Source organism: Oncorhynchus clarkii, chromosome 6, assembly GCF_045791955.1.
Source record: "Oncorhynchus clarkii lewisi isolate Uvic-CL-2024 chromosome 6, UVic_Ocla_1.0, whole genome shotgun sequence".
Taxonomy (NCBI): Eukaryota; Metazoa; Chordata; class Actinopteri; order Salmoniformes; family Salmonidae; genus Oncorhynchus; species Oncorhynchus clarkii.
Genome location: NC_092152.1, coordinates 88,586,216 through 88,658,304, shown reverse-complemented (window position 1 = coordinate 88,658,304; position 72,089 = coordinate 88,586,216). Strand labels below are relative to the sequence as shown.

Below are 72,089 nucleotides of genomic sequence, written 5' to 3'. Positions count from 1 at the left end.
TCTTCTACCTGACCTTTACATCAGTTCTTCTTCTACCTGACCTTTACATCAGTTCTTCTTCTACCTGACCTTTATATCAGTTCTTCTTCTACCTGACCTTTACATCAGTTCTTCTACTTCTACCTGACCTTTACATCAGTTCTTCTACTTCTACCTGACCTTTACATCAGTTCTTCTTCTTCTACCTGACCTTTATATCAGTTCTTCTTCTACCTGACCTTTACATCAGTTCTTCTTCTACCTGATCTTTATATCAGTTTTTCTTCTACCTGACCTTTACATCAGTTCTTCTTCTACCTGATCTTTATATCAGTTCTTCTTCTACCTGACCTTTACATCAGTTATTCTTCTTCTACCTGATCTTTATATCAGTTCTTCTTCTTCTTCTACCTGACCTTTATATCAGTTCTTCTTCTACCTGACCTTTATATCAGTTCTTCTTCTTCTACCTGACCTTTACATCAGTTCTTCTTCTACCTGACCTTTATATCAGTTCTTCTACTACCCGACCTTTACATCAGTTCTTCTTCTACCTGATCTTTATATCAGTTCTTCTTCTACCTGACCTTTATATCAGTTCTTCTTCTTCTACCTGACCTTTACATCAGTTCTTCTTCTACCTGACCTTTATGTCAGTTCTTCTTCTACCTGACCTTTACATCAGTTCTTCTTCTACCTGACCTTTACATCAGTTCTTCTTCTTCTACCTGACCTTTATGTCAGTTTGTCTTCTTCTACCTGACCTTTATATCAGTTCTTCTTCTTCTACCTGACCTTTACATCAGTTCTTCTACCTGACCTTTACATCAGTTCTTCTTCTACCTGACCTTTATATCAGTTTTTCTTCTACCTGACCTTTATATCAGTTCTTCTTCTACCTGACCTTTACATCAGTTCTTCTTCTACCTGACCTTTATATCAGAGCTAAGCCTGAGTGGCTAGCACCTATAGCTGCAGCTCCTCATCTCATCTTGCCCTGGCAACATATGTGGTCTGAGGAGGGAGGGAAAGAGGGACAGATGGAGAGTGGTGGTAGGACCTGGCCCTGTTAACCTGTTAACCCAGCCGTATTATAGACGTACTCATTAGAGACCCCCTTAGACTAAGCTGGGCTGGACAAAAGGGGCTCCGCCTCATCTCTCTTAGTGTCTGTTGTAGAGAGGTGACTCAGGCCAGACAGAGGGGGTAATTGTTCTTGGAAAAGATGGGAAGTTTGGGAGAGGGATGTTAACCTTGCACATTTAGATTCAAACATCCTACGGGGTGTTTACACAATCTCTTCTGTCCATAAATGGCTTTTCCCACCTAACATGCAGTGGCCTACCTGTTGGTCTACGCAGGCCTACTGATGACCTCAGTGCTTTCTTTGAGTCTGAAGATGAATCGACTACAGTTGTGTTGAAGTAGTGGACTGAAGATCTGCCAACTGAAGATGACTTGACGGATGATTGGTTGACGGACGAAGAGTTGGATGAAGATGAGTGAACTGAGGAGACGTTGGTTGACGTGTTGGCTAGTGATGCATTGGTTGCTAATGGATCTGCAGTTCTATGAAGTTCCTTTGGGGAAAGATTTGAAAAGAAAGAACAAGTAAATACAATATAATTATCTGCAACGTTCACTCAGAAGAGACAGTCATTTAATCCTATAGCTGTACGAGCCTGTCCTGACTTGACCAGAGTCCTGCTTGCCAGACTCAGCAGCTGTCTGAGCCTGTCCTGACTTGACCAGAGTCCTGCTCACCAGACTCAGCAGCTGTCTGAGCCTGTCCTGACTTGACCAGAGTCCTGCTCGCCAGACTCAGCAGCTGTCTGAGCCTGTCCTGACTTGACCAGAGTCCTGCTCGCCAGACTCAGCAGCTGTCTGAAAGAGTCTAGTCCTGACTTGACCAGAGTCCTGCTCGCCAGACTCAGCAGCTGTCTGAGCCTGTCCTGACTTGACCAGAGTCCTGCTCACCAGACTCAGCAGCTGTCTGAGCCTGTCCTGACTTGACCAGAGTCCTGCTTGCCAGACTCAGCAGCTGTCTGAGCCTGTCCTGACTTGACCAGAGTCCTGCTCGCCAGACTCAGCAGCTGTCTGAGCCTGTCCTGACTTGACCAGAGTCCTGCTCACCAGACTCAGCAGCTGTCTGAGCCTGTCCTGACTTGACCAGAGTCCTGCTCACCAGACTCAGCAGCTGTCTGAGCCTGTCCTGACTTGACCAGAGTCCTGCTCGCCAGACTCAGCAGCTGTTTGAGCCTGTCCTGACTTGACCAGAGTCCTGCTCGCCAGACTCAGCAGCTGTCTGAAAGAGTCTAGTCCTGACTTGACCAGAGTCCTGCTCGCCAGACTCAGCAGCTGTCTGAGCCTGTCCTGACTTGACCAGAGTCCTGCTCGCCAGACTCAGCAGCTGTCTGAGCCTGTCCTGACTTGACCAGAGTCCTGCTCGCCAGACTCAGCAGCTGTTTGAGCCTGTCCTGACTTGACCAGAGTCCTGCTCGCCAGTCTCAGCAGCTGTCTGAAAGAGTCTAGTCCTGACTTGACCAGAGTCCCGCTCGCCAGACTCAGCAGCTGTCTGAGCCTGTCCTGACTTGACCAGAGTCCTGCTCGCCAGACTCAGCAGCTGTATGAGCCTGTCCTGACTTGACCAGAGTCCTGCTCGCCAGACTCAGCAGCTGTCTGAAAGAGTCTAGTCCTGACTTGACCAGAGTCCTGCTCGCCAGACTCAGCAGCTGTCTGAAAGAGTCTAGTCCTGACTTGACCAGAGTCCTGCTCGCCAGACTCAGCAGCTGTCTGAAAGAGTCTAGTCCTGACTTGACCAGAGTCCTGCTCGCCAGACTCAGCAGCTGTCTGAAAGAGTCTAGTCCTGACTTGACCAGAGTCCTGCTCGCCAGACTCAGCAGCTGTCTGAAAGAGTCTAGTCCTGACTTGACCAGAGTCCTGCTCGCCAGACTCAGCAGCTGTCTGAAAGAGTCTAGTCCTGACTTGACCAGAGTCCTGCTCGCCAGACTCAGCAGTTGTTTGAAAGAGTCTAGTCCTGACTTGACCAGAGTCCTGCTCGCCAGACTCAGCAGCTGTTTGAAAGAGTCTAGTCCTGACTTGACCAGAGTCCTGCTCGCCAGACTCAGCAGCTGTCTGAAAGAGTCTAGTCCTGACCAAATATATTAAATGTTATCATTTACATATGGAGAGTCTAGTCGGTGTTTGAGAGAGTGAAGAATGGGTCATTCCCAGAAAACCAAAACTAAGCTCTTTGTAACAGAAGCTGATTCTCTTTAATTAACCGTGTTAAAGTTTCCTGAGTTTAATAACGAATAGCCAGGCTCTTAGGTGACAGATGTAATACTGAGTTGATTAAATGTTTGACATCGAAACGTTTTATAGTACAATCGTACGTTTTGGTTTCACAAAATTCCTGTGAGATTTACAGTAGGCTACGTTGGTGCCAAATCAGAGTCTGGAGTGATTTGATAAAGAGATACAGAATTCCAGGTAGAATAATTCTAGAATGAGTAGAAGCCCTTCTACTGAGAGAATGTTGGCTTCAAATCAATCATCTACAATGTTATGATAAAGAGTTACAGAATTTCAGGTAAGCAGAATCCTCATGACTAGAGGTGAGAGAAGAGAACTGTCATCCACCCCCAATAACAGCTACAGAGCACGACACTCTTATAGAAACAAAGGGTTGTTCAGAGGTTATTTGAAGTGAGCAATGGTCAATATCTATGCAGTGGTGGAATAAGAACCCAATTGTAATACTTGAGTAAAAGTAAAGATAGTATTTGGTTTTAAGTATACTTAAGTATCAAAAGTAAATGGAATTGCTATGTTCCTGTCCTGCTAGCCATTCAAAATGTAAAGAGTACATTTGGGTGTCAGGGAAAATGTATGGAGTAAAAGTGCATTATTATTTTTTAGGAATGTAGTGAAGTAAAAGTAAAAGTTGTCAAAAATATAAATATAGTAAAAAGTATAGATACTCCAAAAAATGACTTAAGTAGTACTTTAAAGTATTTTCACGCTTCTAACCAGCCTCAGCCCCAGCCTCCATCTCTACCCTGTCCCCAGCCCCAGCTTCTCCCCAGCCCCAGCCTCCATCTCTACCCCGTCCCCAGCCCCAGCTTCTCCCCAGCCCCAGCCTCCATCTCTACCCCGTCCCCAGCCCCAGCTTCTCCCCAGCCTCAGCCTCCATCTCTACCCCGTCCCTATGCCCAGCCACAACCTCCATTTCTACCCCGTCCCCAGCCCCAGCTTCTCCCCAGCCTCAGCCTCCATCTCTACCCTGTCCCTATCCCCAGCCACAACCTCCATCTCTACCCCGTCCCCAGCCCCAGCTTCTCCCCAGCCTCAGCCTCCATCTCTACCCTGTCCCTATCCCCAGCCACAACCTCCATCTCTACCCTGTCCCCAGCCCCAGCTTCTCCCTAGCCCCAGCCTCCATCTCTACCCTGTCCCCAGCCCCAGCTTCTAACCAGCCTCAGCCCCAGCCTCCATCTCTACCCTGTCCCCAGCCCCAGCTTCTCCCCAGCCTCAGCCTCCATCTCTACCCTGTCCCCAGCCCCAGCTTCTCCCCAGCCCCAGCTTCTCCCCAGCCCCAGCCTCCATTTCTCCCCAGTCACAGCCCCAGCCTCCACCTCTACCCCAGCTTCTACCCAGCTTCAGCCTCCACCCCATCCCTAGCCTCCACCTCTACCCCTTCCCCAGCTTCTACCCAGCTTCAGCCTCCTCCCCATCCCAATCCCCAGCCTCCACCTCTACCCCATCCCCAGCTTCTACCCAGCTTCAACCTCCACCCCATCCCTATCCCCAGCCTCCACCTCTACCCCATCCCCATCTTCTACCCAGCTTCAGCCTCCACCTCTACCCCATCCCCAGCTTCTACCCAGCCTCAGCCTCCACCTCCACCTCTACCCCGTCCCCATTCCCATCTTCTACCCAGTCTCCACCCCATCCCCATCCCCAGCACACCCTCCACTTCTCCCCATCCCCAACCCCAGCTCCTCCCCAGCCTCAGCCTCCACCTCTACCCCATCCCCAACCCCAGCTTCTACCCAGCATCCACCCCATCCCTATCCCCAGCACAGCCTCCACCTCTACCCCTTCCCCATCTTCTACCCAGCCCCAGCCACAGCCTCCACCTCTACCCCTTCCCCAGCTTCTACCCAGCCCCAGCCACAGCCTCCACCCCATCCCTATCCCCAGCCCCAGCATCCACCCCATCCCTATTCCCAGCCTCCACCTCTACCCACATCCCCAGCTTCTACCCAGCCTCAGCCCCAGCCCGGACACCTGAGCCCTCCAACCTCTGCTTTCATCTCCCAGACCAGACCAGACCAGACCAGGGACAAAGGCACAGAGAGAGAGAGGAGAGAGGAGGGGCTGGCTGAGCTGCGTTTGCATTATTAACCATTGATTATTAGGAACATCATTGTGAACAGAGAGCTGAGTGAGAATTACTGATCGTACAACAGCAGATGTATCTGTCTCCTTGTAATGACTCTCAACAACATGCAGTTATCATGTTGCAGCTCAATTATGGAACACGTGATGTCATCAAACTGAGACATTGCTTGTTAGAACAGGAACTACAGATTATAGAACCGATAGAACAGTTGCACGTTAGGCTCTTGGGATGTAGCTGAGTTTGGATTGAAAATAAATGGTCATTAGGACCAAGGGACAGTATGAGAACTAAACTGTGTGACCCCAGCTAGTGTGAGTTTTCTACATTGTTTACTAACCTATATAGAAGCCTAAACTATGGTTTCTCACAGAGAAACACTGTCATGGAACATGTTATCTAATGGGAGTAGTTTGTAGATATGGGTAAGACATCTTGTGACTCTAATGGAGTGTACAGATCATGTACAAATTGCATTTTGTTATACTTGACCATAGGTACACTAGTAATGTTACAACATAAATAAAATGTATTTTATATTAAAAAATGGTAATACACATAGAAATATTTGTACACATTTCCTCCAATTTAATCTAATGCACAGACACTACAAAACAAGCTTGGGGTCTTTATGTACTGAAAGATATCCAGGTATATTTCTGTATTTTTCTGTGAATGAAAAGCTCAGGGTCATTAGTTGTGATTTCTGGTGTCTGTGCCTGACATATTTAACGTGCTCTATCAATGCTGCGTTTCAAAACAGCGGCTCCGCTCTCCTACCTGTCCTCTTTGGGAAGCGGTATCCCATTTCGCCAGCATTATACTGCTGCTTTTGCTGTTGGGAGAAAGAGAGAACAAGGAAAGGTTTGTTCCTAGCAGGTAATCAGCACTTGTGTTGGTCAGGAAAAAGAACCGCGGCGCAAAAAGACTAGGACCTTTTCTCTGACATCAACAGAATCCGAGGCTGAAAATGTCTACTGTGTGACTACAACTCAGACAATAAACACAACACTCAATACATTCGCAATGAAAATCGTCTCAAAATGACAGTGTAATAACGTCTTCATTGTTTTTTTTAAAATTATAACATAATAATAATAGTACATTATTTTACAAATGAATTATACATGATTTATGAAACTCACTTATCGTGCCAGTTTGTTATATTCACTGCGTCTATGCCCCACGAAATGTGCGCTGAAATAAATGAGTAAAACAATAAAGGGAAGTGATGAGTGATCGAAATGATTAAAAGGTCCAATAAAACCTTTCTGAATAACTCGATAATACGACATCAGAATATCAGAATGTGAGAAGAATCACCGACAAAAAGTACGTACAGTTCTACACATATAACAGGTGCGCAAATATAGCGTCCATAAAAGTGCATTACAATATTCTGCATCTATGATACTGAAAAACATTTGGCTAGTTGTATTCCTGCAACAACAAAAAAACTTGTAATGCAAATTAATGATTAAATGGTAAGAAACTGAGAGAAAAAAATTACTTCACAAATAAAACAAAATATATAACCATGAATTGTCTCGGTAGATTATTCTAAGAGTAGGACAGGAGGCTAAGCCACTTCAAAAATGAACACGGGATTTACCTTGATAAATTAGAATAAAATAGAACGATAAAAAATGCAAAAATCTTTTCCTGCTCAAAATTAAATTAGGATCCATTCGTGATTCATACAACCCACGGTCTTTGGAATCGCTTTCTCCCCCGCCAGGTAAAATGGAATTTAGCTGCACCATCGATACATTTTTTCTGATACCATGTGGATAATTTCCTCCTCACAGATTTCCTCTCCTTCTCTCTCTTTTTCCATTCGGGTTATTCCGGAGGAGCATCCTTGCTACTTGGATAGGCACCAGCCGCTCCTGCTCATTTGCATAATATATGCAGGGATGGCAGGTAAACTAGAGGCGCGAGGACAGAGATGGACCCGGGTTCTGAGGTGGTGCAATATTTTGTAAACCACTTTAACATCCAGTGGGAAAGTATGGTTAAATGCGCTTCTAATTTGTGATGTTTGATAGATCGCCTATAGGACCCAGACTATAAATTCAGTATGCCTAATTTTGAAAAAGTAAACATTCAACAAATCAAATATTATTTGTATCACAAGCCATAGGAAAGTGTTTTTGTTTTAAATCTAGGCTAAATGTGTTTCTAAATGTTACATTTAAGGCACTTGAGATTTTATTTTTTACACCTGATAGTGTTGCATATCTGAAACGTCTACAGCTATTCCTGCCGGTAACAACTCATCTACTGCCTCGACAGCGCCCTCGCGTGTTCAATATGTCAGTCCATTATATTATTGCTGTGCAACATGCAGTGGGAGAGAGAGAGAAAGTTGGGTGAGACAGGGGCGCAGCACCTTCTACAACACATATATATATCAATGAATTGGCGCGGGCACTAGAACAGTCTGCAGCACCCGGCCTCACCCTACTAGAATCTGAAGTTAAATGTCTACTGTTTGCTGATGACCTGGTGCTTCTGTCACCAACCAAGGAGGGCCTAGATCTTCTGCACAGATTCTGTTAGACCTGGGCCCTGACAGTAAATCTCAGTAAGACCAAAATAATTGTGTTCCAAAAAAGGTCCAGTCGCCAGGACCGCAAATACAAATTCCATCTAGACACTGTTGCCCTAGAGCACACAAAAAACTATACATACAGTGCCTTGCGAAAGTATTCGGCCCCCTTGAACTTTGCGACCTTTTGCCACATTTCAGGCTTCAAACATAAAGATATAAAACTGTATTTTTTTGTGAAGAATCAACAACAAGTGGGACACAATCATGAAGTGGAACGACATTTATTGGATATTTCAAACTTTTTTAACAAATCAAAAACTGAAAAATTGGGTGTGCAAAATTATTCAGCCCCTTTACTTTCAGTGCAGCAAACTCTCTCCAGAAGTTCAGTGAGGATCTCTGAATGATCCAATGTTGACCTAAATGACTAATGATGATAAATACAATCCACCTGTGTGTAATCAAGTCTCCGTATAAATGCACCTGCACTGTGATAGTCTCAGGGGTCCGTTAAAAGCGCAGAGAGCATCATGAAGAACAAGGAACACACCAGGCAGGTCCGAGATACTGTTGTGAAGAAGTTTAAAGCCGGATTTGGATACAAAAAGATTTCCCAAGCTTTAAACATCCCAAGGAGCACTGTGCAAGCAATAATATTGAAATGGAAGGAGTATCAGACCACTGCAAATCTACCAAGACCTGGCCGTCCCTCTAAACTTTCAGCTCATACAAGGAGAAGACTGATCAGAGATGCAGCCAAGAGGCCCATGATTACTCTGGATGAACTGCAGAGATCTACAGCTGAGGTGGGAGACTCTGTCCATAGGACAACAATCAGTCGTATATTGCACAAATCTGGCCTTTATGGAAGAGTGGCAAGAAGAAAGCCATTTCTTAAAGATATCCATAAAAAGTGTTGGTAAAAGTTTGCCACAAGCCACCTGGGAGACACACCAAACATGTGAAAGAAGGTGCTCTGGTCAGATGAAACCAAAATGGAACTTTTTGGCAACAATGCAAAACGTTATGTTTGGCGTAAAAGCGACACACCATCCCCACTGTCTAACATGGTGGATGGCAGCATCATGGTTTGGGCCTGCTTTTCTTCAGCAGGGACAGGGAAGATGGTTAAAATTGATGGGAAGATGGATGGAGCCAAATACAGGACCATTCTGGAAGAAAACCTGATGGAGTCTGAAAAAGACCTGAGACTGGGACGGAGATTTGTCTTCCAACAAGACAATGATCCAAAACATAAAGCAAAATCTACAATGGAATGGTTCAAAAATAAACATATCCAGGTGTTAGAATGGCCAAGTCAAAGTCCAGACCTGAATCCAATCGAGAATCTGTGGAAAGAACTGAAAACTGCTGTTCACAAATGCTCTCCATCCAACCTCACTGAGCTCGAGCTGTTTTGCAAGGAGAAATGGGAAAAAATGTCAGTCTCTCGATGTGCAAAACTGATAGAGACATACCCCAAGCGACTTACAGCTGTAATCGCAGCAAAAGGTGGCGCTACAAAGTATTAACTTAAGGGGGCTGAATAATTTTGCACGCCCAATTTTTCAGTTTTTGATTTGTTAAAAAAGTTTGAAATATCCAATAAATGTCGTTCCACTTCATGATTGTGTCCCACTTGTTGTTGATTCTTCACAAAAAAATACAGTTTTATATCTTTATGTTTGAAGCCTGAAATGTGGCAAAAGGTCGCAAAGTTCAAGGGGGCCGAATACTTTCGCAAGGCACTGTATCTCGGCCTAAACATCAGCGCCACAGGTAACTTCCACAAAGCTGTGAACGATCTGAGAGACAAGGCAAGAAGAGCCTTCTATGCCATCAAAAGGAACATAAAATTCAACATACCAATTAGGATCTGGCTAAAAATACTTGAATCAGTTATAGAACCCATTGCCCTTTATGGTTGTGAGGTCTGGGGTCCGCTCACCAACCAAGAATTCACAAAATGGGACAAACACCAAATTGAGACTGCATGCAGAATTCTGCAAAAACATCCTCAGTGTACAACATAAAACATCAAATAATGCATGCAGAGCAGAATTAGGCCGATACTCGCTAATTATCAAAATCCAGAAAATAGCTGTTAAATTCTACAACCACCTAAAAGGAAGCGATTCCCAAACCTTCCATAATAAAGCCATCACCTACAGAGAGATGAACCTGGAGAAGAGTCCCCTAAGCAAGCTGGTCCTGGGGCTCTGTTCACAAACACAAACACACCCTACAGAGCCCCAGGACAACAGCACAATTAGACCCAACCAAATCATGAGAAAACAAAAAGATAATTACTTGACACATTGGAAATAATTAACAAAAAAACAGAGCAAACTAGAATGCTATATGGCCCTAAACAGAGAGTACACAGCGGCAGAATACCTGACCACTGTGACTGACCCCAAACTTAAGGAAAGCTTTGACTATGTACAGACTTAGTGAGCATAGCCTTGCTATTGAGAAAGGCCACCGTAGGCAGACATGGCTCTCAAGAGAAGACAGGCTATGTGCTCACTGCCCACAAAATGAGGTGGAAACTGAGCTGCACTTCCTAACCTCCTGCCCAATGTATGACCATATTAGAGAGACATATTTCCCTCATATTACACAGACCCACAAAGAATTCAAAAACAAATCCAATTTTGATAAACTCCCATATCTACTGGGTGAAATACCACAGTGTGCCATCACAGCAGCAAGATGTGTGACCTGTTGCCACGAGAAAAGGGAAACCAGTGAAGAACAAACACCATTGTAAATACAACTCATATTCATCTGTTTATTTATTTTCCCTTTTGTACTTTAACCATTTGTGCATCATTACAACACTCTATATTTCCATAATATGACATTTGTAATATCTTTATTAGTTTGGAACTTCTGTGAATGTGATGTTTACCGTTCATTATTATTGTTTATTTCACTTTTGTATGTTATCTACCCCACTTGCTTTGGCAATGTTAACACGTGACCCATGACAATAAACCCCCTTGAATTCAATTGAATTGAGAGAGAGTTAGAGAGAGAGAAAGAGAAAGAGAGAGAGAGAGAGAGAGAGAGAGAGAGGGGAGGGGAGATAGATGGGGGGTAGAGGGAGAAAAGAGACAGAGGAGGGGAGAGAGGTAGAGAGGGGGAGAAAAATTGAATTGTATATTGCAAAACAAATTTCCTTCAATCAGATTTCTTCTGAACATTCTTCTTTACAAAGCTTTAGCAAAACATGGACCTGACCACCCTAATGAGCCAGCCTCAACATGGACCTGACCACCCTAAAGAGCCAGCCTCAACATGGACCTGACCACCCTAAAGAGCCAGCCTCAACATGGACCTGAACACTCTAATGAGCCAGCCTCAACATGGACCTGACCACCCTAAAGAACCAGCCTCAACATGGACCTGACCACCCTAAAGAACCAGCCTCAACATGGACCTGACCACCCTAAAGAGCCAGCCTCAACATGGACCTGACCACCCTAAAGAGCCAGCCTCAACATGGACCTGACCACCCTAAAGAACCAGCCTCAACATGGACCTGACCACCCTAAAGAACCAGCCTCAACATGGACCTGACCACCCTAAAGAACCAGCCTCAACATGGACCTGACCACCCTAAAGAACCAGCCTCAACATGGACCTGACCACCCTAAAGAACCAGCCTCAACATGGACCTGACCACCCTAAAGAACCAGCCTCAACATGGACCTGACCACCCTAAAGAACCAGCCTCAACATGGACCTGACCACCCTAAAGAACCAGCCTCAACATGGACCTGACCACCCTAAAGAACCAGCCTCAACATGGACCTGACCACCCTAAAGAACCAGCCTCAACATGGACCTGACCACCCTAAAGAACCAGCCTCAACATGGACCTGACCACCCTAAAGAGCCAGTCTCAACATGGACCTGACCACCCTAAAGAACCAGCCTCAACATGGACCTGACCACCCTAAAGAGCCAGTCAAGGGTAACAGTCTAGGGTAACAGTCTAGGGTAACAGTCTAGGGTAACAGTCTAGGGTAACAATCTAGGGTAACAGTGGAGGAAAAAACCTATAGGAAGAAAGAAACCTTGAGAGGAACTAGACCCTAAGGAAGGAACCAATCCTCTTCTCTCTCTGGCTAGCCAGGCATGTTCAGAGGTAGTAAGCCCGCCAAGGTCGGGCAATTGTTCAAATGAAACTCAATACTCAACGAGTAAAACTTTTAAAAATGTGGAGTAATGGTGGTCTGGTGGTCATGATCTCAAGTGTGGGATTTGAATGTGAATCGGATGCTTCTCACACAGAGGGCTCTGGTTACAGAGAGAGGAAGTGGGCCTGTGTGTGACTGACTCTCACAGAGAGAAGAGGGCTTTGACCAAATCCCCTTTAGAGAGTTCCTGGGGGCGCTCCCATGTCCCACGGCCGCTTTGTGCCCCTCCACCATTGTGTGTCTAGTTTCATCAGTTGTAAGGAGACGTGAGCATAAGGGGGACATGGCGGGAGGAGACTGTGGACAGGGGGACAGACAGGCAGAGGGGACAGACAGGCGGAGGGGACAGACAGGCGAAGGGGAGAGACAGGCGAAGGGGAGAGACAGGCAGAGGGGACAGACAGGCAGAGGGGACAGACAGGCAGAGGGGACAGACAGGCGGAGGGGACAGACAGGCAGAGGGGACAGACAGGCAGAGGGGACAGACAGGCGGAGGGGACAGACAGGCAGAGGGGACAGACAGGCAGAGGGGACAGACAGGCGGAGGGGACAGACAGGCAGAGGGGACAGACAGGCAGAGGGGACAGACAGGCAGAGGGGACAGACAGGCGGAGGGGACAGACAGGCGGAGGGGACAGACAGGCAGAGGGGACAGACAGGCGGAGGGGACAGACAGGCAGAGGGGACAGACAGGCAGAGGGGACAGACAGGCAGAGGGGACAGACAGGCGGAGGGGACAGACAGGCGGAGGGGACAGACAGGCAGAGGGGACAGACAGGCGGAGGGGACAGACAGGCGGAGGGGACAGACAGGCAGAGGGGACAGACAGGCAGAGGGGACAGACAGGCAGAGGGGACAGACAGGCGGAGGGGACAGACAGGCGGAGGGGACAGACAGGCAGAGGGGACAGACAGGCGGAGGGGACAGACAGGCAGAGGGGACAGACAGGCAGAGGGGACAGACAGGCAGAGGGGACAGACAGGCGGAGGGGACAGACAGGCGGAGGGGACAGACAGGCGGAGGGGACAGACAGGCGGAGGGGACAGACAGGCGGAGGGGACAGACAGGCAGAGGGGACAGACAGGCAGAGGGGACAGACAGGCAGAGGGGACAGACAGGCGGAGGGGACAGACAGGCGGAGGGGACAGACAGGCAGAGGGGACAGACAGGCAGAGGGGACAGACAGGCGGAGGGGACAGACAGGCGGAGGGGACAGACAGGCAGAGGGGACAGACAGGCGGAGGGGACAGACAGGCGGAGGGGACAGACAGGCGGAGGGGACAGACAGGCGGAGGGGACAGACAGGCAGAGGGGACAGACAGGCAGAGGGGACAGACAGGCAGAGGGGACAGACAGGCGGAGGGGACAGACAGGCGGAGGGGACAGACAGGCAGAGGGGACAGACAGGCGGAGGGGACAGACAGGCGGAGGGGACAGACAGGCGGAGGGGACAGACAGACAGAGGGGACAGACAGGCAGAGGGGACAGACAGGCAGAGGGGACAGACAGGCAGAGGGGACAGACAGGCGGAGGGGACAGACAGGCGGAGGGGACAGACAGGCAGAGGGGACAGACAGGCAGAGGGGACAGACAGGCAGAGGGGACAGACAGGCGGAGGGGACAGACAGGCGGAGGGGACAGACAGGAGGAGGGGACAGACAGGCGGAGGGGACAGATAGGCGGAGGGGACAGACAGGCGGAGGGGACAGACAGGCAGAGGGGACAGACAGGCGGAGGGGACAGACAGGCGGAGGGGACAGACAGGCGGAGGGGACAGACAGGCGGAGGGGACAGACAGGCAGAGGGGACAGACAGGCGGAGGGGACAGACAGGCGGAGGGGACAGACAGGCGGAGGGGACAGACAGGCAGAGGGGACAGACAGGCGGAGGGGACAGACAGGCGGAGGGGACAGACAGGCGGAGGGGACAGACAGGCAGAGGGGACAGACAGGCAGAGGGGACAGACAGGCAGAGGGGACAGACAGGCGGAGGGGACAGACAGGCGGAGGGGACAGACAGGCAGAGGGGACAGACAGGCGGAGGGGACAGACAGGCGGAGGGGACAGACAGGCGGAGGGGACAGACAGGCGGAGGGGACAGACAGGCAGAGGGGACAGACAGGCAGAGGGGACAGACAGGCAGAGGGGACAGACAGGCGGAGGGGACAGACAGGCGGAGGGGACAGACAGGCAGAGGGGACAGACAGGCAGAGGGGACAGACAGGCAGAGGGGACAGACAGGCAGAGGGGACAGACAGGCAGAGGGGACAGACAGGCGGAGGGGACAGACAGGCAGAGGGGACAGACAGGCAGAGGGGACAGACAGGCAGAGGGGACAGACAGGCAGAGGGGACAGACAGGCAGAGGGGACAGACAGGCAGAGGGGACAGACAGGCAGAGGGGACAGACAGGCAGAGGGGACAGACAGGCGGAGGGGACAGACAGGCAGAGGGGACAGACAGGCAGAGGGGACAGACAGGCAGAGGGGACAGACAGGCAGAGGGGACAGACAGGGGCTTCGTTACGGCAGATTAGAAACTATATGGTGGAGATGAACACAAACACAAACTAGATGCCCCTCCCTCCCTCCCTCCCTCGATCTCTCTCCCTCTCTCTAGCCCTCTCAACATAAACACACACAAACCAGATGCCCTTCCCTCCCTCCCTCGATCTCTCTCTCCCTCTCTCTAGCCCTCTCAACATAAACACACACAAACCAGATGCCCTTCCCTCCCTCCCTCCCTCGATCTCTCTCTCTCTCCCTCTCTCTAGCCCTCTCTCTCGCTCTAGCCCTCTCAATCTCTCTAGCCCTCTATCTCTATCACTCCCTTCCCTCTCTACCCTCTCTCTCTCTATCACTCCCTTCCCTCTAGCCCTCTCTTTCTCTCACTCCCTTCCCTCTCTAGCCCTCTCTCTCTCTATCACTCCCTTCCCTCTCTACCCTCTCTCTCTCTATCACTCCCTTCCCTCTAGCCCTCTCTTTCTCTCACTCCCTTCCCTCTCTACCCTCTCTCTCTCTATCACTCCCTTCCCTCTAGCCCTCTCAATCTCTCTAGCCCTCTATCTCTATCACTCCCTTCCCTCTCTACCCTCTCTCTCTCTATCACTCCCTTCCCTCTAGCCCTCTCTTTCTCTCACTCCCTTCCCTCTCTAGCCCTCTCTCTCTCTATCACTCCCTTCCCTCTCTACCCTCTCTCTCTCTATCACTCCCTTCCCTCTAGCCCTCTCTTTCTCTCACTCCCTTCCCTCTCTACCCTCTCTCTCTCTATCACTCCCTTCCCTCTAGCCCTCTCTTTCTCTCACTCCCTTCCCTCTAGCCCTCTCTCTCTATCACTCCCTTCCCTCTCTACCCTCTCTCTCTCTATCACTCCCTTCCCTCTAGCCCTCTCTCTCTATCACTCCCTTCCCTCTCTAGCCCTCTCTCTCTCTATCACTCCCTTCCCTCTCTAGCCCTCTCCCTCTCACTCCCTTCCCTCTCTAGACCACTCTCTCTCTCTCACTCTCTTTCCCCCTGTCTCTCTCTCATATAAGGGGGCTGAAGGCATCCCCCTGTAGTGGGTGTGGTTTCTTCCCTCCCTGTGTGCTACAGGCTTTTGTTATCTCCCCTGGCCCTGCTGAAAGTACCCGCGATGGGCAGAATAGTTCACTCAGGATGGTTATGATGAACCTGACTCTACAGTGATGAAAGTAGAGAGAGTTCACTCAGGTTGGTTATGATGAACCTGCCTCTACAGTTGTGAGAGTAGAGTTCACTCAGGTTGGTTATGATGAACCTGACTCTACAGTGGTGAGAGTAGAGAGTTCACTCAGGTTGGTTATGATGAACCTGACTCTACAGTGGTGAGAGTAGAGAGTTCACTCAGGATGGTTATGATGAACCTGACTCTACAGTGGTGAGAGTAGAGAGTTCACTCAGGATGGTTATGATGAACCTGACTCTACAGTGGTGAGAGTAGAGAGTTCACTCAGGTTGGTTATGATGAACCTGACTCTACAGTGGTGAGAGTAGAGAGTTCACTCAGGATGGTTATGATGAACCTGACTCTACAGTGGTGAGAGTAGAGTTCACTCAGGTTGGTTAAAGGACCTCGGCCCAACACAAGACCCAACTCCATCAGCCCAACACAAGACCCAACTCCATCAGCCCAACACAAGACCCAACTCCATCAGCCCAACACAAGACCCAACTCCATCAGCCCAACACAAGACCCAACTCCATCAGCCCAACACAAGACCCAACTCCATCAGCCCAACACAAGACCCAACTCCATCAGCCCAACACAAGACCCAACTCCATCAGCCCAACACAAGACCCAACTCCATCAGCCCAACACAAGACCCAACTCCATCAGCCCAACACAAGACCCAACTCCATCAGCCCAACACAAGACCCAACTCCATCAGCCCAACACAAGACCCAACTCCATCAGCCCAACACAAGACCCAACTCCATCAGCCCAACACAAGACCCAACTCCATCAGCCCAACACAAGACCCAACTCCATCAGCCCAACACAAGACCCAACTCCATCAGCCCAACACAAGACCCAACTCCATCAGCCCAACACAAGACCCAACTCCATCAGCCCAACACAAGACCCAACTCCATCAGCCCAACACAAGACCCAACTCCATCAGCCCAACACAAGACCCAACTCCATCAGCCCAACACAAGACCCAACTCCATCAGCCCAACACAAGACATAACTCCATCAGATGTTAAAGGACCTCCAACGTTTCTTTAACAGTTTTATTTTCCTATGTACAATGGAAACTAGGAGATGTAAGATCACAGAGGGTTAAATAGTCATTTAGAAACAATATTATATACACATTTTAAAAACAAAATCAGAGGGAACAGTTTTGTCATCACCTATGTACATACAGGTTGTTGTGCTCTTGATGACACGGTAGAATTAACTTGAGAACAATGGAGAACGACGTGCTACTACTTTTACATGTATATCAATACAGAAGCATGGTGAAACAACAGGGTGCACGCAGGCACAAGTCAAAACAGGAACATACAGCTCATTTGCATATCCGTGACCTTCAACCCTGAGAGGCTGATACTATTGGCTGGGAGTTCTCCACTATTATGTTTAAAGCTGTACAGCTCCATATATATGACCCAGGTCAGGGAAAAACATTTTAAAACCACGACAAGTGAGGTGACTCGTTTCATTTTGTCACTAAATTATTGCAGCCTAGTTTAAACTAACTTCCGTTGAGATCTCTAAAGGATTTTTTGTTTCCCCACAGGTCTTACTCACTGCCTAGAAGAATCAGCTAATTCATCAACAACAACGTGGTACATGTACATATTCAATAATTTGTTCCTCAAGGGCATGTCTTCTTTGAAAAGGGAGGATCGTCATCAGTTTGCATTGATGTCAATGGGAATATTTGAAAGGGAAGATCGTCATCAGTTTGCATTGATTTCAATGGGAATATTTGAAAGGGAGGATCGTCATCAGTTTGCATTGATGTCAATGGGAATATTTGAAAGGGAGGATCGTCATCAGTTTGCATTGATTTCAATGGGAATATTTGAAAAGGGAGGATCGTCATCAGTTTGCATTGATGTCAATGGGAATATTTGAAAGGGAGGATGCGCATTTTCAAATGTTCACTTAGTCATCAGTTTGCATTGATTTCAATGGGAATATTTGACTAAAATAGAAGTCAGGACTGAACAGGGTGCTACAGTTTGGGTCTGTTTACTCAGACAAAAAGTTAAGCCACTTCTAAAAATAAAATAAAACATTCTCAGTTGAGATTTTTTTTTTTTAAGTTAAAAGTGCTTTTCAGTCCAGGAATAAGCTTACCCTGGGTCTGGGGAAACTGGCCCCCTGTATGTCCAACCCATAAACACCCGTCCTAAAGCCAACTAGATCAGACCAACCCTTGAGGTCAGTGTGATGAATACAAATAAAATAAACATTTAGCTTAGCAGCACTAAATCAGTATGTAAAGCACATCATTCATATAAAAACACTCATCATCATCATCATCATCATCATCATCAGGTCAATATTTATATTTGTGTAGGTTTTAGGCCGAATATATTCATCTGGACTATCGAACAACAAACACACCACATCTGACATATTTTCAGTTTCAATCAGAACTTCATTTTTGAAACAGCTCATAACTTAATGTTTACAACAAACAAACAAAAAATCCTAACTCAGTGTCATCCTAATATGCTGCTTTCGTTCTCGGGAGGAATTTGCTTTTGTTTGGGGGGAGTTTACGAAAAGTAAGTTGTTGATATGCAAAACACTGTTGTATTGTATCGTACTACCGACTCATCTAAAACAGGAGAACGACACGGCTGCCCTGCCAGACTGCCCTGCCAGACTGACGACTAACACAGCAGGAGACAGAAACACGAACTGGATACAAAACATCACAGGTCTGATATCGATGAAACACTTAAAGACAATCTAGGGCCGTCTATTTATAAAGCATCTCATAGTCGACCTGCTGATCTGCTGTAGGATCAGTTTAGACCTGCTGTAGGATCAGTTTAGACCTGCTGTAGGATCAGTTTAGACCTGCTGTAGGATCAGTTTAGACCTGCTGTAGGATCAGTTTAGACCTGCTGTAGGATCAGTTTAGACCTGCTGTAGGATCAGTTTAGACCTGCCGATCTACTGTACGATCAGTTTAGACCTGCTGATCTACTGTGGGATCAGTTTAGACCTACTGATCTACTGTACGATCAGTTTAGACCTGCTGTAGGATCAGTTTAGACCTGCTGTAGGATCAGTTCAGACCTGCTGATCTGCTGTAGGATCAGTTTAGACCTGCTGTAGGATCAGTTTAGACCTGCTGATCTGCTGTAGGATCAGTTTAGACCTGCTGTAGGATCAGTTTAAACCTGCTGATCTGCTGTAGGATCAGTTTAGACCTGCTGAAGGATCAGTTTAGACCTGCTGATCTGCTGTAGGATCAGTTTCGACCTGCCGATCTACTGTAGGATCAGTTTCGACCTGCCGATCTACTGTAGGATCAGTTTCAACCTGCTGATCTGCTGTAGGATCAGTTTAGACCTGCTGATCTGCTGTAGGATCAGTTTAGACCTGCTGTAGGATCAGTTTAGACCTGCTGATCTGCTGTAGGATCAGTTCAGACCTGCTGATCTGCTGTAGGATCAGTTCAGACCTGCCGATCTACTGTAGGATCAGTTAAGACCTGCCGATCGACTGTAGGATCAGTTTAGACCTGCCGATCGACTGTAGGATCAGTTTAGACCTGCCGATCGACTGTAGGATCAGTTTAGACCTGCCGATCGGCTGTAGGATCAGTTTAAACCTGCCGATCTACTGTGGGATCAGTTTAGACCTGCCGATCGGCTGTAGGATCATTTTAGACCTGCCGATCTACTGTAGGATCAGTTTAGACCTGCCGATCTACTGTAGGATCAGTTTAGACCTGCTGATCTACTGTAGGATCAGTTTAGCCTTTCAGATCAGAACCAATAAGATCACATGGGGGAGGGGGGGGATCTGATCCTAGATTATAATGAATAAAATTACATGGGGGAGGGGGGTCTGATCCTAGATTATAATGAATAAGATTACATGGGGGAGGGGGGTCTGATCCTAGATTATAATGAATAAGATTACATGGGGTCGGAGGTGGGTCTGATCCTAGATTATAATGAGTAAGATTACATGGACATGGGGAGGAGGGGGGGGGTCTGATCCTAGATTATAATGAATAAGATTACATGGACATGGGGGGGGGGGGGGGTCTGATCCTAGATTATAATGAATAAGATTACATGGACATGGGGGGGGTCTGATCCTAGATTATAATGAGTAAGATTACATGGGGGGGGGGGGTCTGATCCTAGATCAGCGCTTCTACTCGGATGCTTTATGAATACAGGGCCAAAACACTAAGCTGCCTCATCATTACTGTAGAAGGCACAGATCCAGAGACCCGTCTGGTGTCAAATAGGTACCGTCTCGTTAAGGAACTACATACCCTACATTTTAAAACTACACACAGATCAAATGTGTTTGTCACCATCTCCCCCCCACCTGTAAAAAGTTAATCAACCATTCTGAGCAGTGTCTGCCAAGGATGTAGTGGTAACAAAAGTAGGATCCTCTAGATTATTCTATTACTAATGCAGTGTAATACATCTGCCCTTCACTAAATAAAAAAAGGTGTTTAAACAATATTTACTCTAAACTACAACCCTGGAGCCTATTTCCAGTACCCAGCACCACAAACATAGAACACATGGTGGGGAAGGGGAGAGACATATCATTGACCCAGTTTGTCTTTAACTTATTTATTTGTTTGTGTCCTGTTGGATAGTGTCCCCATACAGTGTGTGTGTGTGTGTGTGTGTGTCTTTAGTGGTGTTCTGTTATCTGGGCCGGTGGTTGGCCAACAGGAAGTCCTTGTCTTTGCAGGTAAGGCAGAGTTTAAGGTTCCGGAGAGATCCCCCGGAGCAGAAGAACGCCCAGAGACCCACGAGGAACACGATGATGTAGGTGGGAACCAGGCTGCCCACGTACTGAGGGTTCTGGAATGTCTAGGAGAGAAATAACAAATACTGATGAGTTACGGATCTCTGGGGAAATACTGAGGGTTCTAGAATGTCTAGGAGAGAAATAACAAAGACTGATGAGTTTTGGATCTCTGGGGAAATTCCTACAGAAGGTTCTGGTTCAGGAACCTCTGGGAGAAAAAAATACTGAGGGTTCTAGAACGTCTGGGGAGAGACATGACAACAACGGCTGAGTTACTATGGGGACATGTTTTGTCCCATTTGAAGTGCTGTGGTGAAGGACAGGAATCAGTGGAGGAGCCTTTGTGACATTATGTCCCAACGGGGATGAAGATGTTACTAAGTAAGAAAAAGTACTAGGATGTAAGACTACTGCCAACACACATTTACTTCTGAGTATTTATTCATCAACCCATCAGTCAAGTCCACCTACAGCATGAACACAATGATCTACTGTATCGGTCTATCCATCCAGCCAGCCATCCTTTCTGTCTCTTTTCTGACTTACCAGACAGGAGACGAGGAGGTGGCTGATGACGACCACAGCCAGAGACCACCAGTGTTGTTTCTCACAGGAATCAAAGAACACCACACCCCAGAACATGTGGAGCAGGATGATGGCCATGGTCATGAAGGCTGTAGGGGAGACAGAGAGAGAGTTAGCCTCAGGATGATGGCCATGGTCATGAAGGCTGTAGGGGAGACAGAGAGAGAGTTAGCCTTAGGATGATGGCCATGGTCATGAAGGCTGTAGGGGAGACAGAGAGAGAGTTAGCCTCAGGATGATGGTCATGAAGGCTGTAGGGAGACAGAGCTAGCCTCAGGATGATGGCCATGGTCATGAAGGCTGTAGGGAGACAGAGTTAGCCTCAGGATGATGGCCATGGTCATGAAGGCTGTAGGGGAGACAGAGAGAGTTAGCCTTAGGATGATGGCCATGGTCATGAAGGCTGTAGGGGAGACAGAGAGAGAGTTAGCCTCAGGATGATGGCCATGGTCATGAAGGCTGTAGGGGAGACAGAGTTAGCCTCAGGATGATGGCCATGGTCATGAAGGCTGTAGGGGAGACAGAGAGAGTTAGCCTCAGGATGATGGCCATGGTCATGAAGGCTATAGGGAGACAGAGTTAGCCTCAGGATGATGGCCATGGTCATGAAGGCTATAGGGGAGACAGAGAGAGAGTTAGCCTCAGGATGATGGCCATGGTCATGAAGGCTGTAGGGAGACAGAGTTAGCCTCAGGATGACGGCCATGGTCATGAAGGCTATAGGGGAGACAGAGAGAGAGTTAGCCTTAGGATGATGGCCATGGTCATGAAGGCTGTAGGGGAGACAGAGAGAGAGTTAGCCTCAGGATGATGGCCATGGTCATGAAGGCTGTAGGGGAGACAGAGAGAGTTAGCCTCAGGATGATGGCCATGGTCATGAAGGCTGTAGGGGAGACAGAGAGAGCTAGCCTCAGGATGATGGCCATGGTCATGAAGGCTATAGGGGAGACAGAGAGAGAGTTAGCCTCAGGATGATGGCCATGGTCATGAAGGCTGTAGGGAGACAGAGCTAGCCTCAGGATGATGGCCATGAAGGCTGTAGGGGAGACAGAGAGAGAGTTAGCCTCAGGATGATGGCCATGGTCATGAAGGCTGTAGGGGAGACAGAGAGAGAGTTAGCCTCAGGATGATGGCCATGGTCATGAAGGCTGTAGGGGAGACAGAGAGAGTTAGCCTCAGGATGATGGCCATGGTCATGAAGGCTGTAGGGGAGACAGAGAGAGCTAGCCTCAGGATGATGGCCATGGTCATGAAGGCTATAGGGGAGACAGAGAGAGAGTTAGCCTCAGGATGATGGCCATGGTCATGAAGGCTGTAGGGAGACAGAGCTAGCCTCAGGATGATGGCCATGAAGGCTGTAGGGGAGACAGAGAGAGAGTTAGCCTCAGGATGATGGCCATGGTCATGAAGGCTATAGGGAGACAGAGTTAGCCTCAGGTCAATCAGAAAAATGACTACTAGGCCTCCGTAGTGGTGCAGCCGTCTAACACGGAACCCAAACCGGCTGTACGCGTGCGCCATCGTGCATAACTGTATTTTGTCCCTCCACACCAAACACGATCACGACACGCATGTTAAAATATCAAAACAAACTCTGAACCAATTACATTAATTTGGGGACAGGTCGAGAAGCATTAAACATTTATGGCAATTTAGCTAGCTGGCTTGCACTTGCTAGCTAAATTTGTCCTATTTAGCTAGCTTGCTAATTTGTCCTATTTAGCTAGCTTGCTAATTTGTCCTATTTAGCTAGCTTGCTAATTTGTCCTATTTAGCTAGCTTGCTAATTTGTCCTATTTAGCTAGCTTCTATAAACCAATGAGGAGATGAGAGAGGCAGGACTTGCAGCGCGATCTGCTTCACAAATAGAAAGGACTTCTCGTTGGGGTGCGCGAGCAGTGTGGCCGGTGGGGCTTTACTTGGATCATCGCGATCTAGCGACACCTTGTGGCGGGCCGGGCACCTGCAGGCTGACTTCGGTCGTCAGTAGAACTCCGTTTCCTCTGACACATTGGTGCGGCTGGCTTCCGGGTTAAGTGGGCGTGTATTAAGAAGCACGGTTTGGTGGGTCATGTTTCGGAGGACACGTGACTCGACCTTCGCCTCTCCCGAGCCCGTTGGGGAGTTGCAGCGATGAGACAAGATGAAAATTGGATCTCATGAAATTGGGGAGAAAAGGGGGGGTAAAATATAAAAATTAAATTAAAATAAAAAAGACTACCGTCAGAAAAGTTAGTGGAATAAAACATGTCTTCTTGTGTGGTTTCAGGCTATTAAGTACATTTTAAAACATGGCAGACTCATACAGTACCTGAGGACAGGAAGTAGTGTTGGGAGTCTCCATGGATACCAATGGTGCCGGGGCCAACAGAATCGGCCAGGATATTGACCATTGAGAACGCTCCACTCATGAAGCCGAACCCCAGCCCAGACACTGGGGAAAACAGACAACAGAGACACTATCAGACACTGGGGAGACGGACAACAACAGGGAAAGATGTAATGGCACTCTACGGTCTAAAATAACAGCTATGAGGGTTTTAATGTAATATGAACCATGATAACTGCTACCACAGAGGAAAAGGGGCTACAAAACTCTGCCTCAAAGCTAATATCTTCCATCTGCTTCTATTCATAATCTCTAATATCTTCCATCTGCTTCTACTCATAAATCGCTAATATCTGCTTCTATTCATAATCTCTAATATCTGCTTCTATTCATAATCTAATATCTTCCATCTGCTTCTATTCATAATGTTATGCACATGAGTTAATTTTTGGTCTTCTTCCACATACCATAGGCTAGTTGCCGTATGGAGATCGGCATCGTTTCCTCTGCACTCAACATGAGCAAGCCTTCGTTTGCCTTCCTGTAAAACAAAGAAATAGCACAACAATCAAACTACAGTATCATCAAATATAGTATCACCCAAACCCAACCCTTCATTATACTACAGTTTCCATGTTTCTCCAACACTAAAAACTAAGTCAAACTATCGTTGAATCACTGAGTGTCCATCCGCTATCATTAAGTGTCCATCCGCTATCATTAAGTGTCCATCCGCTATCATTAAGTGTCCATCCGCTATCATTAAGTGTCCATCCGCTATCATTAAGCGTCCATCCGCTATCATTAAGCGTCCATCCGCTATCATTAAGCGTCCATCCGCTATCATTAAGCGTCCATCCGCTATCATTAAGCGTCCATCCGCTATCATTAAGCGTCCATCCGCTATCATTAAGCGTCCATCCGCTATCATTAAGCGTCCAAGTTTCTCTTCCAACAAAAGCTATGAAAACAGGCAGAATCTGTCAGCTACTGGAAGTGCCTTCAGAAAGTATTCATACCCCTTGACTTATTCCACATTTGGTTGTGTTACAGCCTGAATTCAAAATGGATTAAATAGATTCTCACACATTATACCCCAAAACGACAAAGTGAAAAAAAGATGTTTCTAGAAATATTAGCAAATGTATAGAAAATTAAAATACAGAAATATTTCATTTACATAAGTATTCACATCCCTGAGTCAATACTTTGTAGAATCACCTTTGGTAGCGATTTACAGCTGTGAGTCTTTCTGGATGAGTCTCTTCGAGCTTTCCACACCTGTGCAACATTTTCCCATTATTATTTTCAAAATTCTTCAAGCTCTGTCAAATTGGTTGTTGATCATTGCTAGATAAAGCAATCATTTTCAGGTCTTTTAAAAGGTCATAGATTTTCAAAGTAGATTTAAGTCAAAACTGTAACTCGGCCATTCACCGTCTTCTTGGTAAGCAACTCCAGTGTAGATTTGGCATTGTGTTTTAGGTTATTGTCCTGCTGAAAGGTGAATTCATCTCCCAGTGTCTGGTGGAAAAACAGACTGAACCAGGTTTTCCTCTATGATTTTGCCTGTGCTTAGCGCCATTCCATTTATTTTTTTATCCTGAAAAACTTGTCCTTAACAATTACAAGCCATACCCATAACATGACGCAGCCACCACTATGCTTGAAAACATGGAGAGTGGTACTCAGTAATCTGTTGTTTTTGCCCCAAACATAACACTTTGTTTTCAGGAGAAAAAGTTGAGCGTTTTGCCACATTCTTTTCAGTATTACTTGCCTTGTTGGATGCATGTTTTGGAATATTCTGTACAGACTTCCTTCTTTTCACTCTGTCATTTAGGTTAGTATTGTGGAGTAACTACAATGATGTTGATCCCATCCTCAGGTTTCTCCTTTTACAGCCATTAAACTCTGTAACTGTTTTAAAGTCACCATTGGCCTCATGGTGAAATCCCTGAGTGGTTTCTTTCCTCTCTGGCAACTGCGTTAGGAAGGACGCCTGTATCTTTGTAGTGAATGGGGTGTATTGATACACCATCCAAAGTGTAATTAATAACTTCACCATGCTCAAAGGGATATTCAACGTCTGCTTTTTTTATTTCATCTACCAATAGGTGCCCTTCTTTGTGAGGCGTTGGAAAATCTCCCTGGTCTGTGTGGTTGAATCGGTGTTTGAAATTCACTGCTCGACTGAGGGACCTTACAGATAATTGTATGTGTGGGGTACAAAGATGAGGTATTCATTCAAAAATCTTCTTAAACACTATTTATAGCACACAGAGTGAGTCCATGCAACTTATTTAAACCCATTTTTACTCCCGAACCTAATTTAGGTTTGCCATAACAAACAGGGTTGAATACTTACCGACTCAAGACATTTAAGCTTTTCGTTTTTAATTTGTAAAAAAAAATTGAAAATCATAATTCCATTTTGAAATTAGGTATTGTGTGTAACCATGGGTAACGTAGAGATGCGGTCTTAAGGGCAAATATTCAGAAGGATGCAGAAGATCCTGGTGCAAAGGTGTGATAGCCAGCATTTCCTATTGACAACACAAAACAGGTAGACAATAGACTTCTCAAACTAAATAAACTGGCTTATCCTGTAGCTTCCATAGCTCTTATAGGTAGAGGGTGGATCTGGCTCAAGCAGCCTCCCCAATCTACCCAGAAATCCCAAAACTGGCGCTTATATCCTCTAGCCCCTCCCTGGGCCATACCCATGTCCAATGACGAGTAAGCAGATAACTGGTAAACAAAATTCAACTGTCGTCCTCATTAATTACCCCATTACTACATCCTGTCTAAAACAGACGGAACCACTTCCACGTACCCTTTAAAAAGTTGGGCACACGTTAAACATCGGCAACCCAGTAACATATAGTGGTGAGCAACGGAGAGCGCGCTCCTGCCGCACAAATAAACGACACAGACAAGACACACGGAGCTCTGACCCAATGTGGGAAGTCTGTTTCATACTGTTAATGCTTGCCTTTATTCAGAGTCTCTAACTCGTGAGTGTTACTATGATTCTGTGCACCGAAACTAGAGGCAGGAAAATAACCGCCTTTACGTGTGGAAACGATTTTCCTAAAATACCTTTCAAACCTTTTCCTACCGAACTGGGCATGATGGATAAACAGCAGCTTACTGCTAACACAGGAGCTATAGAATAATATAGCCGTGCAGTATAATGCTAACTGCTAACACAGGAGCTATAGAATAATATAGCCGTGCAGTATAATGCTAATTGCTAACACAGGAGTTATAGAATAATATAGCCGTGCAGTATAATGCTAACTGCTAACACAGGAGTTATAGAATAATATAGCCGTGCAGTATAATGCTAACTGCTAACACAGGAGTTATAGAATAATATAGCCGTGCAGTATAATGCTAACTGCTAAAACAGGAGCTATAGAATAATATAGCCGTGCAGTATAATGCTAACTGCTAACACAGGAGCTATAGAATAATATAGCCGCGCAGTATAATGCTAACTGCTAACACAGGAGTTATAGAATAATATAGCCGTGCAGTATAATGCTAACTGCTAAAACAGGAGCTATAGAATAATATAGCCATGCAGTATAATGCTAATTGCTAACACAGGAGCTATAGAATAATATAGCCGTGCAGTATAATGCTAACTGCTAACACAGTAGCTATAGAATAATATAGCCGTGCAGTATAATGCTAACTGCTAACACAGGAGCTATAGAATAATATAGTGCTGCAGTATAATGCTAACTGCTAACACAGGAGCAATATAGAATAATATAGTGCTGCAGTATAATGCTAACTGCTAACACAGTAGCTATAGAATAATATAGTGCTGCAGTATAATGCTAACTGCTAACACAGGAGCAATATAGAATAATATAGTTCTGCAGTATAATGCTAACTGCTAACACAGGAGCAATATAGAATAATATAGTTCTGCAGTATAATGCTAACTGCTAACACAGGAGCAATATAGAATAATATAGCCGTGCAGTATAATGCTTCTTTTTTTAATTTTACCTTTATTTAACTAGGCAAGTCAGTTAAGAACAAATTCTTATTTTCTATGACGGCCTAGGAACAGTGGGTTAACTGCCTGTTCAGGGGCAGAACGACAGATTTGTACCTTGTCAGCTCGAGGGTTTGAACTTGCAACCTTCCGGTTACTAGTCCAACGCTCCACTAGGCTACCCTGCCGCCCCTTCTAGGAAGAAATGGCAGAATGCATAAGGGAAATAGGCCCTATATTAAAATAGAGCGTTCTAACAGAAGTTTAGTGTGCATTCGTGATGAGTTGGGCATAAATCCACATCTCCACAAGGCCAGAGACCAATAATATAAAATGTTATCCATTTTAAAACAAAAGGTGGAATAACTCAAAAAGGGTGTGAATACTTTCTGAAAGCACTGATATTCCTCTCAACAATGGACTTCTTCTCTGTTAGTCTGGAAAAAACCCCTGAGGGATATAAGACCAGAATGTAGAGCAGCAGCATCGCTGAGCAGGTCATGGGGATAGGCTTATTACACCTGGGTTCAAATACTATTTGAAATCATTTCAAATACTTTATCTGGGTTTGATTTGAGCTTGTCGGGCTTAAATTGACCCATAGGTGACGTTAAAAAACGGCCATCACTGACTATGTAGCACTCCACACAGGCTAAAGCAAATGAACCCAGGTCTGTTTTTGAGCCCAGGTCTGCAACTTACTTTAGCAGCTTGTAGTAGCCAAAGCGGAAAGTCTCCTGCAGCAGCACGGAGAGCACCACCCCGAATATGAGCAGTCCTTTCTGCTGGGAGGAACTCTCTTTGTTGCTGATCTGAACGGTGATGAACCACACTAGTGAAGACAGCAGCAGAGAACACAACCAGAAGAACGCCCTGGGAGAGAGAGAAGAAGAAAAAAGAACACGAGTTTAACACTAGGTATAGAAACACTCATAAAATAAAGGTTCATCACACACACTGAAATGGACAGAATTTAGGATTGGATGAACTTGTCTCCCAATAGGATTTTTTTTTTAGACACATAGTACTGCTGTATACAAAAGAGACACTGGTCAATACACACTCAACATAATACATACATAGCAAGGTACCCCTGTCATACACATTGTACACTTCTCATATAGCCACATACATAATATTTCGCTAACTAGTACATACATGAATGACTGTATTGTGTAACAAAACATTCTACGGGTGCTCCACAAAATGTAAAAGAAAAACAGGGGGGGTACCTGTAGTCGCGCATGTGCGACTATTTAGGTTTAGTGCTGGGCTGGAACAAAACATTGCGCGACCAGTAGCTCTCCAACTAACAGTGGTTTGTGTTTAATATTTGCAGAAACTTAACAGTCAATAATTATAATACAGCAAAAGCACATGTCCGGAAATGTGTGACCAAAAAGAAGAGGTTTTGTTTGTGATTTAGCATTAGCCTTTGGGCTACCTAGTTCTAATAAACAGCTAACTGCTGTTGGCTAGAAGGCTACACTATCCAAATCTAGATGGTTTGCTTGCTATCTATTTATTTAGTTAACGTTACACTAGCTACTTACCCGGCGATAAGAAATATCACTCGGAGTGGGTCCCTGGCAATAGTAAACAAGAACAGTGCAATGGCAGGGCCGAAAGCGATGAATGTACACCCGAAAAACACAGATGCAGTCATTTTGGGGCTTGGTCCGACTTCGACTCAAGTTAGCCTGTTAACAAAACCTCCACCGCAGGGCCCTTCTTCTCTTCAATGGCTGAAAGAGTGTATCTTTCCGAGAGCTTGGATGCTTCTTTACAACTGAAGTAAACCTGAAGCTATCTAAATAATCTCATTGTTGTGGATTTTATTGTAGGTTCCTTGATGCTACAGTATCACTTCCTGTTCTAAATGTTTGCAGGCACGTGACCACAGGAGCAAAGATATTCGACGACAAAAGTTCCCGCATAGCCAATATTCAGCAATTGTTTTCAGACAATGATAAATTATTTCAGACAAGACGATGCACCTATTCAAAATATAGCTATTCATACGTTATTTGTATACGTGTGATTTATGAAAATAGTATTATTTATGTCTGTGCCACTAACGAATTTTGAGAAATAAATATGTCGGCTTTCTCGTTTCCTCACTATCTTTGACTCAAAACTCAATCTCTCCAACAGCGACATCTACAGTCTTTATACGGCATTACTTTCTGAGATAGTATTAACCAACGTTATCAATCCACTCTCAAATCAAAATTCAAATAAAAATTGCATTTTGTCACATGCGCCGAATACAACAGGTAGACCTTACCGTGAAATGCTTACCTACAAGCCCTTAACCAACAATGCAGTTTTATCAAATTCGGTGGATTTCTTTGTCAAATTGTAGGCTTATCGTGTGTATTTAAATACAAATATATGTTTTGTTTTTTTTGGGAACAGCTGTTTGACCAACATTTAACAGCAGAGGTCACTATTTGTTCTCTACCAGATAAAGACTGAAGCAACCAACTACTGTATCTGTAAATATTCTGTTCATTAAACCCAAGATGATGTGTCATGGTGCATCTGTCACAGCCACCTCTGAGTAACAGAAACCGTACAGTGATAGATCAGCAAGATATATAAGATCACATCTGCTGATTCCAAATGACATCACGTACTATGTTTTGCCTATGACTTAATGCAGCGTGTCAACTCTATTTGAGTGGTTCCACGGTGTGGCTTTTAAATCTGTATTTTGTATTTTCAACTAATATATCAATGTGGAGTGACATTTTAATACATGTTTACTATCTCTAACATATGTTACATCAGCCCAGACTACATGCACCACATCATTCAATAGAATTAGGTGATCTCTATGACATGCACAGTCCTATCATCTTTGATGTCTCGCTCTCTCTCTCTTTGATCTCTCTCTCTCCCTCTCTCTCTCTCTCTCTCTCTCTCTCTCTCTGTCTCTCTCTCTCTGTCTCTCTCTCTCTCTCTCTCTCTCTCCCTCTCTCTCTCTCTCTCTCTCTCTGTCTCTCTCTCTGTCTCTCTCTCTCTCTCTCTCTCTCTCTCTCTCTCTCTCTCTCTCTCTCTCTCTCTCTCTTTCTCTCTCTCTTTCTTTCTGTCTCTCTATAGCTCCTGTGTTAGCAGTTAGCATTATACTGCAGCACTATATTATTCTATAGCTCCTGTGTTAGCAGTTAGCATTATACTGCAGCACTATATTGTTCTATAGCTCCTGTGTTAGCAGTTAGCATTATACTGCAGCACTATATTATTCTATAGCTCCTGTGTTAGCAGTTAGCATTATACTGCAGCACTATATTGTTCTATAGCTCCTGTGTTAGCAGTTAGCATTATACTGCAGCACTATATTGTTCTATAGCTCCTGTGTTAGCAGTTAGCATTATACTGCAGCACTATATTATTCTATAGCTCCTGTGTTAGCAGTTAGCATTATACTGCAGCACTATATTGTTCTATAGCTCCTGTGTTAGCAGTTAGCATTATACTGCAGCACTATATTATTCTATAGCTCCTGTGTTAGCAGTTAGCATTATACTGCAGCACTATATTATTCTATAGCTCCTGTGTTAGCAGTTAGCATTATACTGCAGCACTATATTATTCTATAGCTCCTGTGTTAGCAGTTAGCATTATACTGCACGGCTATATTATTCTATAGCTCCTGTGTTAGCAGTTAGCATTATACTGCAGCACTATATTATTCTATAGCTCCTGTGTTAGCAGTTAGCATTATACTGCAGCACTATATTATTCTATAGCTCCTGTGTTAGCAGTTAGCATTATACTGCAGCACTATATCATTATATAGCTCCTGTGTTAGCAGTTAGCATTATACTGCAGCACTATATCATTCTATAGCTCCTGTGTTAGCAGTAAGCTGCTGTTTATCCATCCAGTTTGGTAGGAAAAGATTTGAAAGGTATTTTAGGAAAATCGTTTCCACACGTAAAGGCGGTTATTTTCCTGCCTCTAGCCGGCCAGAGTGAAACGTTGTTTCGGTGCACAGAATCATCGTAACACTCACGAGTTAGAGATTCTGTTTCATGCTGTTAATGCTTGCCTTTATTCATACTTCCCACATTGGGTCAGAGCTAGTATTCTAGCTTGAGTTAACCTAATAAAAAATCCAAACCTTTCCAGTTAAATGACAGGTTTAATTTTGCCCACTAAGCACTGGCGTACCCCAACAACAAAGTGGTGTGGGCGTACCCCAACAACAGAATAGTGTGGGCGTACCCCAACAATAAAATGGTGAGGGCGTACCCCAACAACAGAATGGTGAGGGTGAACCCCAACAACAGAATGGTGAGGGTGAACCCCAACAACAGAATGGTGTGGGCGAACCCCAACAACAGAATGGTGAGGGTGAACCCCAACAACAGAATGGTGAGGGTGAACCCCAACAACAGAATGGTGTGGGCGTACCCCAACAACAACAGAATGGTGTGGGCGTACCCCAACAACAGAATGGTGTGGGCGTACCCCAACAACAGAATGGTGTGGGCGTACCCCAACAACAGAATGGTGTGGGCGTACCCCAACAACAGAATGGTGTGGGCGTACCCCAACAACAGAATGGTGAGGGTGTACCCCAACAACAGAATGGTGAGGGTGAACCCCAACAACAGAATGGTGTGGGCGAACCCCAACAACAGAATGGTGTGGGCGTACCCCAACAACAGAATGGTGTGGGCGTACCCCAACAACAGAATGGTGTGGGCATACCCCAACAACAGAATGGTGTGGGCGAACCCCAACAACAGAATGGTGTGGGCATACCCCAACAACAGAATGGTGTGGGCGAACCCCAACAACAGAATGGTGTGGGCGAACCCCAACAACAGAATGGTGAGGGCGAACCCCAACAACAGAATGGTGTGGGCGTACCCCAACAACAGAATGGTGTGGGCATACCCCAACAACAGAATGGTGAGGGAGAACCCCAACAACAGAATGGTGAGGGTGTACCCCAACAACAGAATGGTGTGGGCGAACCCCAACAACAGAATGGTGTGGGTGAACCCCAACAACAGAATGGTGTGGGCGTACCCCAACAACAGAATGGTGTGGGCGTACCCCAACAACAGAATGGTGAGGGTGTACCCCAACAACAGAATGGTGTGGGCATACCCCGGGTTTGAGATCTCAGGTGGGATTTTTGAAATGGGTTTTTCCTTCCAATTTATGCTTTGGCCACAGGACGAGTCATCAGCATTATGAGTTAACAGAATATTAACTTTTAAAAGTGAGATTTTCACTGGACAGTTACTCTAACTGAATTGTGAAAACGAATTAAGAATATGTTAATGTCATTACTGAAACGGTGACAATTGAAAACCATGGCAACATGAAAATAAATGTAGAAAACGGTCCCTTTTTTAGTCTGTCTCTGCATCATTCTGCCTGCTCAACCCTTAAACCTGACACTTCTCCATCTTGTCTGTCTCTGCATCATTCTGCCTGCTCAACCCTTAAACCTGACACTTCTCCATCTTGTCTGTCTCTGCATCATTCTGCCTGCTCAACCCTTAAACCTGACACTTCTCCATCTTGTCTGTCTCTGCATTTTTCTGTCTGCTCAACCCTTAAACCTGACACTTCTCCATCTTGTCTGTCTCTGCATCATTCTGCCTACTCAACCCTTAAACCTGACACTTCTCCATCTTGTCTGTCTCTGCATCATTCTGCCTGCTCAACCCTTAAACCTGACACTTCTCCATCTTGTCTGTCTCTGCATCATTCTGCCTGCTCAACCCTTAAACCTGACACTTCTCCATCTTGTCTGTCTCTGCATCATTCTGCCTGCTCAAGCAAGCCTTAAACCTGACACTTCTCCATCTTGTCTGTCTCTGCATCATTCTGCCTGCTCAACCCTTAAACCTGACACTTCTCCATCTTGTCTGTCTCTGCATCATTCTGCCTGCTCAACCCTTAAACCTGACACTTCTCCATCTTGTGACACTTTGCATAGCGTCGGCAGGGTCTGGGCCACTGAGTGAGCAGTTGTAGAGCAGGGGACAGTTGTGGAGAAGGGGACAGTTGTGGAGCAGGGGACAGTTTTGGAGCAGGGGGCAGTTGTGGAGCAGGGGACAGTTGTGGAGCAGGGGGCAGTTGTGGAGCAGGGGACAGTTGTGGAGCAGGGGACAGTTGTGGAGCAGGGACAGTTGTGGAGCAGGGGACAGTTGTAGAGCAGGGGACAGTTGTAGAGCAGGGGACAGTTGTGGAGCAGGGGACAGTTGTGGAGCAGGGGACAGTTGTAGAGCAGGGGACAGTTGTAGAGCAGGGGACAGTTGTAGAGCAGGGGACAGTTGTAGAGCAGGGGACAGTTGTGGAGCAGGGGACAGTTGTGGAGCAGGGGACAGTTGTGGAGCAGGGGACAGTTGTGGAGCAGGGGGCAGTTGTGGAACAGGGGACAGTTGTGGAGCAGGGGACAGTTTTGGAGCAGGGGACAGTTGTGGAGCAGGGGGCAGTTGTGGAACAGGGGACAGTTGTGGAGCAGGGGACAGTTGTGGAGCAGGGGGCAGTTGTGGAACAGGGGACAGTTGTGGAGCAGGGGACAGTTGTGGAGCAGGGGACAGTTGTGGAGCAGGGGACAGTTGTGGAGCAGGGGGCAGTTGTGGAGCAGGGGACAGTTGTGGAGCAGGGGACAGTTGTGGAGCAGGGACAGTTGTGGAGCAGGGGACAGTTGTAGAGCAGGGGACAGTTGTGGAGCAGGGGACAGTTGTGGAGCAGGGGACAGTTGTAGAGCAGGGGACAGTTTTGGAGCAGGGGACAGTTGTAGAGCAGGGGACAGTTGTGGAGCAGGGGACAGTTGTGGAGCAGGGGACAGTTGTTGAGCAGGGGACAGTTGTGGAGGAGGGACAGTTGTGGAGCAGGGGACAGTTGTGGAGCAGGGGACAGTTGTGGAGGAGGGGACAGTTGTGGAGGAGGGGACAGTTGTGGAGCAGGGGACAGTTGTGGAGCAGGGGACAGTTGTCTCAGGACGTGTGGGAGAGCTGCTAGCTAGCCGGCTGCCTCAGGACATCGTGTGGGAGAGCTGCTAGCTAGCCGGCTGCCTCGGGACACTGTGTGGGAGAGCTGCTAGCTAGCCGGCTGCCTCAGGACATCGTGTGGGAGAGCTGCTAGCTCGCCGCCTGCCTCAGGACATCGTGTGGGAGAGCTGTTAGCTAGCTGGCTGCCTCAGGACACTGTGTGGGAGAGCTGCTAGCTAGCCGGCTGCCTCGGGACACTGTGTGGGAGAGCTGCTAGCTAGCCGGCTGCCTCAGGACATCGTGTGGGAGAGCTGCTAGCTAGCCGGCTGCCTCAGGACATCGTGTGGGAGAGCTGCTAGCTCGCCGCCTGCCTCAGGACACTGTGTTGGAGCAATTGCTAGCTAGCAGGTATTGAAGAACTTTCTGTTCAAGGGGACTTTGTTGTTTGTTTTTAGTAAATATGGGGGGTTTATTTATTTTTGTGTGAAATATTTGCTTTTGCTAACCAAAAGCGTGTGAAATGTAATATTGCGTGTGTTCCAGGCAGCTGCCCACAGGAAGTGATTCTGTCCAGAGGCATGGTGGATCCTTGTTGCAATAGACCTTATAGCTGAAATGTTTGATGAGAGCACATGGCAAATGGACTTTGTTGTACGACCAGAGATACCGCATACAATGAGGAGATGCTTGTGCCCTAACAACGGGATTCGTTGTCCACAGAGCGGACGGGCGGGCTGTCAGTCTCCCGCCTATTTCTTTCTTTGGATTGGTGGAAACATCTTGTTATTTGAATACTTTTTTAAGTAGCCAATCCGATAAGGGGTGTTGACATCAACCCCGCCTATATTCAGTGGAGAGTGAGCTGCTATGTTAGCCTCATGAATACGCCCAGACCATCTTGAATTTCAACAGGGACAACTCCAATGTAAAGTGTTTTTTCCTCACAAAGTTGCCGGGATTTCACGCGCATCACACTTATATCAGCACACTCCTAACAGCCTAAGCATTACCAAACTGCTATTCGATCAAATAAGCCTCATGTGTCAAAATGGAAATTCATTTGTATCTTTACTAAATTCGACAGTCTCTCGTTTGCCACCATACAAAACTCTTCACTTGCTTAATCATTGATGATTTACACAGATTTTTGGACGGAGTAAAACCTCTTGCTTTCACCTCTTCCTCTCTGGTATGAAGTTTGAGAAAATAACATGTCGACGTTGAAAGGGATGAGTCTTGTCCTTGAGGCAGAACTGAGCGATTTCTGATAGATGGGCCAGCTACAAAGTCTGCTAGATGGGCCAGCTACAAAGTCTGCTAGATGGGCCAGCTGCAAAGTCAAAATTGGCTATATTGTAAAACATTTAATTAATTTAAGGTTATAGTTAGGCATTCGGGTTAGCAGTGTGGTTAAGGTTAGGGTTACGTTTAAGGTTAGGGTTACGTTATGACTTTGTGGCTGTGCCAGCTAGTGACCACTTTGCAGAGCTGCCTCCAGAACAACATTCATGACAATAAACGCTAACCTGCGTGAAAATATGGACACCTGCCTGTTGGCCTGCTTCGCTTCCTGCGCCACTTTGTTCCTTTGGTTTGTATGTTTGTTTGAGTTTTTTTAGTTGCATGGTTTTTAAGTTAAAAGTAAAGAAGCAATTGGTATACAGACATAAAGCGTTTTAACTGAATTGTGAAGAGGAATTGACAATGTGTTAACTTGATGACTGAAACGGTAACGATTGAAAACCATGCCTTATTAAAATAATTGTTAAAAAAAACAGTCATTTTTGTTGTCTGCCTCTGCGTCACTCTGCCTGCTCAATCCAGACCCTAGAACCGGGCACTTTTCCATCTTGTCACATCTCGGCCTATATACCATTATTAACAGTCCATCAATAATTGGATGGATGGGTCTCCTACACTGTTGTCATGGAAGATAACAGAAGCCATGGAAAAGGGAGGGCGCATCACTTTAATTTTTGCAACGTCTACTTTCCAGAGGCGGGAGTGTGCTGTGACTCTCTGCCAAATCCAATCGCAACGCACAGACATATCAGCATCCGACCACGGAAGGACCCACATATGTTTCAGCAATCATGTAAGAGCAATGCCATACGTGCACACCTTTAAAAACTTGCTCCCAACTCATCATGTAGCCAGCTTTACGAGGTTCAAATAAGAGACCACTCCTATCAATAGTAATAATATCCGTCGCTTCCATTGCGCTGAGGAAAACATCACACTGGTAAGATGTGTTATGTTGCTTTTGATGGCGAGGATGAATGTGTTTATTTTTGCTTAGAAATTGGAATTTGTAGAATGTAGCATTGGCCTTTTAATTGCGTTTTGACCTCTAAGGACACCTGAGTCATCGTGAAATATAACTAACGTTTACTTCCTAAACGTTTTACATTTAGTTGTGGGTTTTTTTTTGCAGTGAAATGTGGCCTTGATTGATGCATGACCATAGCATTCTACTCCAGCTGCACGCATGTACTGATTCCGCGGTTAACAACATAAATAAGCGGTGCCGGTGCCGGTGCTATCCGTCTCAGCACCAAGGACAGGGCTCGGGCACAGTCGCTGTGGCGTAGTTTAAAAACAAACTGCATGCGCTCCAAAAAGGTGGCAACCTTTTTCACAAGCCGCTCTGGTTTAGTTGAACTGATCAGCTGGGTTGAAATTTCAAATTTAATAAAACAATCTTTCTATATTTGTATAACAGTACATTATTATCAATGGATATTGAAACTAATAATTCTGGTTAAAATCAATCAATATTTTTGTTCTAATTTAAGCGGAATTCCTAAGGCATAGCAGGCTATCAGACAGATATAAACTATTACAGTTAATATTTAAATCCTGTAAGTGGATTTCAAAGTCAGGGGTTGGCAGTTGCAATATTTATTAGCATATATTCATCAATATTCATATTTTCATTGCTGCATTTACACTCAAGAGAATGTTGAGGTATCTTTTTATCCAGGGACTGTTTATGAATGGTGACTGAGAGTGTGCAATGTGAATTGTAAACAGCTTTTACAACTTAAACAGATATCTAGTAACAACAGTGACATTTGCTTTTGCAGGAAGAGAACATGTCTCGTTCCTTCGTGTTCTTCCTCTCCTTATGGAGCTCTGTTATTGAAGTCGGACGCGGTTGTCCTGAACTATGTGACTGCTCCGACAAATACGGACGCCACTTCGCTGAATGCTCCTACAAAGACTTGGTTGACATCCCTGAAAGGCTGCCCCCCAACGTGACCACTCTGAGTCTCACCGCCAACAAAATATCTCTGGTGGAGTCGGGCAGCTTCGACAATGTGACCCAAGTCACGTCCTTATGGATGGCCCATAACGAGATAGTCACCATCGAACCGGGCACCCTGGCTCCCCTGGTCCAGCTGAGGAACTTTGACGTCAGTCACAACAAGATGGTGGATTTCCCTTGGGAGGATCTCCGTCACCTCACAGCCCTGCAGCTGCTGAAGATGGACCACAATGAGATGGTCAGTCTGCCTAAAGACTCCTTCTCTAACCTCAAGGACCTGAGGTCTCTCCGCCTCAACAACAACCGGTTCACCACTATAGCGCAGGGGACTTTCGACAGCCTGATCTCCCTGTCTCATCTACAGCTCTATAATAACCCATTCACATGCCACTGCAGGATGGACTGGCTGAGGGACTGGATTCTAAACGCCACCATATCAGTTCCGGAACAGAACTTGATTGTCTGTGAAACTCCAGAGCAGTTGAGAGGAGCGGTGATCGTGAAACTGTCTGAGTCAAAGTGCATGGCCCCTAATGTCAGCATAACGGCTGAGCCTAACGTTGAGAATACGACACTCTATGAAGGCACAGTGTTGATCCTGAACTGTGAAATCAAAGGGAACCCAAAGCCAGAGGTTATCTGGAAAATCCACACAAACCGTCAAAGTGTAGAGTACCCTCTGTCCACCAAAGATAAAGAATCAACAGAATCCAATGAATCTAACGAGGATTCTAGAACGACAGACAATCCATTTGAAATGTTCCGTAACGGCACTCTAGTCATACCGCGCCTTAGTAAAAAGAACAATGGCAACTACAGCTGTACCGCCACCAATGAGTTTGGTAAAGATGACGATTCACTATCAATAGTAGTGGTAGTACCAAAACCACCACCACCGCAACCTGTTGGAAAAGTGATTGGGCCACCAGTTACTATTAATGGGGAGAAAATCCCCTCAGTACTTCAACCTGTTGGAAAAGTGATTGGGCCACCAGTTACTATTAATGGGGAGAAAATCCCCTCAGTACTTCAACCTGTGATCAAAACCTCCATTAATAACCCTTTTAAACCATTCAATATTCCCCATTTGGAGGGAAAGTACAATATCTTCCCAACCCTTCCTCCCATTGAAGTTGACACTGAGCGTACGGCGCAAGTGCCCAAATATCCATCCCGTGCAACTAGCAAATGTACCTTGACCAGTGAGACACAGTACATCTCCAACCAGGCCTTCAATTTAAGCCTGGAAGATGTCAGGCAGTATACCTTTGACTTTGGAGTCATAGCCTTAGGGGTGTCAGAGACCGAGGCTAAAGTTAGACTCAATCCTCTCCTCCTTCCTAAAGACGACACAGACATCCGTCTCAGCCCCACAGAAGGGTTCCATTCCATCCACAAAGAGCCTCCCAACCAATCAGAGGTAACCAGGAGAGCCCGGGCGGACTCAGGGCTGTATCTGTGTGTCACCTCAGACCACAGACACTCAGCCATCCAGTGGTCCAGGATGGAAGATGGCATCAACACCTATCTGTTCCAGGACCTGCGCCCCGGCGCCAACTACTCCCTCTGTCTCACCTACAGAGGAGATGACTGTGAGGTACAGGTCCTCTTCACCACCAGGAAGAGAGTTCCTAACCTGTTGATCATTATAGTCGTCAGTATCTGTCTCCTTACAGTCTCCACCGTGCCCCTGCTGGGGGCCACCTGCTTCCACCTGGTCTACAAATATAGGAGCAAGACCTACAAGCTCATCATGAAGGCTAAAGACCACCAGCATCACATGGAGAGGAACCTAGTGGTCAACTTCAACCTGAGGAACTCGTACGCCGAGTCACAGACGCAGATCACAGCCAGCGAGACGGGGGAGGGAGAGGACGGGGAGTCGGAGAGTGGGGGGGAGAGAGAGGAGGACGTGGAGGGGAGTGGGGTGACCGAGTCGTTCACTCTGTCTCAGTACAGAGGGAATCTGGATGAGTGTGAGATGGGGTCAGAGTTCAGCGATAGGTTACCACTCGGGGCAGAAGCTGTTAATATCTCTGGGCAGTACAAAGAGCCACACCACTGATCCTGTTGTTGTTGTTAGTGTTTGATAGATCGTCTTGACTAGACAGGTTCTAGTCATCTTCAGTCAGGATCACATGTAATGTAAGTCTCACAGTAACTGTTTATCGATCCACGAGAGAAGAACCTGTGACCTGTCATTTTTCAAAATGGCTGCCGTATCAATGACCTGGATACAGTGTAGACAAAGTCAAAGGTGCTTCCGCTTTTGAAAGGAAAAGTAAAGAAGGTAGTTTATGTACGCTGTGAAGATTATGTAAAAGAAAGAAAAAAACGTCCCTGTAAGTAAAATATTTAAGCCTATTCTAAAAATAGACCCCTCTGGTGGGCTCTTAACAGTGGCGTTTCCTGAGACTTGTGACAGTTATTCAGTGTAGTCTGTCACAGGCAAGAAGGCAAAAAGCTTTGTAACTGTATCTAAAATGTCTCTTCTTTAAAGTAACAGATGCACTTATGAATGTCTATGTTAATCTATTGTAGGCTATCAATGCTATTTTCTATCTAGAGTGAATGTCTATGTTCATCTATTGTAGGCTATCAATGCTATTTTCTATCTAGAGTGAATGTCTATGTTAATCTATTGTAGGCTATCAATGTTATTTTCTATCTAGAGTGAATGTCTATGTTAATCTATTGTAGGCTATCAATGCTATTTTCTATCTAGAGTGAATGTCTATGTTAATCTATTGTAGGCTATCAATGCTATTTTCTATCTAGAGTGAATGTCTATGTTAATCTATTGTAGGCTATCAATGCTATTTTCTATCTAGAGTGAATGTCCGCTTTACTGTTGCCAACAAACCCTTAAGCTGTGTGTCACAAGCTATTGTTCGAAGTCATTTTACAGTGACCTTTAACCCGGTATTGTGTCAATAATATACAGTACCAGACAAAAGTTTGGACACAAAAACCCTTGAATGAGTAGGTCTTTATTTGTATTTATTTTACTATTTTCTACATTGTAGAATAATAGTGAAGACATCAAAACTATGAAATAACACATATGGAATCATGTAGTAACCAAAAAAAAGTGTTAAACAATGTAAAATATATTTTAGATTCTTCTAAGTAGCCCCTCCCCCTTTGCCTTGAGGACAGCTTTGCACACTATGTTTTGTTTTTGAATCTAGAGTGAACGTCCACTTCACTGTTGCCAACAAAACCCTTATTAAGCTGTGTGTCACAAGCTATTGTTGTACGTCATTTTACAGTGACCTTTAACCCGGTAATGAGTCAATAACATACATGATCCACGTGTCTCTATCTCATATCCATTAAAACCCTCACTGTTGCTCAACTCTTACATTTTACAGTGACCTTTAACCCGGTAATGAGTCAATAACATACATGATCCACGTGTCTCTATCTCATATCCATTAAAACCCCCACTGTTGCTCAACTCTTACATTTTGACAGTAAGATAAGTGTTACATTTTGATAGCGTATGGTTAAATGTACGTGTTTCAGATGTGTACATTGCCTCAGTGTTCATCCTCTGCTATATGTGCCTGAAGTAATAAAGTATTGACAAGGAATGCTTGGTCGTTATTGATTTGCAGCTTCCGAACATGGCATGTTATTCGATCTATAGTGAGATGCCAAAAATAGGTGTTGTTGTACTACGAATGAACTGTCTGAATATTGGCTTCTGTAAAAATGGGTTTTCCGTACGCAGTCATCGTGGTTCTTGAAAACATGCTTACACGTTTGTTGTTCCCCTGTATTTACTTTAAAACTGTTTTATTCGTTTGAAAAGAAGTCTCTCTTTCAAAATACGAGTCTTAATCACATTCTCCCACCTGGGAGAAAAACTGTTGATTTTTTTTCACTCTGGATTGTGATGTCAGTTACATGAATTTACACAAAAAATAAATGTATCATTGTTCTTAAATATATTTTGAAAGCAAATATCTCAACCTCTGAAAACTTACCGAAACAACTGATGAAGGGCAGCACATTAAAGGAAGGGGTGGATATTGGATGCTAAAACAGGATGTGTTCTGTGCATCATAATCAAACACATACAACCGTTAAGATGTTGTACTATTTCACCATAACGACCTTTACCAAAACTAAATAATAGACCAGCAAATTTTAAAATCGACATTGCAGACAACAATATGACACAGAAAGCAACACACATAGAGATTCACTTCATGTGGAGCTGAACAAGCCAAGGCACTTGACTGCAACCCACAGAAATTACAGGCCTCTTACAGTCAACTGCTACCCTGAAGACCAAGCAGTTGGAACATTGGGTTCTATAGAGAGCAGCAGGGTGTCCGTACCCCATAAACCACATGACATCAGTCATGACCGTGTGTCATGGTCTCAGTTAGCAGCGGCGTCGGTGGCAGCGCCTGAGGGTGTGGCAGCGCCTGAGGGTGTGGCAGCGCCTGAGGGTGTGGCAGCGCCTGCCTCAGCAGCGGTGGGTTTGCTGCTGGCGTCTTTCTTGCTTCCTGCCGCGGCGCTACGGTTCGTTCCGTTCACGAAGCTGTCAGAGGGCTGGAGAAGAAAAAATATGTTTGTCTTGTAGAGTACAGGAAGTTGTCACACACACACACACACACACACACACACACACACACACACACACACACACACACACAGACACACACACACACACACACAACACAGATTGCTGGCCTGCTTTTCTACTCTCTATTTTGGCGACCGACCTGCAGCTGGTAGTGTTTTCTGGACCCCAGTAGAGACGGGTTGTTGACCAGCGTGTAGAGTAACTGCCAGCGTGCCCGCACCCTCCTGCTGTTAACCACCTTGTCTGGTCTCTTCTCCTGATTCACCAGCTGGATCCCTGAAAGGAGAATGAGGAGGAGGAGCAGGCTGTCAGGGCAGAGCAAGAGACTGACACTGGATGGATGGAATTATTTGGTGATATAAATTCCACATTGTGTAGCAGTAGTAGTAGGTTCAGTCAATGTCATGTCTGGGAAGTGTCTGCGAGGGACCGAAAAGGCCACACCCCTTTTGTGCAAATCCGTGTATGAGTGTGTTATGTCTATAACAACCTTCCTCAGCATCTCGCATCTTCTGCCCAGCACCTCCAGCCGAGGCAGCCTGCAGCGCCAGCCCACAGAAGGCCTTCATCACAGGGTGGGATTGGCTGACCTCTACCTTCAGGTAGTGGGTGTAGTAACAATAAGCTGTATGAAGGTCAGAGGTCAGGGATTCAGACATATCGAGAGCCATATTCATAAACCAATGTGTTAGGTTTAACCTGTTCACCTGTGTGTTTCATAGCATCAGGGACATATTTCAGAAATGTTTTTCAATTACGTGGGTTATTGTTAGATGATTGCTAATGAACGGTCACCAATACATGAGAATACTTTAATTAGGGTGATGGTCAGTCAGCGTCCCGGCTGGCAAACCGTGAGGCTGCTGGTTTTGTTTTGGTGGGCCATGACACCTTTCGTTTGTTTTTTGAAGTCTTGAGTTTGGGCATGCCTTTGGTATTTTTACATTTTTTTAACATATTTATGTATCGCCACCATCTGAACAAAATAATCTGCTTGGACTGGCCAACCAAGAGGTCAAGAGAGACAGAGCTGGCTGGCACTGGACCAAAGTAAGGTTGCTGTCTCCCTTAGGCACATGTCCAGCCAACACGGTTCCTCAAACCCTTTATTTCTCACAGAAACGCACACATTCATTCAGGTTACAGACGATGTAACTAGGACCCCTAGACAATATCCGTTCTGTAACAAATGTACCAGTGGCAGGCCTTTCAACAACAAAAAAAGTTCCTATAGAATTCCCTGAACTGTATGTTGACGTACCCGGGTCGTAGGATTCAGCAGCGCGGTTGAGGAGGCTGATGTCCATGCGCCCCAGGTGGATGATGTTATAGAGGGCAGTGATGACCATCCTCCAGATGGCTGCTATCAACCCCACCACGATATTGATCAGGAAGAGCAGGTAGGTAAGCAGGAACAGACTGCCTCTGGAACAACACAGCCAATAAAACATCTAGTTAGTTCTACTTTGAATGGATCAATGGTGCTAAGAAAGTACAGGGGGTCCGGGGGCATGTCCCCCTTGAAAAAAAAAACTAATTTGAATGTGTCATTTTTCGTGTTAACATGAAATTTACCAAAAAGAAAAGAAACCCCTCTTTCAACTCAAGAAGTGTGTAATCCAACATTTCCATAAAATCGGTCCGCGGGACCCCAAGGGGTGCACCTTTTGGTTTTTGCCCTAACACTACACAGCTGATTCAAATGATCAACGCTTGATTATTTGAATCAGCTGTGTTGTGCTGGGGCAAAAAAAACTGGAAACCGTGGTGAAATCTATGATGTCACTAGTTCTGAGAAAAAAAGTTAGAAATAAACAAATAAATAAAGTAAATCATTTATAGAGTTCTAGAATCTTAGTACCAACTGCGACCTGGCCAAGATAAAGCATAGCAGTGTGAACAGATTTATAGAGTTCTAGAATCTTAGTACCAACTGCGACCTGGCCAAGATAAAGCATAGCAGTGTGAACAGATTTATAGAGTTCTAGAATCTTAGTACCAACTGCGACCTGGCCAAGATAAAGCATAACAGTGTGAACAGATTTATAGAGTTCTAGAATCTTAGTACCTGTTGTTCAAGTCTCTTGTCCCAGCATCCTTTTTGATAAAAGCAAACCTGGCTGTGACGTGTTGTAGAGTAATAGTCAGTATCAACGTCACCCACACAGGCCTGGTGAGATCAGATACCACAACGGGAAAATAATCCACACAATATGAAAATAATCCACACAATATGAAAATAATCCACACAATATGAAAATAATCCACACAATATGAAAATAATCCACACAATATGAAAGTAATAGGCTTTTATCAACTGATGAGTATCTCAATCAGTTCAAAGTGTATTGTGGTGATGAGCTAGCTGGTCAAAATTGTTTCTGTAAGATGGTGCTTGAAAATCAGATAAAGGCTTCGTGGCGAGAGTATGATTCCATATAAGAGTATGATTCCATATAAGAGTATGATTCCATATAAAAGTATGATTCCATATGAGAGTATGATTCCATATGAGAGTATTTCCATATGAGAGTATGATTCCATATGAGAGTATGATTCCATATGAGAGTATGATTCCATATGAGAGTATGATTCCATATGAGAGTATGATTCCATATGAGAGTATGATTCCATATAAGAGTATGATTCCATATAAGAGTATGATTCCATATAAGCACACAGGAACAAATTTAGTTCCAATTTAAAGATGCACTCACCAGGCCTTGGCAGCGACCTGGAAGAGTATAAGGTTCTGGCCATACAAGATGGGGATGATGATGAGGAACACCAACCACACAAAACAGATGAAGAAGACCAAAGTCTGGAGGACCATTCCTGACAAAATAATATTAAATAGTAAGAGAGGAATTTAGAATAAGAATATAAAATGCATAAAATTCATTTTTAAAAGTAAGTTTTAAAAGGCATTGAGGTTGGTGGCACACAGAAATGACCAAGTATTCACTGAAGAACTATATGATAAAATGGTAAATGGATAATCCTTTAATTAGGAATTAAAACCACCGTGTCAGGTCAGCCTACCTAAAGAGATGACAGCAGCCTGATAGCCAATGAAACCCATCCAACACACCAGGCCTGTCTGAGACGGACGGATGCTCTTCTGGCAATTATACACGTTGTAAATATCTCCTCTGTACAAGCCCTGGAGGTTCCATCTGATGGTAGAAACATGAAGACGTAGAATTACTGAAAGGATTATGAAAGGAACACACTTGAAAATATCAGTTATTTGGTATTTTCCAAATGTTTCTTGAACGTACAAAAGAACACAATGTTTGCTGCACTGATATAGTTACTGTGTTAGTGTGTTACTGTGTTAGTGTGTTACTGTGTTAGTGTGATACTGTGTTACTGTGTTAGTGTGATACTGTGTTAGTGTGATACTGTGTTAGTGTGTTACTGTGTTAGTGTGTTGGCTGATCAAAGGTATTTACCTGTGAAGGATCATGGACCTCATGAGCATGATCAGGGTGAGCATACAGGCCAGGGTCAACCCACACAGGTAACACACTACAAAACATAACAAACAGGCCATGGTCAACCCACACAGGTAACACACTACACAACATAACGAACAGAACAGGATCAACCCACACAGGTAACACACTACACAACATAACGAACAGGCCAGGTTCAACCCACACAGGTAACACACTACACAACATAACGAACAGGCCAGGATCAACCCACACAGGTAACACACTACACAACATAATGTCAACCCACACAGGTAACACACTACACAACATAACGAACAGGCCAGGTTCAACCCACACAGGTAACACACTACACAACATAACGAACAGAACAGGATCAACCCACACAGGTAACACACTACACAACATAACGAACAGGCCAGGTTCAACCCACACAGGTAACACACTACACAACATAACGAACAGGCCAGGATCAACCCACACAGGTAACACACTACACAACATAACGTCAACCCACACAGGTAACACAATACACAACATAACGAACAGGCCAGGTTCAACCCACACAGGTAACACACTACACAACATAACAAACAGGCCAGGATCAACCCACACAGGTAACACACTACACAACATAACGAACAGGCCAGGTTCAACCCACACAGGTAACACACTACACAACATAACGTCAACACACACAGGTAACACACTACACAACATAACGTCAACACACACAGGTAACACACTACACAACATAACGTCAACACACACAGGTAACACACTACACAACATAACGTCAACCCACACAGGTAACACACTACACAACATAACGTCAACACACACAGGTAACACACTACACAACATAACGTCAACACACACAGGTAACACACTACACAACATAACGTCAACACACACAGGTAACACACTACACAACATAACGTCAACACACACAGGTAACACACTACACAACATAACGTCAACACACACAGGTAACACACTACACAACATAACGTCAACACACACAGGTAACACACTACACAACATAACGTCAACACACACAGGTAACACACTACACAACATAACAAACAGGCCAGGTTCAACCCACACAGGTAACACACTACACAACATAACAAACAGGCCAGGTTCAACCCACACAGGTAACACACTACACAACATAACGTCAACACACACAGGTAACACACTACACAACATAACGAACAGGCCAGGTTCAACCCACACAGGTAACACACTACACAACATAACAAACAGAACAGGATCAACCCACACAGGTAACACACTACACAACATAACGTCAACACACACAGGTAACACACTACACAACATAACGAACAGGCCAGGTTCAACCCACACAGGTAACACACTACACAACATAACGTCAACACACACAGGTAACACACTACACAACATAACGTCAACACACACAGGTAACACACTACACAACATAACGTCAACCCACACAGGTAACACACTACACAACATAACGTCAACCCACACAGGTAACACACTACACAACATAACGTCAACCCACACAGGTAACACACTACACAACATAACGTCAACCCACACAGGTAACACACTACACAACATAACGTCAACACACACAGGTAACACACTACACAACATAACGTCAACACACACAGGTAACACACTACACAACATAACGAACAGGCCAGGATCAACCCACACAGGTAACACACTACACAACATAACGAACAGGCCAGGTTCAACCCACACAGGTAACACACTACACAACATAACGAACAGGCCAGGATCAACCCACACAGGTAACACACTACACAACATAACGTCAACCCACACAGGTAACACACTACACAACATAACGTCAACCCACACAGGTAACACACTACACAACATAACGTCAACACACACAGGTAACACACTACACAACATAACGTCAACACACACAGGTAACACACTACACAACATAACGTCAACCCACACAGGTAACACACTACACAACATAACGAACAGGCCAGGATCAACCCACACAGGTAACACACTACACAACATAACGAACAGGCCAGGATCAACCCACACAGGTAACACACTACACAACATAACGAACAGGCCAGGATCAACCCACACAGGTAACACACTACACAACATAACGAACAGGCCAGGATCAACCCACCCTTGTGTTGCAGCTCATGTCAGTAAATGCAGGACAGACACCCACCTTCCAGACACCAGGTATAGTGAATAACAATCTGGACCACCTCCATCCTGTCCTCTGATAGGACGATACCAACGCCCTCCAGAAGGAAGGGGAACTTGTCATCTATACCAGCACGGACTATATGGAGGGTGGGGATCACCAGTATTACCAGCAACAGCGCCACCTAGGGGATGGATGACCACGTGACTGTTAAGAGTTATTTCTATTAAAACATCTGGCATCTTGTCAGGTTATCTGTAAGCAGCCATGTTCACAACCAACCTTCGATGTGGATTGTTGTTATGTTCCTTTGTTTATTGTTACGTTTTGCTGAAACGTGACGGATTCCTAATTAACTGCAGGATTTATTCACCTGATAAACTGCTATGGACGACACAAATGCTGAGATCGCCAGCTTCAGTGGAAACCGGAATACTACCAAAAAAAAATCATGGTGAGACAATGGTGTCGTTAGAATATTATGTTTTAAAAGAAAAAGATTAGCGGACAAATTGTCAAAAGCCCTCCAGACTTACCTTTCTCTGGTGTGTAGATGTAGGACTTGACTGTGTCTTTTACTGTCTCCAACAGTTTGGGTTTATCTGATCTGATGGAGGTACTGAACAAGAACACAATGATGTCAATAACTGCAGTCATCATCACTTAGTTTACTTAGTTACTTTACTTAGTTTATTGTCATAGAATAACACACAGTCTGGTCATTCAGTTTTAGTATCTTGTTTCTCTCATCATAAAACACAGTCTGGTCATTCAGTTTAGTATCTTGTTTCTCTCATAATAAAACACAGTCTGGTCATTCAGTTTAGTATCTTGTTTCTCTCATCATAAAACACAGTCTGGTCATTCAGTTTAGTATCTTGTTTCTCTCAGAATAAAACACAGTCTGGTCGTTCATTTAGTATCTTGATTCTCTCAGAATAAAACACAGTCTGGTCATTCAGTTTAGTATCTTGTTTCTCTCAGAATAAAACACAGTCTGGTCATTCAGTTTAGTATCTTGATTCTCTCAGAATAAAACACAGTCTGGTCATTCAGTTTAGTATCTTGTTTCTCTCAGAATAAAACACAGTCTGGTCATTCAGTTTAGTATCTTGTTTCTCTCATCATAAAACACAGTCTGGTCAGTCAGTTTTAGTATCCTGTTTCTCTCATAATAAAACACAGTCTGGTCATTCAGTTTTAGTATCCTGTTTCTCTCAGAATAACACACAGTCTGGTCATTCAGTTTAGTATCTTGATTCTCTCATCATAAAACACAGTCTGGTCATTCAGTTTAGTATCTTGATTCTCTCATCATAAAACACAGTCTGGTCATTCAGTTTAGTATCTTGTTTCTCTCATAATAAAACAGTCTGGTCATTCAGTTTTAGTATCTTGTTTCTCTCATAATAAAACACAGTCTGATCATTCAGTTTAGTATCTTGTTTCTCTCATAATAAAACACAGTCTGGTCATTCAGTTTTAGTATCCTGTTTTTCTCATAAACTCCACCTGATGTTTGACTTTTTCTTCTTTAGAATTAATTTCACGTAGTCTGTGTAGTAGCTGCTCTCCAGGTCCTGAAGCCAAAGAGGATCAGAATCAAACTGTTTAAATTAACACATAAACATTATGGGATGCATGATCTGACAACACTGACCACCTGCAACACTGTATAGAATCAATCATTTGGATGCAGAAAATTCACATTAAAATAATGTGTGAGGTCGCTAGAACTGTAGCTGTGATCACAACACAGACGGATTAACGACCTCACATGATCTCACTGTCACCGACAGTTTACAGCGAGACAATCCACGGATTACAGTGAAATAAACACTGCATTGTGTAAACCTTGAGAGAAATAACATTCCTGGGTCATAATCTGTGCAGGGGATATTTTACACTAAATAAATTCCTTCCAAGCTGTTTACGTAATCAGACCTTTGGTTACAAGTTACGTGGTTAATGTAGTTTCATAACTTTAAAAGTCTCTTGAGGAGCTATGTTTAGTTTTTACATACTGTAGATATCCCAGAAGCATCACGAGCAGGACAATAACCTCAGTGTTTTGACAACCTAAATATAGGCAGGACAATAACCCCAGCGTTTTGACAACCTAAACACAGGCAGTTCAATAACCCCAGCGTTTTGACAACCTAAACACAGACAGGACAATAACCCAGGCGTTTTGACAACCTAAACACAGACAGTTCACTAACCCCAGCGTTTTGACAACCTAAACACAGACAAGTTCAATAACCCCAGCGTTTTGACAACCTAAACACAGACAGGACAATAACCCCAGCGTTTTGACAACCTAAACACAGACAGGACAATAACCCCAGCGTTTTGACAACCTAAAGGATCATGACACGTTGACATCGTTCTCATCAAAACCTTAAAGAGAGACTACAGCGGCTGGCAGGTTCATAACTAATACACTCCTTGGTCAAAGAGCAGGCTTCCCTCACCTCAGAACCATTAGCCTTGGCACCTTTGAGAAACAGTAGTGGGTACTTGATACAGAGGAATCCCAGACAGCCGATCTGTGGGAGACTGGCCAGCAGGGAATAGTACTTATACAGCTGTGGAGACCAAGAGAAACATATTGATACAAAACATACAGTTTGTTATGGTTTTAAGATACTGTATTATAGAATAAGTTTTAGCTTGAGATATGAACTCTATTAAATATGACACAACAACAACAACAACAACAACAAAAAAGATGTGCCCTCCCTTTTTTTTCTCCCACTTTATATATCAGATGATATTACCTCCGGTGTTTTGGGACAGTCAATCTTCTGCCAGACGAGGACAGCAAAGTGGGTCCAGGAGAATAGACTGCCCAGCACATAGCCCAGTTTACTGTGGAGCGTACCACAGGCCAGGAGTGGGTAGTACAGGGCAGGCCAGTAGAAGATGGCGATGATCTTCATGTACTCTTGATAAAATAATTGAGATGTTTAAAGATAATGATTAAATATTTCTACCCTGAAACTTAACCATTAGGGATTATAGTTTATGTAGCATGGATAAGGAATAATTCAAGTATTAAACATAAGTCCAACGAGGTTGGACTGGGAGGGAGAGAAATGTGTGTGTGTGTGTACCTAAGAAAATACAGAGAACAATTACACTGTGTTTGAACAGACCTGGCTAGAACTCTGAGGAACTTATGAGGACAGGGAGTACTTCTCAAGGTTTCCCTAATCTGGGGGGAATGGAACTGTCGGCTGGGTAGTGATACACAGTGGTGAGAACTACGGAGAAGGATAAAACTCACCTATTGTTTGTGTGGAAGTATGTGCGTAGGATATCTACTGTTTGGGTGGAAGTATGTGATTAGGATACCTACTGTTTGTGTGGAAGTATGTGATTAGGATACCTACTGTTTGTGTGTATGTACAGTATGTGATTAGGATACCTACTGTTTGTGTGGAAGTATGTGATTAGGATACCTACTGTTTGTGTGGAAGTATGTGCGTAGGATACCTACTGTTTGTGTGGAAGTATGTGCGTAGGATACCTACTGTTTGTGTGGAAGTATGTGATTAGGATACCTACTGTTTGTGTGGAAGTATGTGCGTAGGATACCTTCTGTTTGTGTGGAAGTATGTGATTAGGATACCTACTGTTTGTGTGGAAGTATGTGAGTATTATACCTACTGTTTGTGTGGAAGTATGTGAGTAGGATACCTACTGTTTGTGGGGAAGTATGTGATTAGGATACCTACTGTTTGTGTGGAAGTATGTGATTAGGATACCTACTGTTTGTGCGCAGCTATAAAAAGGATGTCTTGGTATAATGGATTTCAGAACGTTCTCTGAATAAACTGTACAATATTTTTTGCATAAGCTGAGTCTTTGACTAATTATTGTTAAACCCCATGGTCTTGCAGATCTCTGGGATTGGTCAGAGCTATTGATTGTCAGTTATTGTCATTGGGATTGAAGATTCTCGTGACTCTGGAAGGAGCAGGAGCACACAGTCTGTATTTAGTATCACACCGGTTCATCCTTCAATGTGTTTACACTGTTCCACAAGTTATTACATGATGACTTGGATCGCAGAGTGAAGGACAAACAGCCAACAAGTGCTCAGCATATGTGGGAACTCCTTCAAGACTGTTGGGAAAAGCATTCCTCATCAAGCTGGTTGAGAGAATGACAAGAGTGTGCAAAGCTGTCATCAAGGTAGAGGGTGGCTACTTTGAAGAATCAATATAAAATATGTTTTGATTCAACACTTTTTGTTGGTTACTACATGATTCCATATGTGTTATTTCATAGTTGTCATGTCTTCACTATTACAGTTTTTTTCGATTGCTAAACGACAGTGGGCACAACTGGAGTCACGTGTGCAAAACTCTAACTACAGTCTGCACTACCAACAGTCACCTGAGCTAAACAGTTCACATCACCTGCAAAACTCATTCCAAGCAACACAACTCTTAACACATGGCTCAAAACACGCTCAGTGCAGCCAAACACTATGCACAACCCTCACTGAGATAACACACACTGTCACTCAGAACACACTGAGAGTAAAAACACTAGCATCAAACACCAATACAGAAAATACAAACTTTTCATCTTTACAGTTTGAACAATTTCAGTGACTTCATACAAAGTAATATTTTCTTCAAAGAAAAGAGTGACATTCTTTCACATGATTTATAATTTTTTTTTAGAACATAACAATTCTTTAAGGTAAATGAAAATTAGCAGTTTGCTTCAATAGTCTGTAGTAATTTACGGAATTACAGTAATGAGAAAAAAAAGGTAGAAACTAAAAGTACATACTGTAATTCGAACAAATAATTGAGGGGCTAATCCTGCCTCTCTCTAGCATCAGGCCACAGGTTTTCTTCAACATCACATCTAATGTTTTCTCTTGCCATGCACCTGGGGAAGAACCTTCTGGAGTTATCCATCCCTGGCAGTCCTCTGGACTCGTGTCCTCACATCCGGCACGCATGGCTTCCAAAAGAGACATTTGGTCATGTGGGTGGTGACCAAACACTTTACACCTCCAGGCAGAGAAAAACTCCTCTATTGGGTTGAGGAAGGGTGAATATGCAGGCAGGTACAAAACCATAAATCTGTGATGTGCTGCAAACCAATCTGTGACAGCTGCAGAGTGGTGAAAAGCAACGTTATCGCAAACTATGACAAAAACTTTGGGGTTTCTTACTGGCTCCCCCTGTTCTGCTGGCACTAGCTGAGCATAGAGCTGTTCTAGGAAAGCTATAAGCCTTTCTGTGTTGTATGGGCCAATGAGTGGTGTGTTGAGAAGCAAACCATCATTGGCCATTGCAGCACACATGGTGATATTTCCCCCCCTTTGGCCTGGAACCTCCACAGTGGCCCTTTGACCTATAACATTCCTTCCTCTGCGCCGTGTTTTGGCAAGGTTAAATCCAGCTTCATCGATAAATACAAATGAATGTGGTCTTTCCAGTGCTTCCACCTCCATTACTCTCTGAAAAACATTAAGTGCACAGTTTTACTGTAGAAATGCTAGTGTTTTTTTTTACTGTAAATATTTTGTATAGCTGTGTATGTAACCTCAGACATATTGGTATCTTTGCTCTTTTACCCGTTCACTGTTTCTCTCGAACGGTACAGTGTATAACTGTTTCATTGTAACTTGGTGTTTCTTTAGGACTCGAGCAATAGTTGTTGTGCTGACAGAATTAACATTTTCAAATATATCATTATCAGCCAGCACTCTATCTTGAATCTCCCGCAGTTTTATTGCATTGTTGACAACAACCAAGGCAACAATAGCATTTTCCTGCGCATCTGAAAATATTTTTCCTCTTCCCCCTGTTGGGGGCAGCCTTTGGGTCCTGTTGTAAAAATATATTTTACAGTCAAACTTACTGTAATATATATCTGTGTAAATATTCTATAATTGCAATACAAAATAGATTCCTGTAATGTTTTCATTTACTGTAAGGATGTAACTGTCACCTGTTTGCATGATGAAACATTCGCATTACAGATGCCACTGTGGATCTTTGCAGATTGGGTTGCACCCTTAACCCTGCCTCTCTCAATGAGAGACCATGGTTCACGACATGGTCTATAAGTGTAGCCCTTATTTCATCAAATAACAGCTCTTTGTCTTCCTCCACGCATCCGCCCTCTCCCTGCCATCCTTCTCCCTCCACGAACCCATCTTCCTTGTTCCATTTCCAAAATGAGTCTTTCTGAGCTCTACCTATATATACTGTAATATGTGTGTGTGTTCACTAACAAGTCTAAAACAAGACACCTGCTTAGCCTTTCAGCTGAAATTGCAATCAGCAGTGTTTGAAAGGCACAAGGCTGCAATCTATTCCGTTTTGAATGTGTGGTTCACAGTTTTGACAGCAGTGTGTTAGCATTTGAACAAAGTGCTGTAAATCCACAGTGTTGTGCAGGTTGTGGTTAAAGTCATGGGAGAAGTGTGTAGAGTTTTGAAAACTGTGTTCAAGCAATGAAAAACAAACTAGAGTTTGGTCCACATGAACTGCTGCTGTGCAGACTGTAGTTAGAGTTTTGCACATGTGACTCCAGTTGTGTCCACTGTCGTTTAGCAATCGAAAAAAACTGTATTCTACAATGTAGAAAATAGTAAACATAAAGAAAAACCATGAATGAGAAGGTGTGTCCAAACTTATGACTGGTACAGGAGTAAGCTAACTAGGCAACAGGATAAGATTATTATTTTTTAAGTATCAGCAGCTTGTATGTGAGTGGGTGTGTACATGTGTAGAGTCAGTATCAATGTATGTGCATGTTATGTGTGAGTGAGCAGATGATGGAGTGAGTGTTTGTGAGTGTGTTGGAGTGACAGTGTGTGTGTGTGTGTGTGTGTGTGTGTGTGTGTGTGTGTGTGTGTGTGTGTGTGTGTGTGTGTGTGTGTGTGTGTGTGTGTGTGTGTGTGTGTGTGTGTGTGTGTGTGTGGAGTGACGGTGTGTGTGAGTGTGTGTGTGTGTGTGTGTGTGTGTGTGTGTGTGTGTGTGTGTGTGTGTGTGTGTGTGTGTGTGTGTGTGTGTGTGTGTGTGTGTGTGTGTGTGGAGTGACGGTGTGTGTGAGTGTGTGTGTGTGTGTGTGTGTGTGTGTGTGTGTGTGTGTGTGTGTGTGTGTTGGAGTGACGGTGTGTGTGAGTGTGTGTGTGTGTGTGTGTGTGTGTGTGTGTGTGTGTGTGTGTGTTGGAGTGACGGTGTGTGTGAGTGTGTGTGTGTAGGGCAACAGTGTACATAGAGAAATGAAAGGCCTATAAAGACAGTCTGTTTAAAACCTGTAGAGTTCCTCCAAAATAGACCCAAAAGTAACTGCTATTCATCTGTAATTACATGATTCTGACATGCTAGAACGTGGTATCTTTGGAAAGAAGACATCTGGGTGATTATGAGGAAATTATCAGAAGATATATAGGAGTTACATAGTTCAGAATACACATGATCGAGAACACACAAAACCCGTTTTTTGTGGGGTTTTTGAAAGTCATTGTTCATTGACAAGCTAGAAGTGAATTATTGACCATTATATACCAGAGCTGGAAACACATCAGACGGCTTCCACAACATGTGAACAACATCAGGGGGGGGGGGGATGGAATTGATAGATCTAACAACTAGAAATGGGTAGATGTTTTTAGTAAGTGGTGTCAGGTGTGGTCACGGGACGTTTCCATGTGTCCCTAAACCTCTCCAAAGTGACATATGTCTGTAAATTAGATCATTCCGGTGCTATTACATATTTGCAATCCTTAAATGATATTTGTTTAGTATAAAAACACAGTTTCTTCCATATCAACCTCACTCCAGCATTGTGGTGGTGTTATGGGGTATCCAGGGTACATTTAAGTGTCCTTTCAACCTCACTCTAACATTGTGGTGGTGTTATGGGGTATCCAGGGTACATTTAATTGTCCTTTCAACCTCACTCCAACATTGTGGTGGTGTTATTGTCACACCCTGACCATAGTTTACTTTGTATATTTCTATGTTTTTGTTGGTCAGGGTGTGAGCTGAGTGGGCATTCTATGTTTCATTGTCTAGTTTGTCTATTTCTATGTCTGGCCTGATATGGTTCTCAATCAGAGGCAGGTGTTAGTCATTGTCTCTGATTGGGAACCATATTTAGGTAGCCTGGGTTTCACTGTGTGTTGGTGGGTGATTGTTCCTGTCTCTGTGTTTTCACCAGATAGGGCTGTTTCGGTTTTCGTTACGTTCTTGGTTTTGTAGTGTTTGTATCGATTCGTGTTTTACGTTTGTTTATTAAACATGGATCGCAATCTACACGCTGCATTTTGGTCCGACTCTCCTTCTCACACAGAAAACCGTGACAGTTATGGGGTATCCAGGGTACACTTAAGTGTCCTTTCAACCTCTCCAAAGTGTCAGAATGTTTTAATTACACTGTTTTTGCACGTTGGATCTTAAAAGGTTCTAGGCAATGCTTTGTCCCAGTCAGGTAAACTGCATATCTCTGGAAAGCTTATCTCATTGGCTACGATACTGTCAAGGTGCCATAGTAGCCAATCCCCTGTGTAACGGATGCCTACAGCGCGTAACCAGGCAACATCATATTTTTGATGTGCAAAGATATAGTCCCTCGGTGGACATTGGATGTTGCCATTAAGTCATACATCATCAGATAACATGGCAGTAGGCTGGTGATCGATAACGGTAGGTCACGGGCAGACAAATAAGACCTCATGATCTGTGGAGTCCCGGCTTTCGGTGTCTATCGACGTATTCCCTGATTATTGTGTTTATGCTTCACAACGCTAACCGAAATGTAGGTGGCAGCCATCTTGAAAATGAGGTCATCGGCTCTGCCTGCGCTTTTAAATTCGTATGCCCATATATGGTAGTAAGTCACACCAAAGATTTGAAGGCACCGATCAATAGCCAAAGATACTCAGCTGACGGCAGACTTTGCAGATAGGGGCTACCGTTTTCATACCAGACTGAATTTAATAAAAAATAATTTTAAAAATAGGGTCACCAAATATGAGAACTTTAAATTCAAGAGGTTTTAATGGGACAGGGACACAGCTGCTCACCTTTGATTTCCTGAGGGGTGTCTTTGGAGAAGGGCAGGGGATCTGGAGCCAGGACCAATACAGACAGCTTGCTGAAGACCAGCCCAAACACAGCTACTGCTAGGGCTTTGTGCTGCGTCTGGTCCAGGAAGTTCACTGGACTGGTGGGGGGCACACAGCGGGAAGAGACCAGAGATAAGACCAAGCAAACACCCGCAAATGAATGGTAACTTATTTCATTGTTATAAATTGTCTCATAGTGTGTTATGGCGATGAGGCAGCCTGAGTTGTTCTTGTAATAGTGGTGTTTTGTGTGGTTTCCCGCTGGGCACAGACGTCAGTTCAACGTCTAGTTTTGATTTACATTTGGTTGAGTTGTCAACTAACATGAATTCAACATGAAATCAACAACAAATGTCACCATGTCATTGGATTTTAGGATTCAATTTTGGGTGAAAAAAATAGGAAATTCCCTCAGGTTTCCTTTCTCTTTTCAGATCCAATCAGTTTTCCACATTGATTCAATGTCATCACATTTAATTTTGGTATTGAAATTACATGGAAACAAACGCTGATTTTTAACCAGTATTTGCCCAGTGGGTTGTCACATATTGACAAGAGTTCCTGGTTGCTTCATGTTGATGTGTCTGGTAAATGAACCTGCACTTTACCTTGAGTTACCAGTTGATCCACTGGCAAAACCCTCACATAGACTCTTTCTCCTCTTCAGGACTGCTAGAATCAGCATCACAACGAGCTAGGAGACAAGATATTCCATAGAGTGATACAATAGGAACTCTAATTCCTCTCCTAAACTACAGTACAACTAAAATAATCATCTAATGTACCTTGTTGTAAAGCCAGAGGGCCTGAAGTAATATGGGGGGGATACTCCTAGGAAAGGACCTTCTGAATGCTCCCTCCCCATTGTCTCATTATTTTTGATGAGCCCCTGGTAAGTGTAGACGCTGACCCACCCTTCCAGCCTGGTCTCATAGACCCATGTATAACATGGGGGTGTATAACATGGGGTGTATAACATGGGGGTGTATAACATGGTGTGTATAACATAAAGGAAACCTTTAAATAACCTGGGACACTCAAATGAGTATGATACGTTAGGTTTGGTACGGTTACGTAGGACAGAAGGTTGCTTACAGCAAGAAGAAAAGAAGGGTGATTGGTTGGGGTGTTTGGGTGTATAACATGGGGTGTATAACATGGGGTGTATAACATGGGGGTGTATAACATGGGGGTGTATAACATGGGGGGGTATAACATGGGGGTGTATAACATGGGGTGTATAACATGGGGGTGTATAACATGGGGGTGTATAACATGGGGGTGTATAACATGGGGGTGTATAACATGGGGGTGTATAACATGGGGGTGTATAACATGGGGGTGTATAACATGGGGGTGTATAACATGGGGGTGTATAACATGGGGGTGTATAACATGGGGGTGTATAACATGGGGGTGTATAACATGGGGGTGTATAACATGGGGTGTATAACATGGGGGTGTATAACATGGGGGTGTATAACATGGGGGTGTATAACATGGGGGTGTATAACATGGGGGTGTATAACATGGGGTGTATAACATGGGGGTATAACATGGGGGTGTATAACATGGGGGTGTATAACATGGGGTGTATAACATGTGTATAACATGGGGTGTATAACATGGGGGTGTATAACATGGGGGTGTGTATAACATGGGGGTGTATAACATGGGGTGTATAACATGGGGTGTATAACATGGGGGTGTATAACATGGGGGTGTATAACATGGGGGTATAACATGGGGTGTATAACATGGGGGTGTATAACATGGGGTGTATAACATGGGGGTGTATAACATGGGGGTGTATAACATGGGGGTGTATAACATGGGGTGTATAACATGGGGGTGTATAACATGGGGGTGTATAACATGGGGGTGTATAACATGGGGTGTATAACATGGGGGTGTATAACATGGGGTGTATAACATGGGGTGTATAACATGGGGGTGTATAACATGGGGTGTATAACATGGGGGTGTATAACATGGGGGTGTATAACATGGGGGTGTATAACATGGGGTGTATAACATGGGGGTGTATAACATGGGGTATAACATGTGTATAACATGGGGGTGTATAACATGGGGGTGTATAACATGGGGTGTATAACATGGGGGTGTATAACATGGGGGTGTATAACATGGGGTGTATAACATGGGGGTGTATAACATGGGGGTGTATAACATGGGGGTGTATAACATGGGGTGTATAACATGGGGGTGTATAACATGGGGGTGTATAACATGGGGGTGTATAACATGGGGGTGTATAACATGGGGTGTATAACATGGGGGTGTATAACATGGGGGTGTATAACATGGGGGTGTATAACATGGGGGTGGGGGTATAACATGGGGGTGTATAACATGGGGGTGTATAACATGGGGGTGTATAACATGGGGGTGTATAACATGGGGTAACATGGGGGTGTATAACATGGGGGTGTATAACATGGGGGTGTATAACATGGGGGTGTATAACATGGGGTGTATAACATGGGGGTGTATAACATGGGGGTGTATAACATGGGGGTGTATAACATGGGGGTGTATAACATGGGGGTGTATAACATGGGGGTGTATAACATGGGGTGTATAACAAGGGGGTGTATAACATGGGGGTGTATAACATGGGGGTGTATAACATGGGGGTGTATAACATGGGGGTGTATAACATGGGGGTGTATAACATGGGGGTGTATAACATGGGGGTGTATAACATGGGGTGTATAACATGGGGGTGTATAACATGGGGGTGTATAACATGGGGTGTATAACATGGGGGTGTATAACATGGGGTGTATAACATGGGGGTGTATAACATGGGGGTGTATAACATGGGGTGTATAACATGGGTGTATAACATGGGGGTGTATAACATGGGGTGTATAACATGGGGGTGTATAACATGGGGGTGTATAACATGGGGGTGTATAACATGGGGGTGTATAACATGGGGGTGTATAACATGGGGTGTATAACATGGGGGTGTATAACATGGGGTGTATAACATGGGGGTGTATAACATGGGGGTGTATAACATGGGGGTGTATAACATGGGGGTGTATAACATGGGTATAACATGGGGGTGTATAACATGGGGGTGTATAACATGGGGGTGTATAACATGGGGTGTATAACATGGGGGTGTATAACATGGGGTATAACATGGGGTGTATAACATGGGGGTGTATAACATGGGGGTGTATAACATGGGGGTGTATAACATGGGGGTGTATAACATGGGGGTGTATAACATGGGGGTGTATAACATGGGGTGTATAACATGGGGGTGTATAACATGGGGTGTATAACATGGGGGTGTATAACATGGGGGTGTATAACATGGGGGTGTATAACATGGGGGTGTATAACATGGGGGTGTATAACATGGGGGTGTATAACATGGGGGTGGGGGTGTATAACATGGGGGTGTATAACATGGGGGTGTATAACATGGGGGTGTATAACATGGGGTATAACATGGGGGTGTATAACATGGGGGTGTATAACATGGGGTGTGTATAACATGGGGGTGTATAACATGGGGGTGTATAACATGGGGGTGTATAACATGGGGGTGTATAACATGGGGGTGTATAACATGGGGGTGTATAACATGGGGTGTGTGTATAACATGGGGGGGGTGTATAACATGGGGGTGTATAACATGGGGGTGTATAACATGGGGGTGTATAACATGGGGTGTATAACATGGGGGTGTATAACATGGGGGTGTATAACATGGGGGTGTATAACATGGGGGTGTATAACATGGGGGTGTATAACATGGGGGTGTATAACATGGGGGTGTATAACATGGGGTGTATAACATGGGGGTGTATAACATGGGGTGTATAACATGGGGTGTATAACATGGGGGTGTATAACATGGGGGTGTATAACATGGGGTGTATAACATGGGGGTGTATAACATGGGGGTGGGGGTGTATAACATGGGGTGTGTATAACATGGGGGTGTATAACATGGGGTGTATAACATGGGGTGTATAACATGGGGGTGTATAACATGGGGTGTATAACATGGGGGTGTATAACATGGGGGTGTATAACATGGGGGTGTATAACATGGGGGTGTATAACATGGGGGTGTATAACATGGGGTGTATAACATGGGGGTGTATAACATGGGGGTGTATAACATGGGGGTGTATAACATGGGGTGTATAACATGGGGTGTATAACATGGGGGTGTATAACATGGGGGTGTATAACATGGGGTGTATAACATGGGGGTGGGGTGTATAACATGGGGTGTATAACATGGGGTGTATAACATGGGGGTGTATAACATGGGGGTGTATAACATGGGGTGTATAACATGGGGGTGTATAACATGGGGGTGTATAACATGGGGGTGTATAACATGGGGGTGTATAACATGGGGTGTATAACATGGGGGTGTATAACATGGGGGTGTATAACATGGGGGTGTATAACATGGGGGTGTATAACATGGGGGTGTATAACATGGGGGTGTATAACATGGGGTGTATAACATGGGGGTGTATAACATGGGGTGTATAACATGGGGGTGTATAACATGGGGGTGTATAACATGGGGGTGTATAACATGGGGGTGTATAACATGGGGGTGTATAACATGGGGGTGTATAACATGGGGGTGTATAACATGGGGGTGTATAACATGGGGGTGTATAACATGGGGGTGTATAACATGGGGTGTATAACATGGGGGTGTATAACATGGGGGTATAACATGTGTATAACATGGGGTGTATAACATGGGGGTGTATAACATGGGGGTGTATAACATGGGGGTGTATAACATGGGGGTGTATAACATGGGGGTGTATAACATGGGGGTGTATAACATGGGGGTATAACATGGGGGTGTATAACATGGGGGTGTATAACATGGGGGTATAACATGGGGGTGTATAACATGGGGGTGTATAACATGGGGGTGTATGGGGTGTAACATGGGGGTGTATAACATGGGGGTGTATAACATGGGGGTGTATAACATGGGGGTGTATAACATGGGGGTATAACATGGGGGTGTATAACATGGGGGTGTATAACATGGGGGTGTATAACATGGGGGTGTATAACATGGGGTGTATAACATGGGGGTGTATAACATGGGGGTGTATAACATGGGGGTGTATAACATGGGGTGTATAACATGGGGGTGTATAACATGGGGGTGTATAACATGGGGTGTATAACATGGGGGTGTATAACATGGGGGTGTATAACATGGGGTGTATAACATGGGGGTGTATAACATGGGGGTGTATAACATGGGGGTGTATAACATGGGGGTGTATAACATGGGGGTGTATAACATGGGGGTGTATAACATGGGGGTGTATAACATGGGGGTGTATAACATGGGGTGTATAACATGGGGGTGTATAACATGGGGTGTATAACATGGGGGTGTATAACATGGGGGTGTATAACATGGGGGTGTATAACATGGGGTGTATAACATGGGGGTGTATAACATGGGGGTGTATAACATGGGGGTGTATAACATGGGGGTGGGGGTGTATAACATGGGGGTGTATAACATGGGGGTGTATAACATGGGGGTGTATAACATGGGGGTGTATAACATGGGGGTGTATAACATGGGGGTGTATAACATGGGGGTGTATAACATGGGGGTATAACATGGGGGTGTATAACATGGGGGTGTATAACATGGGGGTGTATAACATGGGGGTGTATAACATGGGGGTGTATAACATGGGGTGTATAACATGGGGTGTATAACATGGGGGTGTATAACATGGGGGTGTATAACATGGGGGTGTATAACATGGGGGTGTATAACATGGGGGTGTATAACATGGGGGTGTATAACATGGGGGTGTATAACATGGGGGTGTATAACATGGGGGTGTATAACATGGGGTGTATAACATGGGGGTGTATAACATGGGGGTGTATAACATGGGGGTGTATAACATGGGGTGTATAACATGGGGGTGTATAACATGGGGGTGTATAACATGGGGGTGTATAACATGGGGTATAACATGGGGGTGTATAACATGGGGTGTGTATAACATGGGGGTGTATAACATGGGGGTGTATAACATGGGGTGTATAACATGGGGGTGTATAACATGGGGTGTATAACATGGGGGTGTATAACATGGGGGTGTATAACATGGGGGTGTATAACATGGGGTGTGTATAACATGGGGGTGTATAACATGGGGGTGTATAACATGGGGTGTATAACATGGGGGTGTATAACATGGGGGTGTATAACATGGGGTGTATAACATGGGGGTGTATAACATGTATAACATGGGGGTGTATAACATGGGGGTATAACATGGGGGTGTATAACATGGGGTGTATGGGGGTGTATAACATGGGGTGTATAACATGGGGGTATAACATGGGGGTGTATAACATGGGGGTGTATAACATGGGGGTGTATAACATGGGGGTGTATAACATGGGGTGTATAACATGGGGGTGTATAACATGGGGGTGTATAACATGGGGTGTATAACATGGGGTGTATAACATGGGGGTGTATAACATGGGGGTGTATAACATGGGGGTGTATAACATGGGGTATAACATGGGGTGTATAACATGGGGGTGTATAACATGGGGTGTATAACATGGGGGTGTATAACATGGGGGTGTATAACATGGGGTGTATAACATGGGGTGTATAACATGGGGGTGTATAACATGGGGGGGGGTGTATAACATGGGGGTGTATAACATGGGGTGTATAACATGGGGTGTATAACATGGGGGTATAACATGGGGGTGTATAACATGGGGGTGTATAACATGGGGTGTATAACATGGGGGTGTATAACATGGTATAACATGGGGGTGTATAACATGGGGTGTATAACATGGGGGTGTATAACATGGGGTGTATAACATGGGGGTGTATAACATGGGGGTGTATAACATGGGGGTGTATAACATGGGGTGTATAACATGGGGTGTATAACATGGGGGTGTATAACATGGGGGTGTATAACATGGGGGTGTATAACATGGGGTATAACATGGGGGTGTATAACATGGGGTGTATAACATGGGGGTGTATAACATGGGGTATAACATGGGGGTGTATAACATGGGGTGTATAACATGGGGGTGTATAACATGGGGGTGTATAACATGGGGGTGTATAACATGGGGGTGTATAACATGGGGGTGTATAACATGGGGGTGTATAACATGGGGGTGTATAACATGGGGGTGTATAACATGGGGGTGTATAACATGGGGGTGTATAACATGGGGTGTATAACATGGGGGTGTATAACATGGGGTGTATAACATGGGGGTGTATAACATGGGGTGTATAACATGGGGGTGTATAACATGGGGGTGTATAACATGGGGGTGTATAACATGGGGTGTATAACATGGGGGTGTATAACATGGGGGTATAACATGGGGGTGTATAACATGGGGTGTATAACATGGGGGTGTATAACATGGGGTGTATAACATGGGGGTGTGTGTATAACATGGGGGTATAACATGGGGGTGTATAACATGGGGTGTATAACATGGGGTGTATAACATGGGGGTGTATAACATGGGGTGTGTATAACATGGGGGTGTATAACATGGGGGTGTATAACATGGGGTGTATAACATGGGGGTGTATAACATGGGGGTGTATAACATGGGGGTGTATAACATGGGGGTGTATAACATGGGGGTGTATAACATGGGGGTGTATAACATGGGGTGTATAACATGGGGGTGTATAACATGGGGGTGTATAACATGGGGGTGTATAACATGGGGGTGTATAACATGGGGGTGTATAACATGGGGTGTATAACATGGGGGTGTATAACATGGGGGTGTATAACATGGGGGTGTATAACATGGGGGTGTATAACATGGGGTGTATAACATGGGGGTGTATAACATGGGGTGTATAACATGGGGGTGTATAACATGGGGGTGTATAACATGGGGTGTATAACATGGGGTGTATAACATGGGGTGTATAACATGGGGGTGTATAACATGGGGTGTATAACATGGGTGTGTGTATAACATGGGGTGTATAACATGTATAACATGGGGTGTATAACATGGGGTGTATAACATGGGGTGTATAACATGGGGGTGTATAACATGGGGGTGTATAACATGGGGGTGTATAACATGGGGGTGTATAACATGGGGTGTATAACATGGGGTGTATAACATGGGGGTGTATAACATGGGGTGTATAACATGGGGGTGTATAACATGGGGGTGTATAACATGGGGTGTATAACATGGGGGTGTATAACATGGGGTGTATAACATGGGGGTGTATAACATGGGGTGTATAACATGGGGTGTATAACATGGGGGTGTATAACATGGGGTGTGTATAACATGGGGTGTATAACATGGGGGTGTATAACATGGGGTGTATAACATGGGGTGTATAACATGGGGGTGTATAACATGGGGGTGTATAACATGGGGGTGTATAACATGGGGGTGTATAACATGGGGTGTATAACATGGGGGTGTATAACATGGGGTGTGTGTATAACATGGGGGTGTATAACATGGGGTGTATAACATGGGGGTGTATAACATGGGGTGTATAACATGGGGTGGGGTGTATAACATGGGGGTGTATAACATGGGGTGTATAACATGGGGGTGTATAACATGGGGTGTATAACATGGGGGTGTATAACATGGGGTGTATAACATGGGGGTGTATAACATGGGGGTGTATAACATGGGGGTGTATAACATGGGGTGTATAACATGGGGGTGTATAACATGGGGGTGTATAACATGGGGTGTATAACATGGGGGTGTATAACATGGTGTGTATAACATGGGGGTGTATAACATGGGGTGTATAACATGGGGGTGTATAACATGGGGTGTATAACATGGGGGTGTATAACATGGGGTGTATAACATGGGGGTGTATAACATGGGGTGTATAACATGGGGGTGTATAACATGGGGGTGTATAACATGGGGGTGTATAACATGGGGTGTATAACATGGGGGTGTATAACATGGGGGTATAACATGGGGTGTGTATAACATGGGGTGTATAACATGGGGGTGTATAACATGGGGTGTATAACATGGGGGTGTATAACATGGGGTGTATAACATGGGGGTGTATAACATGGGGTGTATAACATGGGGGTGTATAACATGGGGGTGTATAACATGGGGTGTATAACATGGGGGTGTATAACATGGGGGTGTATAACATGGGGTGTATAACATGGGGTGTATAACATGGGGGTGTATAACATGGGGGTGTATAACATGGGGGTGTATAACATGGGGTGTATAACATGGGGTGTATAACATGGGGGTGTATAACATGGGGGTGTATAACATGGGGTGTATAACATGGGGGTGTATAACATGGGGTGTATAACATGGGGGTGTATAACATGGGGGTGTATAACATGGGGGTGTATAACATGGGGGTGTATAACATGGGGTGTATAACATGGGGGTGTATAACATGGTGTGTATAACATGGGGTGTATAACATGGGGGTGTATAACATGAGGTGTATAACATGGGGGTGTATAACATGGTGTGTATAACATGGGGTGTATAACATGGGGGTGTATAACATGGGGTTGTATAACATGGGGGTGTATAACATGGGCGTGTATAACATGGTGTGTATAACATGGGGTGTATAACATGGGGTTGTATAACATGGGGGTGTATAACATGGGCGTGTATAACATGGTGTGTATAACATGGGGTGTATAACATGGGGGTGTATAACATGGGGGTGTATAACATGGGGGTGTATAACATGGGCGTGTATAACATGGGGGTGTATAACATGGGCGTACACATCACAGACAAACTGAAATGGTCCACCCACACAGACAGTGTAGTGAAGAAGGCGCAACAGCGCCTCTTCAACCTCAGGAGGCTGAAGAAATTTGGCCTGTCACCCAAAACCCTGACAAACCTTTACAGACGCACAATCGAGAGCATCCTGTCAGGCTGTATCACAGCCTGTTACGGCAACTGCACCGCCCTCAACCACAAGGCTCTCCAGAGGGTGGTGCGGTCTGCACAACGCATCACCGGGGGCAAACTACCTGCCCTCCAGGACACCTACACCACCCGATGTCACAGGAAAGCCAAAAATATCATCAAAGACAACAACCACCCGAGCCACTGCCTGTTCACCCCGCTATCATCCAGAAGGCGAGGTCAGTACAGGTGCATCAAGGCTGGGACCGAGAGACTGAAAAACAGCTTCTATCTCAAGGCCATCAGACTGTGAAATAGCCATCACTAACTCAGAGAGGCTGCTGCCTACACTGAGATCCAATCACTGGCCACCTTAATAAATGGATCACCAGTCACTTTAAACAATGCCACTTTAAATAATGTTTACATATCTTACATTACTCACATCACATGTACAGTATATACTGTATTTTATACCATCTACTGCACCTTGCCTATGCCACTCGGCCATCACTCATCCATATACTGATATGTACTTATTCTCATTCACCCCTTTAGATTTGTGTGTATTAGGTAGTTTCGCTACACTCACGTTAACATCTGCTAACCATGTGTATGTGACCAATAACATCTGATAACCATGTGACCAATAACATCTGCTAACCATGTGTATGTGACCAATAACATTTGATTTGATTTTAATTTGATTTGATTTGAACACGAATATCTAGCAACCAAAATATTGCGTGTTTGAATTTCCTCACAGACAACTTTAGCATTTTTATCTAATTAACAACATTGGAACTACTAACTACTTTTTAGCTACTTTGCGACTATATAGCATGTTAGCTAACCCTTCCCTTCCCCCAATTATCCACCTAGCTAGCAATAGCCAAAACAAATTGGAATTTGTAACATATCATATGAATTGTAAATCAGGAACATATCATACAAAATGGATGATGGACAGCCACACATGAATACATACCATACCAAACTTAACATATCACACTCATTAGAGTGTCACGGGTTTACATTTACTATGTTACGTGTACCCCTGAGTCCAGGTTGTCCCTACATAGTGCTCTGAGTGTGCTCTATTTGGCAGAATCCCAAAGTCCTACGGTGTGTCAGTTCAATTATAATTCATGCCATTGTTCTCCTCAGAAAAGTCGAGCGAGCCCTCTACCGACAAATTGGACAAGGCCTAACGATGACATATATCACTGATGATGTTGAGGGAGATGGCTTTCTGAGGTCATAGAGAGTAGCACCAATGTACTGACTGAACATCCCCTTTAGAACATGGCCTACAGTCATCTGTACTGACTGAACATCCCCTTTAGGGCATGGTCGACAGTCATCTGTACTGACTGAACATCCCCTTTAGAACATGGCCTACAGTCATCTGTACTGACTGAACATCCCCTTTAGGGCATGGCCTATAGTCATCTGTACTGACTGAACATCCCCTTTAGAACATGGTCTACAGTCATCTGTACTGACTGAACATCCCCTTTAGAACATGGCCTATAGTCATCTGTACTGACTGAACATCCCCTTTAGGGCATGGCCTATAGTCATCTGTACTGACTGAACATCCCCTTTAGGGCATGGTCTACAGTCATCTGTACTGACTGAACATCCCCTTTAGGGCATGGTCTATAGTCATCTGTACTGACTGAACATCCCCTTTAGGGCACGGTCTATAGTCACCTTTCCTTACTGAACATCTCCTTTAGGGCATGGCCTACAGTCATCTGTACTGACTGAACATCCCATTTAGGGCATGGCCTACAGTCATCTGTACTGACTGAACATCCCCTTTAGGGCATGGTCTATAGTCATCTGTACTGACTGAACATCTCCTTTAGGGCATGGTCTACAGTCATCTGTACTGACTGAACATCCCCTTTAGGGCATGGCCTACAGTCATCTGTACTGACTGAACATCCCATTTAGGACATGGCCTACAGTCATCTGTACTGACTGAACATCCCCTTTAGAACATGGCCTACAGTCATCTGTACTGACTGAACATCCCCTTTAGGGCATGGCCTACAGTCATCTGTACTGACTGAACATCTCCTTTAGGACATGGCCTACAGTCATCTGTACTGACTGAACATCCCCTTTAGAACATGGCCTACAGTCATCTGTACTGACTGAACATCCCCTTTAGGGCATGGCCTACAGTCATCTGTACTGACTGAACATCTCCTTTAGGACATGGCCTATATAAACATTCACTGTTTCCATTCATTCCAAATATTCATATTTGATATTCATTTGACCTGTGACCCCTACTGTTGTTGGTAAGTGTGTACTGGATGTGTTGTCTCTGTAATTACATGGCTCATTAGTAAAAGAGACCTTGGTCTCAACATGACTTCCTGTTCGAGGTTCAAGTAAAATGTTTTCACCCGATGTAAATATTGAAAATAGACAGAAGGTCCGATACTTACAGATACTGAAGCGATGCCTATGTGGAAAAGCTGGTCATCCACTGTGGGGTCACACGGGAGAATAACTCTGAAACAGTCATGTAACACAAGCTGAGCAATGACCGTCAGAAACCATTTAGACAGAGCAAAAACAAACTCCCTAGACTTCCTGTTCAGCCTGACTGTGCTCTCGGTAGCAGATCTGACAAGAGTTTCACCTAACAACTGAAAATATGCCATTTGTAATAGATCATTTAATCACGGATGGAAAAACTGGAATGATTGAAAACCAGCTATACTTTGGCCCATGCAGGTCAGTGATTGAGAAACCCTTGATCTTAGATTAAATAAAATCATCATAACATTATGACACAGTGCCCCCCATAATTCATTGCACTGATCCTGTGTGGCTCAGTTGGTAGAGCATGATGCTTGCAACATCAGGGTTGAAAAAAATGTGATTCCCGCTGTGCTGTGGCCACCTATACGAAAATATATGTCGTTTTGGATAAACAAAAGTGTTGGCTAAATAGTATGCTATTTACTGACCCCCGTACTTACTCTTTTGGAGGTCTGGTGGGTTCCATATTGTTGGAGTACCAGTCTGAGTAGTCATAGTAGTTATAGGGGTCCTCTTCTACCACCTTGGTCTGGTTCATCATCATCTTGTCTCTGTTGCTATAGTCCACGTTGACGGGTGAAAACCAGAGGAAATCCACCTAGCCAACCTTCGATCATCAACCGTCTCTCCAGCTATGTCCCAACGCAGCGCAGCACTTCCCGATCAATAAATATTGATAATTTGTAATTGTATTGAGAGTTGTAGCTTACTCCACTGTGTGTTGGTGGGTAGCTTGGAGTTCAGGTTGTGCAGCGTCTGAGGTACAGAGAGAGAGACCTCTGGTCAGGTGTCCAGTTGTGTTGTCCCTGCTGTAGGAGTTTAGTACACACTCTAACAGAGTCTGACAATGCACCCTTGCCCCAATACATTCCACACACACACTAACCACATAACACCCCCAGATTACCTCGGCACACAAAGACAGGAGGGAGGGAGGGAGGGAGGGAGACCAGGGTCAAGGGGTGTGAGAAGGATGGCGAGAGGGATGAAGCTCTTTTGACCTCTAGTGACCTCAGTTTCATGATTGAAGTAGCGAGCCAATAATAATGTTTCTGTCTGTGTTGGTGTTGTTTTAGTGGAGGTTGGTTCTCCTGCAGCAGGAAGACAGGCCATGAGTGGTGTTGTTTTAGTGGAGGTTGGTTCTCCTGCAGCAGGAAGACAGGCCATGTGTGGTGTTGTTTTAGTGGAGGTTGGTTCTCCTGCAGCAGGAAGACAGGCCATGTGTGGTGTTGTTTTAGTGGAGGTTGGTTCTCCTGCAGCAGGAAGACAGGCCATGTGGTGTGTTGTTTTAGTGGAGGTTGGTTCTCCTGCAGCAGGAAGACAGGCCATGTGTGGTGTTGTTTTAGTGGAGGTTGGTTCTCCTGCAGCAGGAAGACAGGCCATGAGTGGTGTTGTTTTAGTGGAGGTTGGTTCTCCTGCAGCAGGAAGACAGGCCATGTGTGGTGTTGTTTTAGTGGAGGTTGGTTCTCCTGCAGCAGGAAGACAGGCCATTAGTGGTGTTGTTTTAGTGGAGGTTGGTTCTCCTGCAGCAGGAAGCCAGGCCATGAGTGGTGTTGTTTTAGTGGAGGTTTGTTCTCCTGCAGCAGGAAGACAGGCCATGAGTGGTGTTGTTTTAGTGGAGGTTGGTTCTCCTGCAGCAGGAAGACAGGTGTGGTTTTAGTGGAGGTTGGTTCTCCTGCAGCAGGAAGACAGGTGTTGTTTTAGTGGAGGTTGGTTCTCCTACAGCAGGAAGACAGGCCATGTGTGGTGTGGTTTTAGTGGAGGTTGGTTCTCCTGCAGCAGGAAGACAGGCCATGTGTTGGTGTTGTTTTAGTGGAGGTTGGTTCTCCTGCAGCAGGAAGACAGGTGTGGTTTTAGTGGAGGTTGGTTCTCCTGCAGCAGGAAGACAGGTGTTGTTTTAGTGGAGGTTGGTTCTCCTGCAGCAGGAAGACAGGCCATGTGTGATGTTGTTATAGTGGAGGTTGGTTCTCCTGCAGCAGGAAGACAGGCCATGTGTTGGTGTTGTTTTAGTGGAGGTTGGTTCTCCTGCAGCAGGAAGACAGGTGTTGTTTTAGTGGAGGTTGGTTCTCCTGCAGCAGGAAGACAGGCCATGTGGGGTGTTGTTTTAGTGGAGGTTGGTTCTCCTGCAGCAGGAAGACAGGCCATGTGTGGTGTGGTTTTAGTGGAGGTTGGTTCTCCTGCAGCAGGAGGACAGGCCATGTGGGGTGTTGTTTTAGTGGAGGTTGGTTCTCCTGCAGCAGGAAGACAGGCCATTAGTGGTGTTGTTTTAGTGGAGGTTGGTTCTCCTGCAGCAGGAGGACAGGCCATGTGTTGGTGTTGTTTTAGTGGAGGTTGGTTCTCCTGCAGCAGGAGGACAGGCCATTAGTGGT

General features: G+C 44.9%; 4 protein-coding genes across 4 annotated transcripts in view; 1 reads left to right on the top strand and 3 right to left on the bottom strand.

Annotated features, from left to right (window-relative positions):
- Nucleotides 1–6,562, bottom strand: part of LOC139412480 (otogelin-like) — a 116,023-nt gene extending 109,461 nt beyond the window's left edge. The window contains exons 1-3 of the mRNA XM_071159270.1: nucleotides 6,529–6,562; nucleotides 6,164–6,218; nucleotides 1,325–1,559 (exon numbers count right to left, since the gene is read on the bottom strand). Coding sequence (XP_071015371.1) covers nucleotides 1,325–1,559; nucleotides 6,164–6,202 — 274 coding nt within the window. The 5' untranslated portion in view covers nucleotides 6,203–6,218; nucleotides 6,529–6,562. The remainder of the gene's footprint in view (nucleotides 1–1,324; nucleotides 1,560–6,163; nucleotides 6,219–6,528) is intronic.
- Nucleotides 6,563–20,439: 13,877 nt separating this feature from the next.
- Nucleotides 20,440–29,455, bottom strand: LOC139411774 (gamma-secretase subunit Aph-1b). Its single transcript, XM_071158509.1, has 6 exons — nucleotides 29,122–29,455; nucleotides 28,271–28,441; nucleotides 24,021–24,094; nucleotides 23,536–23,658; nucleotides 21,186–21,313; nucleotides 20,440–20,701 (listed from the first exon to the last, which is right to left on the bottom strand). Exons 1-6 carry the CDS (start codon nucleotides 29,232–29,234, stop codon nucleotides 20,534–20,536), a joined length of 777 nt encoding a protein of 258 aa, XP_071014610.1. The 5' UTR covers nucleotides 29,235–29,455; the 3' UTR covers nucleotides 20,440–20,533.
- Nucleotides 29,456–36,660: 7,205 nt separating this feature from the next.
- LOC139412279 (immunoglobulin superfamily containing leucine-rich repeat protein-like) lies at nucleotides 36,661–40,427 on the top strand. Its single transcript, XM_071159121.1, has 2 exons — nucleotides 36,661–36,778; nucleotides 37,623–40,427. The coding sequence occupies exon 2, from the start codon at nucleotides 37,632–37,634 to the stop codon at nucleotides 39,867–39,869; it is 2,238 nt and encodes a 745-aa protein (XP_071015222.1). The 5' UTR covers nucleotides 36,661–36,778; nucleotides 37,623–37,631; the 3' UTR covers nucleotides 39,870–40,427.
- Nucleotides 40,428–41,188: 761 nt separating this feature from the next.
- On the bottom strand, nucleotides 41,189–70,550 carry LOC139412278 (receptor for retinol uptake stra6-like). The gene is made up of 18 exons (XM_071159120.1): nucleotides 70,161–70,550; nucleotides 69,621–69,687; nucleotides 57,780–57,865; nucleotides 57,130–57,269; nucleotides 50,840–51,006; nucleotides 50,534–50,647; nucleotides 49,572–49,639; nucleotides 48,596–48,678; nucleotides 48,433–48,494; nucleotides 48,081–48,243; nucleotides 45,860–45,935; nucleotides 45,447–45,580; nucleotides 45,122–45,239; nucleotides 44,473–44,574; nucleotides 43,666–43,829; nucleotides 42,895–43,029; nucleotides 42,544–42,680; nucleotides 41,189–42,370 (listed from the first exon to the last, which is right to left on the bottom strand). The coding sequence occupies exons 1-18, from the start codon at nucleotides 70,262–70,264 to the stop codon at nucleotides 42,197–42,199; spliced, it is 2,094 nt and encodes a 697-aa protein (XP_071015221.1). The 5' UTR covers nucleotides 70,265–70,550; the 3' UTR covers nucleotides 41,189–42,196.
- Nucleotides 70,551–72,089: the final 1,539 nt, after the last annotated feature.

Coding starts and splice junctions, on each gene's coding strand:
- LOC139411774 (XM_071158509.1), bottom strand. CDS start 29,234: ATGACTGCATCTGTGTTTTTCGGGTGTACATTCATCGCTTTCGGCCCT. Junction 21,314..23,535: donor ACACTACTTCCTGTCCTCAG/GTACTGTATGAG, acceptor TCTCCCCTACAG/CCTTCATGACCATGGCCATC. Junction 20,702..21,185: donor ACCTCCTCGTCTCCTGTCTG/GTAAGTCAGAAA, acceptor TTTCTCTCCTAG/ACATTCCAGAACCCTCAGTA.
- LOC139412279 (XM_071159121.1), top strand. CDS start 37,632: ATGTCTCGTTCCTTCGTGTTCTTCCTCTCCTTATGGAGCTCTGTTATT.
- LOC139412278 (XM_071159120.1), bottom strand. CDS start 70,264: ATGATGATGAACCAGACCAAGGTGGTAGAAGAGGACCCCTATAACTAC. Junction 51,007..57,129: donor CACCCCTCAGGAAATCAAAG/GTGAGCAGCTGT, acceptor TATTTTATCAAG/AGTACATGAAGATCATCGCC. Junction 43,030..43,665: donor TGCTGAATCCTACGACCCGG/GTACGTCAACAT, acceptor ACCTTCATACAG/CTTATTGTTACTACACCCAC.